We start from the raw sequence: 72,089 nt of genomic DNA, 5'->3' as shown, positions 1-72,089 counted from the left end.
TAGAGGAACAAGCAAACTTTACAAAACAACACCTTATAGCTTACAGTACTTTACATATACATTTTAAACCACGTTTTTACAGCTTACTCACATCACTAAAATCTTATGAACTCACCAGCTTAATTGCTGATCAACTCTTTCAAATAACTTGTATTCTTAGGAGACTATTAGACATGTGCTTGTGTTGGGACTTTAGAAGATGGAGCATTATAGCTTCAAGTCTTGTTTTGTTATTTGTTTATGACTTCTATGTTTTGTGAGCACATACATTGTAAACACTTTCTTTGTAAATGAAATGGTTGTTCATTACTTGCTTACTATTTACATATCTCGTGATACTTGACATGACGTCCTCCACCCCCGAACGTTTCCGCCGTTCCGGTTTTGGGGTGTGACATTAAGGGGTATGAACTCACCTGAAATGAGTAGCTCGGGTGGATGTGTCGGATGAGTGTTTGGTGTCAAGTAAAGACTTGTACACCCTTTATGACCCTAGTAACATATGAAGACTTATGTTTACAAGTAATTAGTGATTTAAACTCTAATTAAACACATATAGGCATCCTAATGTGATTAAAGGTCTTATGGTTGAGTGCTAGAAGGCTAACGGGTTGCAAGGAAAGAGTATATGACCTCACCATGGAGTTTACTTGTAACACCGTAAATTTCAAGACAAAATTTTCATTTTAAATAATCATTTTATTCTTAGAACACTTGTTAAAAATCTCATTCATAATCAAATTACAAAACATAGCTCCATTTTCACTTGCATAGAAAACCAGGATCCTCCAAAATATGACTCTTGCTCTGGTGTGTACAATCAAGCCGGTGCCGTACCGTGATACTGAAAGAAACCTGAAAACAACATAGCACAAAACACTGTAAGCACGAAGCTTAGTGAGTTCCCCAAAATACCACACACATAACACATATAAGCCACTCGAGGCTATAACTCTATGGGTCCGTGCACCCAAACTCTGTGAACCCCCAGGTTCTAACTCTGTGAACCTTCCGGTTCTAACTCTAGGAACCCTTTGGTTCCAACTCTGCAAACATGCACTGCATAAATCACATAGAAATAATGCAGTACAACACATAACATACATAGCATACAAATACTCTGTCACATAACTCTGGTTACCTACTCAAGGTAAAGTATAGTGAGAAGACTCACCTGGCAAGCAAAAAGCAGATATCTCCATACTCGGATCTCGAACTCACCACCGCCTAACACGTAAGGCAAAACTCTCATGACTATAACTCTCGAGACTAGAATCAATCCTCTCAATGCACCCTCTTAAGGGTAAAAGACTATTTTACCCCTCTCTTGGCCCAAAGGCCATATCGCTGACCAAACCCTAAAAGTCAACGGTCAACCCTTGGTCAAAATCAAAGTCCTCAGTCAAATTCAACCCCTGACTGACCCTACTCGCCGAGTCAACTCTATGAGTCGCCGAGTTTCTATAATCAGAACTTCACTCAATCCGTGACCTAACTCGCCGAGTCACTCCGAGACTCACCGAGTCCAACAACTCTGAGTCCACTCGCACACAACTCACCGAGTCATCCCTTGACTCACCGATTCTCGACTCAACTAGGGAATATCGGGACTCTTCGACAAGACTCGCCGAGTCCAAGAACAGACTCGCCGAGTCCAAGACTATCATCAACCAACTCGCCGAGTTGTTCATACAACTCGCCGAGTTCCAGGCCATCTTCATCCAACTCGTCGAGTACACCCATGTGACTCGCCGAGTACCACCGGTCTGAATCCATTCAGAAGCATTCCAGGCCATGCAATTGCTCCAAAACATAGATCTATCCTCCTACCACTCATCCATCACGTAAAGTGGCAAACTTTACGTGAATCCAAAGAGATCTAGGCCATTTGCACATTGGGCTAGGGTTTGGGACATGAAAGCTTCACTAAACACTCCAACACAGGGACTTTCATGCTCTTTGATTCTTCTCCCTTCCAGATCTGAGGTAGCAACCTCAGATCTAACCTCCAGACTTCCCATTACATCCATAGACAAGTTCCCACAAACCCCAAAATGAAGAAACACATAATAACAGCCCAAGAACGAGATATTACCTCCAAGAGATGCCCCAACTGCAATGTAATTCGAATCCAAGCAAAGCCCCTTGCTCCAAGCCTTCAATCTCCCAAAATTCCTTCAACAATTACTTCTCCAAGCTCCAATCCACTCAACAATGGTGCTTCTCCGCGATTTAGGGTTTTCTGGGGCCCAAGGGGTGATAAGGAGGCTGAGAGGAAAACATAATGTTCTTTATATAGGGCTCAACCCCGAGAATTAGGGTTTTCTCCAATCAGCGCCTACTTGCCGAGTCCTCCTCACTGACTCGCCGAGTCGGCTACTTAGCACGCGACCCAGTCGCGACTCTACTCGCCAAGTCCATCCATGGACTCACCGAGTCACTCTTTCACAACTTACTCTTTTAGCCCTTCAACTCTACTCTTGATATTTCGGGATGTTACATTACTCTCCTAAAACTCACCTTAAGCGAGTTTATGGTTGGGAGACCACATCCCCCATGAGTTTACGGCCATAAACTCTTGGGTGGAGTGTTTTTGAGTGTTTTCAAGCCTCATGTGGTTCTAGAAGTGGTTCTAAGGTAATATACAAGGCTATAGTGGTGTTTAAGGTTCCAAAAGTGTACTCCCTTGGATTTTACGGTCCAAGGACCACTCCTTGGGAGTTTACGGCCGTAAACCCCATGGTTTACGGGAGTAACTCTTGGAAACCTCCAATCTTTGATTACAAGGCTCTTGGCTCCATTCTAACATGTTCTAGTGAGGGTATAAGGCTCTTAAGGGGGCTTAAACTTTCATTTGGCATGTTTTTAGGGGAGTTTACGGTCTAATCATATGCTTTGGCCGTAAACTCTAGTTTGCCCCTCAAATGTTGATGTTTAGGTGTTCCAAGTCCGAAATAGCAAGTCCCTAAGCCATATCTTAAGCCTAAATGTTGTTTGGAAGTGTTTTGGGCTTGATTTGCAAGCTTAGAGGGTGTTTACGGTCTAAGCATGTGCTTGGACCATAAACCCTCTTTTAAGCCCTAAAAATTGTTGATTCAAGGTTCAAACACTTCTAGGTTAAGTCCAAAACTAGTTTCTAAGCTTAAAGGGGAGAAATTTGGGACTTTTGACAACTTTTTAGGGGTTTACGGCCTAAGGAGGTTCTTAGGCCGTAAACTCCTCCTTTTCAGCCTTTAAGATCGATTTTTGAGTTAAAACAACAATAATTGATGTCTAGAACAAGTTAGGGTAAGAGATCTTACATTCTAGAGGCGGAAACTTGCGGTTTTTGGATGAAATTGGACTTGAGGAGAGAGAGTTAGAGAGAGAAAGTGGTCTAGTGTGGTAAAAGGTTTCTATGGGATGTCCACCCTCCTTTATATAAGGCTTGGGTGTTGTACCCGGTATCCGACTACCCGATACTTACGTTTAACGAGGTTTAAACCTTTTTACCCGGTTAAATGGTCGTAATAAAAGTAAACTTTTTCCAGCTAAATGGAAATGAAATTTACGAGTTTCATTTACTTTGTTACGACAATATTAACATCAAATACAAATAAATAAAACATTTATTTATTTTTCGACCCTAATTTAACGGAACTTATAATAAATAAAATATTCTATTTAGCGGAAACGGGTTAAAATGACGGAAATAATTTTGGGTTGTCACATTAGAACTTATAGGAATAAGTCTTAAATGTTCAAACTAATTGCCAAATCTCACAATTCGAACTATGAAGAGGGATGCCGTAATCATAATCGAATTTAAGAATGCAATTTACACAATTGCTATCTCCTTAAAATCTCTCTTAGTGAAAGCGTTTCGTCACAATCATTTTCATGAAGGAGAGAAACCTTATGACACTTAGATTTTATGGTGTATGTGTTCATATCCATGTGAATTTGTCATGACCATAATCATAAGATAATGTTTGTGACAAATCCAAACTATTATGGACAGAACTTGTTCATTCTTAATTTCTTGCCATCAAGGATCCCACCATTGCTTCCAAGTTATTGAGTGCCTCACCTATACTAGTCAATGGACTTTCATTGAACAAGGTGCTTTCCGTTATGCAGTCAATTGAGAACTCATAGAACTCATATGCATAAGTAACTTTACTGGAATGGCATAGAAATATAATTTTTTCAACACGATAGGTTACAACCTCAATTCGTGCGCTAGTGTCCAATAAGTTTACTCTTGATTAGTTCTTGAACCTTTTTCAAGATCATTTAGACTCCCACTGACCTCTTGACATATAAGATTCTCTTGTCAGGAAACATTTCTTGACAAACAAATATTCAAGAGTTAGTGCGGATTCTTATCAAGAAAAATCACTACACACAATTGGTCTTAGTTGGTCTTTCTCTTATCCAAGACATCATAACTTACCAATTTCAAACGTGTAAGAGTAAGAAAAACATTTTCTACTCTACATTTGATGAGTGTGTTAAAACTTCTTAAGATATGTCACTCAAGTCACAATCTTGGAGTATGACTCTAAGACTTGATTTTGGAAAGAAGTGTGATTCAATTATTGATTTAATCATTTCAACAATTTCCGATTCCTCTTCTTAGCCATACTAGTGCACTAAGATTTATTTAGAGGATCAATTGTGATATGGTTTCAGAATCAATGAGACAATTATAAAACATGATACAAAAGTACTCTCCCTTCTTTCCAGATTGGAGAAACTTTTATCTTTCTGTCTAATTGATTCTTCTTATTCGTTTTGCCATTCATTGAAACTTTTCAATGATTCACAATCATACTTAATCCTGTAAGCATAACCACATTTACTAGACTTTTAGTAATTCATGACGAATAATCTTATTGTTCTTTGTGGTGGACTTAACTAGTGCACAACATTGTGTACCAGTTCTCCTAGTCTTTCACTTGACCTTTTGTCAAGGAATTAGTCTTGATTTTCCAAATATGAAGGTTCTTATTCATCATACAGTACAAGTTTTATGATTCCAAGTTTCTGTCCAATTGAAACTTGGGCGAGAAAAATCTTTCCTTATTTGGTAAATTCTCGACATTACCACAAATAACATAACTAAGGATCACATCCATTTCACCATTGCTAAAATAGAAATAAACATCAATTTTTCATACATGTCATTGCAAGGAAATATAAATAAGACAAAAAAACAAAATTTATTTTATTTATTCAAGGTGCAGAAAAACTTGTTCTTATATTGCAATTCAAATGAAAACTATGCTATTACATATTCCTAAACAATCTATCATAACTCTAAAAGTAGCAACTCCAAAAATCCGATCATCGAATCATGCGATCGAAATCCATTTCTTTGCGATCAGACTCAGCTCACATCTTCCTTTAAGCTTCCTCTCCTTTCTTCGATCTTACAAAACACCAAATGTAATCTTATCACATCATGTATTTAGAATCTCCAAATAGGAAATTAATAGAGTTTGATAGTGGATTTTACCTGAAGAAGAGTCATACATCTTGACTCTCCCATCTCTTAGATCTCTCAGGTAGTCAGGGTAGCTTCGTAACCAATGCCCCTTCTTTTGGCAGTAGAACAATATGGATTCTTTCGGAATGGTACACGGGACTATCTCAGACTCAGCCTTTCTCTTGCGTAGAGAAAACTTTTCTGGACTTCCAATGTTTCCATTTCCCATTGAAGGATGGGCCATTGATTTACCAGACAAATTTGCTTGACTAGTGCGCCAAATCATCATTGATTCAGCAACAATAAGCAAATAAGTCAAATCAATGAGGGTTACGTCGTGGTCCATCACATAGTAATCTCTAATGAACTCACTATATGATTCGGGAAGTGATTGAAGAACCAATTCAACAACCAACTTCCTTGAGACATCGACACCCAACATTCACAATCTATCAATATGCAATTTCATATCCAAGACATGAGCACATACAGACTTTCCATCTTTGTGTCTTTTTACAAATAGAGTTTGAGTGATCTTGAACTTTTCAAGTCTTTGAACACGTGGGTCAAGGAGAATTATTGGAGGATGTGGAGGAAGTGAAGAGTGATTTCCATTTCCACAATCCAATCGTGGAACATCATCTTCATGTGGAAAACATTTTCTAACGGATTTAGGAAGACCATAGATGTCAGAATTTGACATCTACAAAAACAGGAGAAATTCAAGTTCGTTGATTTGAGTCCTTAATAAAACACCCAAATAAGATATTAAGGCTTTGAACCATCACAATATTCTACAATTTGGAAGAGGGATGTCGTAATCCAAATTGCAGAACATTTGAAGGTAGGTAAATGACGATTTACCAATTTCCACCATGAAAAACTAAAATTGAAAAATTAAGTTTTAAATGAACTGAAACTCCTAGATCCTTTTGAGATTCATTGAACTTTTCAATGACATGTTTAAATCTCGAGCATGCCCTTTGTTTTTGGCTGGGATGCCAAGGATCACAAACAAGTTGTGGATAACCATGCAAATATACATGGTGCCCCCAATGTTACAGTCACCTAATCGACATGCTGGTTAACCACACACGCTCCATCGATCTATGAAAAACATCGAGTCACCCTTTTCCACCTTTTCTTAGAGCCCAATTAGTGTGTCGGTTAACCACACACGCTCCACTAACGTCTTAGCAAGGGTACAAAGTGTAATTTCATGGAATAGCACCAACTCCACATTTTTCCTAAAGTAACTAAGTTTTGAGAATTTATAAAAACATTTAGTTACTTCGTATTTCATTATACTTATAATGGAAGGTTGCGTCCTATCCTACCCGTTCGGCTAACGACCCTCCATTAGTCAAGAGTGCGGTGAGTAAGAGTAGATACCCAATGACGGTCATTTTATAGGCCGCTTCCCTAAACACCCCTTAGAGACTAGCTTCGTGAATGAGGCCTACTAACGGTAAGACTGACTCTTTACTCATACATATATAATATTAGACTTTTAATTTTTATATATAGTATAAGGGTGTATTTTACACTTTTAAAATACTAGGTGGTCTAATTTAATAAATTATACTTTTAATTTAATTAAATATAAACCATATCATTATGGATTTATTAACTCTCTTTTAATTAAACATTTAACTAACTTAATAAAACCATAAGGGTGTAATTTGAACTTTTCAAAGTACTAGGGTTTTAGAATTTAATATTACAAAATTAAACTTTTAATCAAAATTTAAATTCCAAAACTTGAGGACATGTTTTGAAACTTTTCAAAACTGTCTAGATCAAATTACAAATAATTTAATTAATCAAATTAATTGGTAATTATCTAAATTTGATCTAATTCAATTTTATGGAAAGATAATCCAATCAAATAATTCAAATAAATTAAGTTTGTCATATAAGGTAGTGATTATCTAATTAATTGACAATTATCTTCTATTTTGGCAAGGATAATCACTACAAATTAATAAAAATCGGATTTTATCAATAAAAAACGTATATGGTAATTATCCACAGCCAAAACAGGTGAACATCCCGCAAAATCTGGCATCTGACCCTCCGAATCATCAAGCAACATGGGACTCATTGGGTTGCCAATGAACTCGGCGAGTTCAACTATGAAGTCAACAAGTTCAGGCCCTAGAAATCAGATTTTCGCGATTTTCAGCTTGAACGATTATGTAAAGCATCAAATACATCAAACAAACAACCTAGTCTCTGATACCACTGATGGGTTATGAGCACTACATCAATCCTATGGTGTACATGCAAACTCTAAAGCTTTGGATCTAGTTTGTCTAATGAACATGCAATAATCATCCAAAGCTCATAAACCATATATCTAGCATATAATAATCGATATTATCATTAATAAAAGGGTTTAGAAATTACCTTGATTGTTATGTAGTAATAAAATTTTTAATTCCTCTTGATCTTGACTTTTGAAAGCTTAGTTCCTTAAATGTTGTACCTCTAATGGAGTCACAAACACTATGAGCAACAAGATGACCTAGGAGAATGAGGAGGAGCACCAAAAACATCCAAGAAGCCTTAGGGATTACTTCCACACGTTTTGGGGCCTTAGGGGTTCCTTATATAGTTAGGCTATTAGGGTTTTCAACCAGGAAACCCTAAGCTGACTGCTTAGGCCCTAAGCAGCCCATGGACTCCATCCTTAGAAGCCTTGGACAAATTCTTATGGGTTTCCCCATAGATTTCGTCCACTCCAATTTTTATGGAGTCCATTAGCCCATTTATGCAACTATCTTATAATTACAATATTAGTCCCCTTTATTTAATTAATCTCTTTTAGCCACAAAATTAATTCTTATTAATTCCTGAGTAATATTAATTAAACAATATGATTTCTCTTTTAATATATTATTCAAATAATATATTAATAAATCATAATTAAACCTCTTTCTCCTTAATTCGTTGCTATGTGTAACACTCGTGTTTCTAGCCTGGGTTTTATATTGAGTTGATAGTCTAGGTTAACCTTTGTAACTCATTTTGAAGAAATAAAAAGGAATTATGTGAATATTATGTGAATTATGTGTTTTATGCTTAATTATTAGGGCTTAATTAATTAAGAATAAAAATAAGCGTCAAAATTAAAGTGTAAGATAAGCCCGATATCTTTACATAAAGTTGTAGTGGTCGAAACAGGGATTTCGGGGATATAAGGAATACCAAAATCCGAGTTATAACGAAGAAGTTATGACTTGTCGAAGTTTCGCGACAAAACCGGGATGGTGCTGAATGTCGTCAAAAGTGAGCTTTTGATAAACTAATTTTTAGACATAGTAATCTAAAAGAAAGTCGTGGTATTCGTTAAACCGAGAAGTTCGATAAAAGAACGCCCAAATCTGACTTCGTATGAGGAAGTTATGATTTTTCGAAGTTTCAGCTTAGCAGTAGACAGCTAAAAAAACTCGAATTTTAGATCGAGCGATTTTTAGCCGACACAACCTAAACGAAAATTGAAGGTCTCATCATTAGGAGCACAACGGTAAAAAGTCTGACGAGAACGGACGTCGGATGAAGAACTTATGAATTTTTAACGGATTTCTTGTCCCGGACTGTTAAAAATAATAATATAAAATTTAAATTCAAAATTAGCCGACGAAGTCGAAACGGAAGTTGTAGAGCATAATTGTAGCTACGCGTGCATATAAAGAACGTTAAAAACGGAGCTCGTATGCGAAAGTTAAGGATTTTAGAAGTTTTGGTGCGAAAATTGAGAAAATTCGCATAGTCACGAGTTGCCACGTCACCCTCGCTGAAAAGGTGCCACGTGTCCTGCTGAGTCACCAACCTGCTGAGTCAACCGAAGCCATGGCACATCTGAGGAGCGACACGTGTGCAGCCTAGTCTGAGCCTCGCAATGCCTGCCGTGTGTCCGACCTTCGCACCAGCTGTCTCCCTTCCCTACTGCTTTGGATCCGAACCTCGGACCTAGACTCCGGTCCACTTAGAAGCTGCCAGCGAGCCCTCTCAGGTGCGACCCATGTGCGAGCCATGCGCAGCCATGTGCGAGCCACCCCTCTGCGAGCTTCGAATTTGCGACGCGTGTCTTCCTCCTGACCATCCAATAAGAAGCCTCGCCCCTATAAATAGAAGGGTGCGAGACCTCCCGGGTAACTTTGAAATTTTGCCATATTTAACCCCTAAACCCATATTTTCTTCATCTTAACATCCCGCAAAGCTCCAGTATCGATTGTAAAGCCTGGAATACTCCACGAAGTGCTTGAGAAGCCCGGAAAATTTATCTTTTCGGTTTCGAAGCCCGACTTTTGCAGAGCCCGATTTCTCATGAAAACTCCTGGTTTTATTAGAAACGATCGTTTTAGGAAACGAATTGCTTCCCGATTTTCATCAAAACATGTGAGTGTGTAGTTACTTTCAATTTACACATAGATATGAAGTATTTATATTGAAATACGTGTTATGTGTAAATATGTTAATTGTTTATTTGAGGTGACTGTTGAATTGATGTTTTATACAAGTTTTAAACTGTATATGCTTTTTATCTACAAAATATGTTGGGTAGAACATGGGTAGATGAAATAGTTGATGTGTGTTAAAAACGTGAAAGGCCTCGATGTGTTGTTGTTGTTGTTGTTGTAGTCATCTAGCGGAGTATAGATGACGACCACGGACTTTTCTAGACAGTCCAGTGGAACACTAGCAGGTTCGCAACTTGTAGGTGTTGATGAATTAAATGTTCATTGGCGTACTCCATCCCCCTCATGGTTGCCTTAAGGACATGTATGGCTAAGGAAACCCCTTAGCAATAGTGTCCATCCTGATGATAATCCTTAGGCTAGGTCCCTTGTGATAGTAGTTTAGGGACGTAAAGTGAGGACAACGGGACTGGGTAATCAGGGTTATTATTGATTGGTGAACTTAATAAGTATATTATTATTGTGGGTTGAAAACCCTATATGCTCACTAGGCTCCCAAGCCTGGCCCACTCAGTTTTTATGATTACAGGTAGTGGACCCCGAGTGACGAGAGATTTTTGGATTATAGGCCAGTAGTTGTAAATAACTGTTGAAAGGCTTATAATGTCTTGTTTATGCTTTTGATCTGTAACAGAACATGACATCCCGAGGTTTTGATATATATATATATGGAAAATATATACCTTATTAATGAAGGGTTTTGATAAACTTTTATCATATGTTCTTTGGGGACCAATTCTGCAACATCTTTTTAAAAGATTTCTCTGATTTTATTTTAAAAAGCATAAATTAAATCGGTCTTTTCTGACCGAGAAATTAGGGGATGTCACAGTTGGTATCAGAGCATTAGTTTAAGCGAACTAGGAAATTGTAGAATTTCTAGACTTGAACTTAGAATGCTAAGTGATGATTATGAGATGAGTGTCTACCATATTTTAGACACGAGAACTAGTTTATTTTAGGGAAGATGCCTAAAATGCCCTTATGTGCTAAATGCTATATGTTTGCCATGTGTGCCATTATTTGTTCGGATCTATGGTCTGTTGCCGACCGGATCTGGAAACCTTATGTGTGTAGGATTCTAAGCGTATGAATACGAGATTAGAACTAACATGTAAACGTTTCGGAGTGATAAGGGAATTGACATGTCTAACAAGAATAAAGACCTAAATTCACCTTATTCGGTATATAGATTGAAATGGCAAGAACTCGGAGTGGAGCTGGAAATGCAAACAGAAACCAACAACCTCAACCCCAAGTGGTGGAACAGGTGCCTATAGTAGGAGCTGCACCCGAACCCATCACCATGGCTGGAGTACGAATTATGATTCAGACCATGTTGGTTGAACAGAGGGAGGAATTGAGGCAAATGTTGCTGAATGATACGGATGAGCCTTCAGTTCCTGTTGAACAACGTGAAATAAATGACGATCGATCTGAAGAAGGGAACAACAGTAGTTCGGTTGGTCATAGTGAACCGATTGTGGTTGGGAGGAATAACCACGAGGGTAGAATGGAGAGAAATGGGTGCAAGTATAAGGACTTTATGACTTGCAAGCCATCAACCTTCAATGGAAAAGAAGATCATGTCAGAGTAATGGACTGGATCTCGGAAATAGAGTTGGCTTTCATGACTTGTGATTGCCAAGGCAAGTTACAAACTACCTTTGCAGTACGTTAGTTCAGGGGTAGTGCTGCTCGTTGGTGGAGCACTTTGGGGAAAACCCTAAGCCCTAATGAGCCATTGCAATTAACTTGGGCAGAGTTCTTAGTGCACTTCAAGCGCAAGTACTGCTCGGCCCAAAACGTACTTGAGTTAGAAAACCAATTTCTAACGTTGCAGAAGGGGAGTATGACCGTTGACGAATATACGAATAACTTCACAGACAAAATGGAGTTTGCTTTGCGTATTGTCCCAGATGAGTTGGAAAAAATAGACAGGTACGCAAAGGGACTTCCATGGGAGTACGCGGTGCCAGTACGTCAAGCACTTACTTTGGAGGCAGCTATCTGGGCTGCCAAGTCTGTTGAAGATAGGATAAAAGGGAGAGCCGCCAGCAAGGTTGAAGTTGGCGAAAAGAGAAAGTTTGAAGGAACTTCAGGTTCCAATAAAAAGAACAAATTCTCGAAGACTGGTTCGAGAAAATTTGGAGGAGGAGCCAAAGCCAAGTGGTGTGACAAGTGTAAGAAGAAACATGTTAGGAAGTGCAACGTGGAAGTCACTTGTTAAAAATGTGGAAAGCCTGGGCATTATGACAATGAATGCACCTTCAATAAGAACGTATGTTTTCGGTTCAATGAAGAAGGGCATATTTTGAGGGATTGCCCGAAGAAGAAGGACGCAGCAAAACCCAATCTACCACCAAAGCCGAAGGCGGTAGCCTTTCAGATGACACTCGAAGCTGCGAAAGAAGAAGCTAATGTTGCTTCAGGTATCTTTCTTGTAAACGAATTTCCTGCCCAAATTTTGTTTGATTCTAGAGCCAATTACTCCTTTATATCGCATGAATTTGGTAGAAAGCTAGCTTTGCCTGTAGATATGCTAGTTAATGCTATAATAATCGAGATTGCTAGTGGCAAGTTTGTACCTGTTAGCCATCGTATGAAAACATCCTCATTGACTTGGATGGGAATAAGTTCCATGATGAATTATTGCCTATCGAGTTAAATGGATTCGACATAGTTTTAGGAATGGATTGGCTTAGCGCCAACGATGCAGAAATACTATGTAGAAAGAAGATAGTAAAAGTAAACCAGCCAGGGAAAGAGTCATTTATGGTGTATGGAGATAAACGCAGAGTAAATTCTGGAATCATTTCCCTAATGAAAGCCAAAAAGTGTTTGGCCAAGGGATGTACATCATATCTAGCGTTCGTGATCGATGGTAAGATGGAAAAGAAGGAGGTGCAGGATATTCTGGTGGTGTGTGAGTATCCGGAAGTCTTTCCCGAAGATCTTCCCGGATTGCCCCCTGATCGACAAGTAGAATTTCGTATCAACTTGTTACCAGGAACGACGCCGATAACAAAAGCACCATATCGATTAGCACCAACGGAAATGAAAGAACTTATGACACAACTTCAGGAGTTAATGGACAAAGGTTTCATTCGACCTAGTTCATCGCCCTGGGGAGCCCCTGTGTTATTTGTAAAGAAGAAAGACGGGAGCATGAGAATGTGCATCGATTACAGAGACGCTGAACAAAGTGACGATAAAGAACAAGTACCCGTTGCCAAGGATCGACGACCTGTTCAACCAGTTACAGGGTTCGAGCTATTTCTCGAAGATCGATCTTAGGTCGGGATACCATCAACTAAAGGTGAGACAGTAGGATATCGAAAATACTGTGTTTAGAACGAGATATGGACACTATGAATTTTTGGTTATGTCGTTCGGACAAACCAATACCCCAGCAGCTTTCATGGATTTGATGAATAGGGTTTGTAAACCATTCTTAGATAAATCCGTGATAGTATTCATAGACGATATCTTGATTTATTCGAAAAGTAAGCAGGAACATTAAAAGCATCTACGTGAAGTGCTAGAAGTCCTGAAAAAGGAGAAGCTGTATGCAAAGTTCTCTAAATGTGAATTTTGGATTCAAGAAGTCCAATTTTTAGGTCATGTGGTTAACCAAGAAGGAATAATGGTTTACCCAGCAAAGATTAAAGCTGTAATGAAGTGGGAACAAACAAAAAGGCCTACGGAGATTCGAAACTTTTTAGGATTAGCTGGATATTACCGAAGGTTTATCCAAGGCTTTTCTTCGATTGTTACTCCATTAACAACTTTGACCCACAAAGGAGCTACTTATGCTTGGAATGAGAAGCATAACGAAGCCTTTGAGAAGTTGAAGAAGAGATTGTGTGAAGCACCAATTCTTTCATTTCCTGAAGGAGTTGATGACTTCGCAGTTTATAGCGATGCATCTGGAGTTGGGTTAGGTTGTGTTCTGACCCAAAGGGATAAAGTGATCGCGTATGCATCGAGGCAATTGAAAGAGCATGAAAAGAACTACCCCACTCATGATCTGGAGTTGGCAGCGGTAGTATTTGCCTTAAAGATATGAAGGCATTATCTTTATGGCATAAAGTGTGAACTTTTCACTGATCATAAGAGTCTTCAATATCTCTTTAATCAGAAGGAATTGAACATGAGGCAACGACACTGGCTAGAGTTACTCCAGGACTACGAATGTGAGATACTTTACCACCATGGTAAAGCAAATGTGGTTGCTGATTCTCTCAGTCGGAAGGTAAACCTTGAAAAGAAAAGGCCAAGAGCGTTGAGAATTGAAGTTGTCTTGAAAATTGTGGAAAGTATAAAGAAAGCTCAAGAGGAAGCTTTGGAGAAAAATGACCGAAAGGAAGAACGTTTGGGCAAAACGTTAGTGTTCGGTACAAACAACCAAGGGTTGAAGGTATTCCAAGATAGGATTTGGGTACCTAAGACGGGCAGAGTAAGATATCTTCTGACGGAAGAAGCTCACAAGACCATGTACTCGATTCATCCTGGCAGTACAAAAATGTATAGGGATCTAAAACCCTATTATTGGTGGCCGACGATGAAGGTCGATGTTGCTAAGTATGTGGACGAGTGTGTAACTTTTGCTAGGGTTAAGGCACAACATCAGAAACCGTATGGGAGTTTAGAACGTTTACCCGTACCCCTGGGTAAATGGGAAGACATCACCATGGATTTTGTGACTAAACTGCCCAGAACAAGGAACGATCACGACATGATTTGGGTGGTCGTTGATCACTTCACTAAGAGTGCGCATTTCATAGCAGCCAAAGAGAAATGGTCTATGGATAAACTTACTAATTCTTACGTGAAGGAAATTGTGAGGCTTCACGGTGTTCCACTAACGATTGTATCCGATCGTGATAGCCGTTTTACCTCGAGATTTTGGAGGAGTCTAAAAGAGGAATTGGGTACTAAGTTGTGTTTGAGTACAACTTACCATCTGCAAACCGATGGTCAGAGCGAACGAACGATTCAAACATTGGAGGATATGCTAAAAGCATGTACCCTAGAATTCCAAGGTAACTGGGATGAACACTTACCTCTTGTAGAATTCTCCTATAATAATAGTTTCCACTCAAGCATTAAGATGACACCTTATCACGCTTTGTATGGGGAAAAGTGTCGAACGCCATCATGCTGGCCGGAAGCTGGGGAAAAGCAGTTTATAGGACCTGAAATAGTCCATCAGACTGCTGAAAAGTTGAAAGTGATAAGGGAAAGGATGTTAGCTGCTCAAGATCGACAAAAGAGTTATGCTGACAAGAAAAGACAACCGATATCCTTCGATGTTGTAGATTCGGTTTTACTTAAAGTCTCGCCGTGGAAGGGACTTATAAGATTTGGTAAGAGAGGGAAGTCCAGTCCAAGGTTTATTGGACCATTTAAAGTTCTTCAGAGGATCAGGAATCAAGCTTACAAGCTAGAGTTACCGGAATAACTAGAGGGTATTCATAACATCTTTCATGTGTGTTATTTGAGAAAGTTCACAGGAGATGTGCCCGACATAATTCCGATTTTGGAGTTAAGGTTGGATGAAAACAAGAGGTTGATCGAAGAACCTGAGGCAATCGTTGACCGTAAGACTATGAAGTTACGACGCAAGATGGTCGATTTTGTACTTGTGCGTTGGAAACATACGAATGGACCAAATCTCACTTGGGAAATGGAGAGTGACATGATGAGTCACTACCCGCAGTTGTTTGGTGATATGTGATTCCGGGGATGGAATTATCCTAAGGGGGAGAGATTTGTAAAACTCGTGTTTCTAGCCTAGGCATTTATATTTAGTTGATAGTCTAGGTTAACCTTTGTAACTCATTTTGAAGAAATGAAAAGGAATTATGTGAATTATGTGTTTTATGTTTAATTATTAGGGCTGAATTAATTAAGAATAAAAATAAGCGTCAAAATTAAAGTGTGAGATAAGCCCGATATCTTTACATAAAGTTGTAGTGGTCAAAACAAGGATTTCGGGGATATAAAGAATACCAAAATCCGAGTTATAACGAATAAGTTATGACCTGTCGAAGTTTCGTGACAAAACCGGCACGGTGCTGAATGTCGTAAAAAGTGAGTTTTTGATAAAATACTTTTTAGCCTTAGTAATCTAAATGAAAGTCGTAGTATTCGTTAAACCGAGAAGTTCAATAAAAGGAACCCCCAAATCTAACTTCGTATGAGGAAGTTATGATTTTTCAAAGTTTCAGCTTAGTAGTAGACAGCTAAAAAAAATTGAATTTTAGATCGAACGATTTTTAGCCGACACAACCTAAACAAGAATTGAAGGTATCGTCATTAGGAGCACAACGGTAAAAAGTCTGTCGAAAACGGACGTTGGATGAAGAAGTTATGAATTTTTAACGGATTTCCTGTCCCGGTCTGTTAAAAATAATAATATAAAATTTAAATCAAAATTAGCCGACGAACGGAAGTTGTAGAGCGTAATTTTTTCTACGTGTGCATATAAAGAACGTCAAAAACGGAGCTTGTATGCGAATGTTATCGATTTTAGAAGTTTTTGCGCGAAAATCGAGAAAATTCGAATAGTCACGAGTTGCCACGTCACCCTCGCTGAAAAGGTGCCACATGTCCTGCTGAGTCACCAGGCTCCTGAGTCACCAACCTGCTGAGTCACCGAGCTGCTGAGTCATCCGAAGCCGTGGCACATCCGAGGAGCGACGCGTGTGCAGCCTAGTCTGAGCCTCGCAATGCCTGTCGCGTGTCCGACCTTCGCACCAGCTGTCTCCCTTCCCTCTTGCTCTGGGTCCGAACCTCGGACCTAGACTCCGGTCCACTTAGAAGCTGCCTGCGAGCCCTCGCAGGTGCGACCCATGTGCGAGCCATGCGCAGCCACGTGCGAGCCACCCCTCTGCGAGCTTCGGATTTACGATGCGTGTCTTCCTCCTGACCATCCGATAAGAAGCCTAGCCCCTATAAATAGAAGGGTGCGAGACCTCCCGGGTAACTTTGAAATTTTGTCATATTTAACCCCTAAACCCATATTTTCTTCATCTTAACATCCCGCAAAGCCCCGGTATCGATTGTAAAGCCCGAAATACTCCACAAAGTGCCCGAAAAGCCCGGAAAATTTATCTTTATGGTTTCGAAGCCTGACTTTTGCAGAGCCCGGTTTCTCAATAAAACTCCCGGTTTTATTATAAACGATCGTTATAGGAAACGAATTGCTGCCCGATTTTCATCAAAACATGTGAGTGTGTAGTTACTTTCAATTTACACATATATATGAAGTATTTACCTTGAAATATGTGTTATGTGTAAATATGTTAATTGTTTATTTGAGGTGACTGTTGAATTGATGTTTTATACAAGTTTTAAACTGTATATGCTTTTTATCTACAAAATATGTTGGGTAGAACATGGATAGATGAAATAGTTGATGTGTGTTAAAAAGGTGAGAGGCCTCGATGTTGTTGTTGTTGTTGTTGTAGTCATCTAGCGGAGTATAGATGACGACCACAGACTTTTCTAGATAGTCCAGTGGAACACTAGCAGGTTCCTAACTTGTAGGTGTTGATGAATTAAATGTTCATTGGCGTACTCCATCCCCCTCATGGTTGCCTTAAGGACATGTATGGCTGAGGAAACCCCTTAGCAGTAGTGTCCATCCCGATGATAATCCTTAGGCTAGGTCCCTTGTGATAGGTGTTTAGGGACGTAAAGTGAGGACAACAGGAATGGGTAATCAGGGTTATTGTTGATTGGTGAACTTAATAAGTATATTATTATTGTGGGTTGAAAACCCTATATGCTCACCAGGCTCCCAAGCCTGATCCACTCAGTTTTTATGATTACAGGTAGTGGACGCCGAGCATAGTCGGAGGACGACGAGAGATTTTTGGATTATAGGACAGTAGTTGTAAATAACTGTTGAAAGGCTTATAATGTCTTGTTTATGCTTTTGATCTGTATCAGAACATGACATCATGAGTTTTGATATATATGGAAAATATATACCTTCTTAATGAAGGGTTTTGAGAAACTTTTATCATATGTTGTTTGGGGACCAATTCCACAACATCTTTTTAAAAGATTTCTCTGATTTTATTTTAAAAAGCATAAATTAAATCGGTATTTTCTGGCCGAGAAATTAGGGATGTCACACTATGATGAAGGCAACCCAAAAGGACCATGTTCACAATCGGGTCAAGTACATACCAAAATAGTTATGGGCTTAGACACCTAATCCAACAGTATAATGAGAAGAGTCACCTCGCAGAGCAAGCAATGCGGCCCTCGCTCGATCTGCTGGTCTAATCTCCGCCCCTCTATGCCCTCCAAATATCCACTGTTGACCAAAAGCCTAAAGTCAATGGAAGTCAATGGTCAACACTGAGCCAACTCTAAAAGTCAACGGAGGTCAAAACTCAAGTCAACAGACCATGTTGACTCCACTCGCCGAGTACAACTCATGAACTCGTCGAGTACCTCAAAACCCAGTTAGTCGCGAAAGCCTGAGTCTACTCGTCGAGTTGCTAGCCAACTCATCGAGTTCATGCAACGCTTAAAAAATTAATAAATACATGAATCGTTCGACATCATCTTATTATATCACTGGGTTTCTAGGAAAAATTATTTTTGTACAGAATCAAATATTTACCTATTTTGTGGATTAAAATCTTTTATGAACATATTTAAAAGCCTTTTAGCAATAAACTTTGAACATCAAGCATTTAAGCTTGAGTTCATCACATGCATTATGGTTTGAAGATCATGCATTAACTTGATTTGTTCAAAAGATGTTTTAAAGAAGAAAAATCTGATGCATGTGATTGATGAACATCAAAACTTATAGAAATATTCATTTCCTTGGGTTAACATAGGTTTAGGTCATGGATCTTCACCATTTCGTAACATGCAAGATGTTTTTCATGAAAATCTACTACCATCATCATGAAATCTGAAGGGTAGATGAACATGCATAAGATTTTTATCATTAAGAAAGATGAAGATGAAGAAGGTACCAAAAATATGTCGAATATAAAGAGGAATGACAAGAAAACTTAGAAAAATTATTAGGGATCTTCAAAAGATGTATATGCTTTACCTTTTCTATGATTTGTGGCTTCAAAAACACCATCTAAACTTGTAAATTTCGTGGCTTTAGGGCTGATTAATGGAGAAAGAAAATGGGGGTTTTTAGGGAGAAGAAAAGTGAGAATATATCTCTCTGGATAGCTCATTTCTCTCCTCATCTCTTTGGGGTTATACTCCACCAATATCATACATTGCAATATAGAAATGTAGCTACTCTCCTAAATAACCGAGTGGCAAAATCTCTCCTATTGATTCTGCTTCAAAGTTCGTCACTTCAAGAGAGAAGAAAGGGAGAAGATTTTAGAGAGAGAAGTAGAGAGGTGGAATGTGGGAAAGTGAAAAATGAATAATGGTTTGGGGAAATGGTGTATTGGAGAGAGGGGGCCGTCTTTTGAGGGTATAATTCCCTCCCTCTCTTTTACTTTTATAAAAAATTCAATTCTTTTATATAAATAAAAAACTTTTTATAAAATATACACCCTAACCTAGTTTTTATTCATGAAACCTTGATTTTTGACTTATAAATTAAGGGTAATTGTTAATGACTTAAATTTTATTTTCCTTGATTATATTTCCCTGAATTTAGTTATTTTAAATTGATAAAACTGAATTTTAGAGGTCAAATTTTATAAATCTAGGTTTTTAGGGTATTTAGGGTTTTTGAGAGTTTGTAAATCATTGGATATCAAAATTACTTGAATTTTGAGACTTCAAACTATTTTAGAGTTTCATAACTCTTATTCAAATTAGAAATAAAGTTTTTTCTTTATTTTTATTGGTTTATTGGCATTCTATGTAGTGATTCCGAGATTCAAGTGAAATTGAGGAATCAAGTATACTAGTCCTAGTTTTCAACTTTGACTTAGGATACTATGAGACTATGACCTAATTTCTACTTCATGGTCAAGTGCATGATGTGTGTATATGATTCATGAAAAGGTGTTCAAGTCGAGGAATGACCTGAACTTGAATAGTTGTTACAGTTAAGTAGTGGTAGAATTCACATATTAATGTGAAATCTAAGTACACTATGCTTCAATTCTACTCGTTTCCAAGTTTCTAGTAGGTTATAACATAGCTTCTAGTTACAAAGTCTAGAATGTGTCGTGCATATACATGCAACAAAGTTTATTCAAATCTAGAACTGTCTCGAATTTTGACGGTTGTCACAGTCTCCCCTGGTTGAAAGAATTTCATCCCGAAATTCAATTCATGACACATTCTATTAGAACTCAGTCGAATACAATTGTATAATTGGAAAGATGGTGACTTGAAGAGCTCTTTGATTATTTTGGGTTGATTCCTCAAGGGAAGATCCCAAATTTTTAGCTATAATCAAATTAGTGTTTCCCTAATTTGATTTCTACAGTCTAGATTGTGGGAAATTTGGTTTATGGAATCATGATCCAACCATGGCGACCTAGACCAAAAGTATTATCTAATTAAATATTATATGAATTAAGAGAGCGCTATAAGTTTTGCTGAAGCACCAACTGCATTGAACGTTAAGTTCTCATTGATCCTTAAGTCGTCTTCTAAATCAGCACTAAGTGTAAATTTGTCGATTAATAACGAAGAGATTATGGAAAATTTTCTCACTTTCGTGTGGGCTACAAAATATGGAAAAGATATACTCTGAAATAAGAAGGGGTAGCACGAATGAAAGAGAAGCAATCAAAGGTAAGTTCCTAAAGATATGTACTAAGGGTAAGCAACAAATTTTTGGTACATCTCAAGAGTAAAGACTATTTAAGTGTCGTCTACAAAATAAATTATGAAATGATTGAGGATCTTCGAGGCTATAATTACTACTACGATTACTCTTACAATAATAGAACCATATTAGAAGAGTATATATAATTAGAGAGCCATTGTTTCAAATGGAGGCGATGAAAGTTTATGATAAATTAAATTGTGTAGATAGCATTTTGAGTGTTTAGAAATGATAATTAATCTCTATGTTATTTAAATGTGTGATAATTCCAAGAGAATGAAGATACATGTGTGGCGATCAAACGAAGTAGTAAGATAAAATAGATATTAATTAAGGTTAAAGGTTTAAGTCAACAATAAGGGAATTTATACATAAATATTTTGATTACTTTTTTGAAAACTTGTCTAATTGTCTAAGTCAAGACAAATACAAGTTTAAGAGAAGTCAGGGTATTTATGAAAACAAGTTTGAGAGTTTAGGAATTCACTAGAGATTGCAAAGTAGAATGCTATTTTAAGAAAGGTGTAAAAACATCGATCATTGAAAACAATGCATTCTTAATTTAATAATTCTACAAAAACAATCATTTGAAGGATAGATAATCGTAACATTTAAAACTTTTTATGTTTTTAAGGAAAAGATGAAACATAAGAAATTTATTCTTCACATATTTTTTCTGGATTTTGAAAAATGATAAGAACAAGGGTAGTCATATTGTGTATTAATTGTAATGAAAATACAATGAAAATTGCACTTTAAATCAAGTTTCCGAATTTAGAACGAAAGAGAAAATGTAAGTAAGGATTACTTGTTTTCAGTATATTTCAAAATAAAAACAAAATGTATATGATAAAAGGCGTAATTGATTATATCAAAGTTGACTAAATCAAAATTATACCTCGTGACTATATGCGCATTAATCGCTCAGAATGACAAGGGTAGACTTGTAGTTTGTATGTGTACGAACATGGTACCAAGAGAAGCAAAATAGACAAAAATAAAGTTAGACAATGTATTATGTTATTATTATGGGTGTGCGAGATCTAAAATCAAAAGGAGAGCAAGAAATCAAGTGCGGGGGAAAAAGGGAAGGTAGCAACAATGATTACTATTGATAAAATTTTAAGAGAAATAAATATAGGAAGATTTAAAACCAGGTCGAGATATATTTCAAACTTCACTCTTTGATGTATGTTGATGGTTACATAGACATGAAGAAGTTTTAAAGTGTTTGCTAAGCTTTGCTAAAACTTCATGAGTTATCTATTAAGTTAAACCCCATTTGTGAAAAAGAAGAAGCACTTCAACTGGTAAGTGAAAATCTGAAAATTTTAACTTTTTAGACTAAAGTCCAACAATGGTTAAAATGGATAAGGTAAAGACTCAGTATATTTAGAAGAACGATTATACATTGTTGAGAGTGTATCAATGGGAATTTAAAAGTGAACACTCTGTTTTACAATCTGGTAAAATATAGAAACTTTATAGATTATAAAACTAATTTGTAATGAAATATATAATTAAGGTGTGTTTTGAAGCGTAGGTATAGGTGATGTCTTGTAAACACTTATGGAGTAAAAAGTTGTTAAAATATCATGTTGGGTTTCAAGAAAACACATTTAAGTAATGTACAATGCCTAAATAAGAAAGTTGTCAAAGAGTCAAACCAAAAGTGGTTTTGAAATATCTGATGAAGCTTTTACACATAATATGAAATTCAATGTCATATGTTTAAGTTTAATAGTATAGAATTTATAAACTTTCATAAAAGAAAATGTTTCCAAGTTTTTCAAAAACGTGCCAAAATCGTAAGCAAGGTTTAAATAAATTTATATGCCCTTAAAAGCACATCTTTCCATTTAAATGGGTTTGAAATGAAATTGAAATAGCATGGTTAAAACCAACATTGGTTAAATTGAGTTTTGAAGAAAAGTGTTAAGTTAAAGACAATTGTCAAAAGTAAACACACCCCCAAACCATAACGGCGGAAATGTCTGGGGGCGGATGACTTCGTGTACAATATCATAACAATTGAATAATAGTGATCAAAGAATTACAACCATTGTATTGAATATTTAATAAGTTACATTGTGCTCACAACATTGTTTACATGATATCAAATGCATATGAAAAAAAATAAATAACGTGACACGACGACGTCCCATCCTCCAAAAACTCTTGTGGTTACCTGTTTACTGGTTTTCTGAGAATACAAGTGATTTTAAAAAGTGTCAACAATTAAGTTGGTGAGTTTATAAGTGTTTTTTTTATGAGAAGGATTTGTAACTGTTTCGAGTAAAATGATAGTGTATACTTCCAGAAAATCCGATATTTTCTTTATAAGTGAGCTATAAGTCTTAAATCCCAAGACTAAAAATGTAACTAATACTGTACTGAAAAATGGTGTTATGAAGTTTTATCTTTATATAAAACTACTTGAATGTATTTTAACCCGTAAATCAAATCTGTTGTCGATACCCTATATGAGTTATTATAACCATACTAATGCGATTAGTGGCCTGAAAGTAGTCCTTCGGGCGTAAGAACTGTTACGATATTTGTCACCCAGACCTGCCGGTCTAACTATAGCTAACAATTTAGGTGTGGGGTTGTCAATCCCGTATAGATCTATACACAAGTGTCACGCTCTCTCTATAAGAGACTCTGGTTATAAGTCAAGACTTTGTGCGTATGCTGGTAGGTACGGTGAAGCTAAATGTCTCACAACCAATATCAACCGATTTATGTGAACTGAAAATCCTTTCTCTTGTAAACAAAATATTTATACCTTTAAATAATTATTTATTTCTTTTGAAATGATAGTGTAGTTTTCTGACTCCAAGCTATACCAATTATAGTTGATCTTATTTGTTTGTTGAGAGGATTTACATAATCTTTCATATAAATACAAAGTTGTTATCTTGTCTAGTGTCAAAGTGTATGGTCAAAACATTACATTTTTGGGTTGTAACCCACAAAATAGTGTAATAACTAGAATGTTCTCATTCTTGTTAGAAAAAAGCTATAATTTTGGTAAAAAGCTTCCAAAATCCTTTTAGTTTTGCAAATCATAATTTTTCTTATGATTTTATGACATGGATTATATTTGGTTTCAGTTAGTTTTGCATTTGAAAACCAATATATCACAAATATTTGTATAAAAACTAGTAACAACCATAACTCATGCAAATAATATCTTATTTTTAACACAAAGATGAAACATTGCAAGTATTTTTCTGGTAAACCAAGATTTACTTGTATCCCCCCCTAAAACATGAAAAACTCAAAAATGTGGGGGTATGAACTCACCTTGAGTGGGTTTGTGGGTTGTTTGAAGAGATGATGTGAATATTCCCAAGCCTAAAGACTTGAATGTGGTTGATGAACTTCCTTGGGAATGATCTTATCCTAAGATTTTTAACACATAATAATGTGTGTAAATAGGATGAAACTAACATGAAAGTGTATACACACTAGATTAAGAAGAAAAGCCTACCAAAATACTACGAATAAATTTGGAGATTTAATCCTTGGAGGATTGGACTTGGTTCTTTTGAGAGAAAAGGAAGTAATCAGGAAGTAGTAATGGAAAAGGTGGGAATTATGGGTGCTTTTTTCGTGTATAAGGAGGAAAAAGAGTGATATGACAAGGGTAAAATATCTAATCACAAAGTCAACCACTTATCTCTTTATTCCTACCAAAATCACCTTAGGAAAAGGATCAGATTGGTTATTTCGGCCAAGGCACGACTGAAATCACCTTGTACACCATATGATTTCGGTCCTAATCCCTCCACAAATAGTGTTTTCGGTCCTAGTGGTTTTGATATTGGTGTGTTTTCGGCCTAGGGGTGATTTTATCCTAGACATGTGATTTTAGACCATCACAACCAAAACCTCATGTTCTTGGGTCCCCAAAATTGAAATCTCAAAGGCATGGAATAAGTCGTGCATCAAATCCTAACTATTTGACTTGGCTTGACTTGGATTAACTTGATAGAACTTGTTGACTCTTACGTGTTTATTACAGATATGATCTTCAAGGTATATATATACCTATGCATACACTTACACAAATAATGCCCTTTTGATTTTCAAGGATCTATTGCAACAAGGTTACATTGTGAATTCATTTATAAACAATTACAATTTAGACCTTACTTTTTCCAAAATTTCCAGTTGTCACATCATCCCCCCGTTAGAGGGAATTCGTCCTGAAATTTGCATCTTGGACGGGTACTTGCAACCAGAGGAAAAGTTGTGGGTATTTCTATGTCATTTGATCTTCTTGCTCCCACGTGAATTCGGGTCTTCGCTTGGCGTTCCATCGGACCCTCACAATGGGTATGCGACTTTGTTTCGTTCTTTTGATCTCTCTGTCCATGATTTCCACAGGTTCCTCTATTAAGTGTACACTCTCTTTTACCTCGATTTCAACGAGTGGGACGACAAGAGTCTCGTCGAGCAGACACTTCTTTAGGTTGGACAGGTGGAAGGTAGGGTGTATCTTACTGAGTTCTTGTGGCAGTCAAAGTTTGTAAGCCACTGGGCCGATTCTAGCAAGGATTTTGAACGGCCTGATATACCTTGGATTTAGCTTCCCATGTTTTCCAAAATGTATCATTCCCTTCCAGGGTGAGACCTTCAATAGAATGTGATCACCAACCTAGAATTCCAAGGGTTTTCGTCACTTATCAGCATAGCTCTTTTGCCGATCCCGGGATGCTTTTAATCGTTCACGGATTTGAACGATCTTCTCCTTAGTTTCCTGTATGATCTCCGGGCTGGTGAGAATGCTATTAGGCACTTGTACTCTTGCTAGCTGTGTGTCACCCACTTCAGCCCAACACAGAGGTGACCTGCACTTTCGCCCATAGAGAGCTTCGAATGGCGCGACTTTGATGTTAGTGTGATAGCTGTTATTGTATGAGAATTCAGTGAGTGGTAAGCGGGTATCCCAGTCCATACCAAAGTCTATCAAACATGCTCTTAACATGTCTTCCAGCGTTTGAATGGACCTTTCGCTTTACCCGTTAGTCTGAGGGTGATAAGCTTTACTCACGTTGATTTTGGTCCCCAAGGACTTTTGTAGTGACTGCCAGAACTGTGAGGTGAACCTACTATCTCTGTTGGAGATGATATATCTTGGCACCCCATGTAGTCGCGTGTTTACCTTAATGTACGTTCTTGTTAGCTTTTACATCTTGTCGGTCTCCTTTATTGGTAGGAAATGTGCGGATTTGGTTAACAGGTCAACGATCACCCAGATGGTGTCAAGTCCACCTGTTATCTTGGTTTACTTGGTTATGAAGTCCATGGTTATCCGCTCTCACTTCCACTCGGGTATGTCCGGTTGCTGAAGCAAACTTGAGGGCTTTTGATATTCTACCTTGACCTTGGCACAAGTCAAGCACTTACCTACATAGTTAGCGTGTTGGGGTTTAAGCAGTATAACACTCTTATGGTGCACATGCAACCCTAGATGCTTTGGATCTATGTTTTCTCAAATTATATATGCATTTTCAATTTTCCAAAGCATACATCCTAACTAGCATAAAATGGAGGATATACAATACAAAACTCATAGTTAGATTAATACCTCTTGATGTAGTTGTAGTTCTTGGCCTTTGAAAGCCTTATCACCTCAAGTGTGATGCCTCAAATGGTTTACAAACACCATGAACAAAGGAGGACTTTGAGAGAGAGGTTAGATACACTCAAATCGGTTATGATTCTCTTAGAATGCATAGGGTAACGATTTTGGCTAAGGGGTAAAATTTATATAGTGTAGGTTTCCAAGAGTCATAGGTAAACCCTAATTCATACACTTGGGTTATGATCTATATCTCATGTGGGCTAAATCTTATGGATACTTACATAAACTTAGCCCACCATAGATCAATAGCTCGAACACTATATATATATATATATATATATATATATATATATATATATATATATATATATATATATATAACTGATTTACATAATTAGTCCCCGTTAATTTAATTAGTCTCTTTTGATCACTAAATTAATTCCAAATTGAATTTTTGATCAATACTAGTTAAATAATATGATTTCACAATTAATATACTATACTTGTAATATATTAATAAATCATAAATAACCTCTTTCTCAAATATCCATTTTATCAGATTGTTCTGCTGAAGGCAACCCAAATGGATCATGCTACTCTCGGGTCATGTACATACCTATTATAGTTATGGGCTTAGACACCTAATCCAAGAGTCTCCCACTTGGATAAGTCTAATAACTATTATTAAAAGTACGGATCTAAAATCCCGACAAGCAATTGTAGCTTTCAAAAGCCGTTGTCGAACTCTCACCTAGTCAAATGACGCGTCCATTAGATAAGGGATCATATATTCCTCCATTCTAGATATCGTATGAATTGAGATATGGCTTATAATCATTCTCTCCGTTCATGTGTTGTTTCCCGATTTCCGAATTATGATGACCGACTAATTGAACAAATCAAATCAGTCCAGGCTTGGCCAAGCACTTAGGGTTATCATCATTAAATCATCGAGGGGCCCACATACGTCGCTTTTATCCCACATTGGGTAAAAGGAATGGACAAACTTCGACTCAAATCCTGCTTTTACTTACTCATCAAATCAGACACAACAATACGTTTTATAACACCAAGTTACTGGTGCGTTTACATATGTCAATGTGCAGTCGACTTGTAAACTACAACTCACTTGTCCTGGTTTCAAGAATATAAGATATTACCATCTCACAATCACTCGTAATAAAGTCCATGAAGTGATTCAGATGAGCATGGGTTTAATCCAATACTCTAATCTTATTCCAGAAGTACTCATGAACAGTGCAACAAACTTGTGCTATGTCTAAAACACTTTAGACAATCTACAAACGAATTCATGACAGTCTTGCTTCAATACCTACTTCCAAAGTATGATCGACTGTGGATGTTTGAATAACCTGGTTATTCGGGAAGTCAAAACATGCAAAGTGAAACACATGAATAATCGAATCCAATATGGTCTCAACACTTTTGAATATAATTAAAACACCTTTTATTTAATCACCATAATGATTACACATTATTCATTGTATAATGTTTCGATTTATCAACTTAATACTTGAATTAAAACAATAGTCATCCCATGCTCCAAGCATGCAGACTATGTATACCTATGATCCTTACTTTGTGAAATAGATCAATTGTAAACATTTACAATGACACTCATTTCACAATTCCAAATCCTTGTCGTAAGTGTAAGAATACCAAGTCCTTGCCACTTACTGTAATCTGTTAGATTCTAAGCTTATATGCAGTGATCCTTTTGTAATGACTATGTACACAAGTCACAAAGATTTTGCCAATTACAAAACTTTCCATTGGAGATTGTCACAAGACAATTCCATAGATACGAAGTCTCATATTTAAAGCACATTTTTTTGAACATCCTTTTTGCATAAAAGTTTCTAACTTACTCATAGATTCTTGATATCCACCTCCCATTATGGAAACTTTTCCATAATTTCCATACGACTATCCATTCTTAATAGAATCCTAGCTATTCAAAATCATATCAATATGGTCCATTCATTACTATACTTCTAACTGTCCTTATGATGCTTCAGGTAGATACGACAACTTCGCAACCAATGACCCTTCTCTTGGCAGTACAATCAAACGGACTCTTTCGGAACGGTACATGGGACAATCTCAGACTTAGCCTTTCCCTTTCCCTTGGAAAAGAAATCCTTTTTGGACTTCCAATGTTTCCATTGTCATTGTCCATGGAAGTTTGGGAAGTAGATCTTCCAATCAAATTTGCTTTATCAGTGCGCCAAATCATTGTTGATTCAGCAACAATTAGCAAATAGGTAAGATCAATAAGGGTCACGTCGCGATCTGTCATAAAGTAGTCTTTAACAAACTGACTATACGACTTGGGAAGTGACTGAAGCACCAAGTCAACAACCAACTTCCTTGACACAACGACTCCTAACATTCCCAACCTGTCAATGTGTGACTTCATCTCCATGACATGTGCACACACAGACCTTCCATCTTGGGGTTGTCATGTCAATAAGGCTTGAGTCACCTTGAAATTTTCAAGCATTTGAACTTGGGGGTTAGGGAGAACTATTGGAGGAGGTTTAGGAAGTGAAGTTCCACTACAACACGAAGAAGGGATTAATCTTTCACCTTGATTGTCTTGTGGAATATCATCTTCATGAGGAGAGCTTTTTCCAAAAGATTTGGGAAGACCATAGTTGTCTGACCTAGACATCTATAATGGGATAAATTCAATTTAGTTGATTTAAGTCCTTAATATAACACCCAACATGAAATATTAAGGCTAGGACCCAACACAATATTCTACAATTTGGAAGAGGGATGCCGTAATCCAATTGTAAAATATTTAAAGGTATGTAAATGATGATTTACCAATTTCCACCATGAAAAATGAAATTGATTATTAAGTTTTAAATGAATTGAAATTCCTAGATTCATTTGAGATTCATTGAAATTTTCAATTACATGTTTAAATCTCGATTGTGCCCTTCAAGTTTGTGACTGGGATACCGAGGATCACAAACAAGGTGTGAATAGCCATGCAAATTAGCTTGGTACTCTTGAAGTAATTTATCACCTAATCAATGTGCCGGTTAACCACACACGCTCCATTGATCTATGACAAACATTGAGCTACCCTTTGCCACCCTTACTAGTCCAAGTTAGTGTGCCGGTTAACCATACACGGTCCACTAACAACTTAGCAAGGTGCAAAGTGCGATTCCATGGGTTAGCATCAAATTCACATTTTTCCCAAGTAACTAAGATTGAGAATTTATAACTGTTTAGTTACATTGTATTTTCATTATACTTTTAGTGGGAGTTTGAGTCCTATCCTACCCGTTCGACTAACGACCCTCCACCAATCAAGGAAGCGGTGGGTGAGAGTGGACACCCATTCAACTGCCATTTTATAGGCAGTTTCCTTATACCCACCTTATAGATTGACTTCGTGAATGAGGCTTACTAACGGTAAGACTGACTTTTTAATTTTACATATATAATATATTAAACTTTTAGTTTTATATAGTATAAGGGTGTATTTTAAACTTTTTAAATACTAGATGGTTTAATCTATTAATAAATTATACTCTTAATTTAATTAATATTAAACCATGTTATTATGGATTTATTAAACTTCTCTTTTAATTAAACACTTTAATTAATTTAATAAAGTCCATAAGGTGTAATTGAGCTATTCAAAGCATCTAGGTTATTAAAAATTCAAAAATAAAACTATTTAATTAATTTCTAAGTTATGAACCCAAGAGATGCATCTTTTGAAACCTTTCAATTACTAGAGTTAATGTTTTCATAATTTGAGACTTTTCAAATACCAAAACTCGAGGGCAAGTTTTGTAACTTTTCAAAACTTTTGGTTTCCATAACTTATGAAAACTTAGGAGTTTTTAATGTTCATGAATGAGAATCTTCATATAACTTGAGGACAAGTTACAAAACTCACTTCAAGAACAATTTAGATCAATTTTAACTAAGAACATTATCATATAATTTCACTATTGATCAAATCTAACTCACAACAAGGCAATTCATATCAAATAATAATTACTTTATTATCTTAAAATCTGACAATTGTCCTTTAATTGGATGAGGATCATCATCACCAAATCAGCAAATACATTTTTTATGATACAAAACATTTTGTGGTAATGATCCTAAACCAATTCTGGAAAAAAAAAACCCAAAATTCTGCAACCAGAGGCATCGACTAGACGAGTGCATGAAGTGGACTCGTCGAGTTTCCCTTTTACTGAGTGGACTCGTCGAGTCAGCTAGTGGACTCGGCGAGTTCATCAGTCAGAGGCCAGAAAATCATTTTTTTTCAGCTTTGAAAGTTAGCAAACATCAAATATAACAGAAAACAATCCTAGTCTCTTATACCACTGTTGGGTTTTAAGAACTATAACAATCCTATAGTGCACATGCAACCCTAGATGCTTTGGATCTATGTTTTCTCTAATTATACATGCATTTTCAATTTTCCAAAGCATACATCCTAACTAGCATACAATGGAGGATATACAATACAAAACTCATAGTTAGATGAATACCTCTTGATGTAGTTGTAGTTCTCGGCCTTTGAAAGCTTTAGCACCTCAAGTGTGATGCCTCAAATGGTTTACAAACACTATGAAAAAAGGAGGACTTTAAGAGAGAGGTTAGACACACTCAAATTGGTTATGATTCTATTAGAATGCATAGGGTGACAATTTTGCCTAATGGGTAACATTTATATAGTGTAGGATTCCAAGAGTCATGGGTAAACCCTAATCCATACACTTGGGTTATGATATATATCTCATGTGGGCTAACTCTTATGGATACTTACATAAACTTAGTCCATCATGGATCAATAGCCCAAACACTATATAGATATCACTGATTTACATAATCAGTCCACGTTAATTTAATTAGTCTTTTTTGATCACTAAATTAATTCCAAATTAATTCTTGATCAATACTAATTAAATAATATGATTTCACAATTAATATATTATAATTGTAATATATTAATAAATCATAAATAACCTCTTTCTGAAATATCCAACCTATCAGATTGTTCTGGTGAAGGCAACCCAAATGGACCATGCTACTCTAAGGTCAAGTACATACCAATTATAGTTTTGGGCTTAGACACCTAATCCAACATAGCAATCTCTGATTTCATGTTCGGCCACCAATAAAGTTTCTTGAGGTCTAGATAAATCTTTTCTAAACCGGGATGTACGAAGTATTTTGTCTGATGAGCCTCGTTCATGACAATGTCTCTGTATCCGCCGAATTTTGGTGTCCAGATTCGGTTCATGAGATAATAAGCTCCGTCATCCTTAATCTCAAGGTATTTATCCATTCCCCATAGGGCCTATCATGCGACGTTCTCAGGTTTCAAAGCTTCGAACTACGCCTCCTTGATTTGTGTGGACAAGTGTGAATGGATGATCATGGTCAATGATTTTACTCGGCGGCCTGAGTATTCCATTCGACTTAGGGCGTCTGCTACTATGTTGGCTTTGCACGGATGATAACGAATTTCGCATTCGTAGTCATTTAGCAGTTCAACCCATTGTTGTTGCCTCATGTTGAGCCCGTTTTGGTTGAGAATGTGTTGTAGACTCTTATGATCTGTGAAGATGGTGCATTTGGTACCGTACAGGAAGTGTCTCTAGATCTTCAAGGCAAACACCACTGCTTTTAATTCAAGTTTGTGTATGTTGTCATTTACATCATGAGTCTTGAGTTCTCTTGAGGTATAGGCGATGCCCTTTCCTCGTTGCATAAGTACACATCCTAGGCACTGCTTGGATGCATCACAGTAGACCACAAAGTCTTCGGTCCCTTCTGGGAGAGACAAGATGGGAGCACTACACAAGGCTTGTTTAAGTGTTTGGAAGGCGGCTTCTAGTTTATTCTCCTAACTGACTGTTACTCCCTTCTAAGTCAAGGTAGTGAGTGGCTTTGCAATCTTGGAGAAGTTTTTTTTATGAATCCTCGATAGTAGCCAGCAAGGCCCAAAAACTGGCGTATCTCCGTCGGTGTTCTTGGTGTTTCCCAGTTTTCAATCGTCTTGACTTTGGAGGGGTCCACGTGTATCCTTTCCTTACTGACTACGTGCCCCAAAAAATCAACTCTCCGAATCCAGAACTCACATTTTGAGAATTTTGCGCATAGCTTTTCTGCTATTAACTTCTCCAAAACCTATCGTAGGTGTTGTGTATTTTCCTCCTTGCTTCGTGTGTAGATTAGTATGTCGTCAATTAATACTATCACGAATTTATCAAGATAAGGCCGGCACACACGGTTCATTAAGTCCATGAACACCACTGGTATGTTAGTCAAGCCGAAGGGCATCACTATAAATTCGTAGTGACCGTAGCGAGTTCTGAATGCCGTCTTAGGAATATCTTCCTCCTGAATTTGCAGCTGATGGTACCCCAACCTTCGATCAATCTTTGAGAATTAGCTCGATCCTTGCAATTGATCAAACAAGTCGTCGATTCGAGGTAGGGATAACGGTTCTTGATAGTGAGCTTGTTTAGTTCTCAATAGTCTATGCACATGCGAAAGGATCAGTCCTTCTTTTTCATGAACAAGACCGGTGCTCCCAAAGGTGAGAAGCTCGGTCTGATAAATCCTTTGCTCAGCAGCTCGTTCAATTGAATAGATAATTTCTGCATTTTAGCCGGTGCTAAGCGGTATGGGGATTTGGCTATGAGGGTGACTCTAGGGATCAAGTCGATTCTGAACTCGACTTAGCATACGGGAGGTATTCTTGGAAGGTCTTCTGGGAATACATTGAGAAAGTTACAACATTCGAGAATATCGTTGATGTCTTTCACCTCTCGTTTCTCATCCACCACATGGACTAAGAAGGTGTTGGGCATAGCTTTTCTGCTATTAACTTCTCCAAAACCTATTGTAGGTGTTTTCTATGTTCCTCCTTGGCTCGTGTGTAGATTAGTATCTCGTTAATTAATACTATCACGAATTTATCAAGATAAGGCTGGCACGCACGGTTCATTAAGTCCATGAACACCGCTGGTGTGTTAGTCAAGCCGAAGGGCATCACTATAAACTCGTAGTGACCGTAGCGAGTTCTGAATGCCGTCTTAGGAATATCTTCCTCCTGAATTCGCAGTTGATGGTACCCCAACCTTAGATCAATCTTTGAGAATTAGCTCGATCCTTGCAATTGATCAAACAAGTCATCGATTCGAGGTAGGGATAACGGTTCTTGATAGTGAGCTTGTTTAGTGATGGGTTTGAGCCATAAAAACATTCCTATGTGCACATACAAACCATAATGCTTGGATCTAGGTTTCTCTAATAGAACATGCAATGTATCGAAGACTTTGATCAATAGATCTAGTATAATAACATAAGAAAAACAGATCTAAAGGATTACCTTAAGTATCTTGCTTGAATCTTCTTGTCCTTGGAGCTCAGAGTCACAATTGTCACTCCTCTAACGGCTTACAAACACCAACTTAGCAAGAGGATGATTAGAGGGAGAGAGAGGAGAGGGGAGGAAGTCGGCCAGGGTTTCTTCAAAAGCAAGAGTACCGATCTCCTTGACCTTAAGGGTCTATTTATACTAGTGAGGCTCCTAGGGTTTCACTCTTAAACCCTAATTGGATAACTTAGGCCCTAAGCAATCCAATCTCCCTAATGATAAGCCTTGGACGGATTCTAGGTCTATCCAAAGCCCCAAAACCGTCCACCCCTTATCCATAAGGGATTATAGCCCAAAGTACAACTATCATACAATTGACAGTTTATGCCCCTTTATTCAATTAATCTCTTTAAGTCACCAAATTAATTCCTAATTAATTTATGACTTATATTAATCAAATAACAATATTATTATTCCTTATATTATTCCCATAATATATTAATAATATTTCTTCTCTCATTATAAATCATCCTGTCAAGTTGCTATGGTGAAGGCAACCCAAAAGGACCATACACAATCAGGTCAAATAGTTGCCAAATATAGTTGCAGCCTTAGACACTATTCCAACAGTCTCCCACATGGATAAGTCTAGTAACTATCTACACAAGTATAATCCGATTAGCAATCGTAGCTCTCAAAGACGCTGTCAAACTTTGATCTTATCAATCCTGTCCTTTAGATAAGGGATCGTACAGTCCTCTGTTTATATATCATGCGGACAATACTTATGGAATTAATTGTCCAATAGTTGGTTTCTCGATCTCAGATTTATTCGACATAGAACTTAATTGAACACATCAATTTAGTTCTGACCGGACGCGGCACATAAGTCAAATCAAATCATCGAGCGGCCGAGATATCACTTTTACCCTCTTAGGATAAAAGTAACAGATAAACTTCAACTTATATGCATTTACTTATTCATTAATCAACTAAACAACAATGCGTTTTATAACTTCAAGTTACTGATGCGGTTTCGCATTATCAATGTACAACCAACTAACAAATAACAAACCATATATCTAGGTTTTAAGACCATATGATATTATCGTCTTGTGATCACCCTTTTTATCACATTCCATAAGGTGATTCCAGCAAGCGCAGGTTTGTTCCAATGCTCAAAACTAGTTCATAAGCACTCATGAACGTTGTAGCAACCTTTTTCTATGTCTAATACCATTTAGACAATCTACACACCAACTCATGACAATCTTCATTCATACCTACTTCCAACATATGAACGATTGTGGATTATTTGAATAATTCGGTTATTCTTAATAAACTCAATTATTCTGGAAGTCAAAACATGCAAAGTGAAACAATAGCTAAACAATTAACATAAGATAGTAACATTACTTATAAATAACACTCCTTTATTTAATCATCAAATGTTAATTACATTTATCTATTACACGTTTCTAATACTATCTAATCTAAACTAATATCATTCTTCAGCCCAATACTCCTAGCATGCTGCAAGTGCTTAACCTTGCTCAGTACCTTCGTAAGCGGATCAGTTGGGTTATCTTCTGATGATATCCTCTTAACCACGAGTTGTCCTTCTTCTACTCGATGTCTAATGAAATGATATTTTCTGTCAATATGACGAGATCTACCATGACCCCTCGGTTCCTTGGTCAAGGCAACCGCTCCTTCATTATCACAGAAAATTTCCATAGGCTCCTTTATGGCAGGTACAACTCCAAGATCACCGATGAAGTTCTTCAACCATATTGCCTCCTTCGACGCTTCGCTCGCTGCAATGTACTCTGATTTGCACGTTAAATCAGCTACGGTTTCTTGCTTGGAGCTCTTCCAAGTTACTGCTCCTCCATTTAGGGTAAAGACCCAGCCTGACTGCGAACGGTAGTTGTCCCTGTCGGTCTGAAAACTGGCGTCACTATACCCTCGCACCTTCAAGTCACCACTCCCTCTGAGTACTAAAAACCATTCCTTCGTCCTCCGAAGGTACTTAAGGATATTCTTGACTGCAATCCGATGGGCTCTGCCAGGGTTCCCTTGATATCTACTAACCATGCTCAAAGCAAAGGCTACATCAGGGCGAGTACAAGTCATAGCATACATGATTGAGCCAAATGCGGAAGCGTATGGTACTCGACTCATTTCCGCTATTTCAGCTTTGGTACTCGGACTTTGAGTCTTACTCAACTTGGCATTAATTTGTATCGGTAATTCTCCCTTCTTCGAATTTTCCATACTGAAACGTTTTAGTACTTTATCTAAGTAAGTGTTCTAACTAAGTCCTATTAGTCTCTTACTTCGTTCTCTCACTATCCTTATTCCCAGAATATAGGAAGCCTCTCCGAGGTCCTTCATAGCGAAGCACTTCCCGAGCCAGGACTTAACCTCCTGCAGTGTCGGGACATCGTTTCCTATGAGTAGTATGTCATCGACATACAGAACGAGGAAGCTTACTATACTCCCACTGTCTTTGACATATACACATGATTCATCTTCGCTTCGTACAAATCCAAACTCTTTGACTTTCTCATCGAAGCAAAGATTCCATCTGCGAGACGCTTGCTTAAGTCCATAAATGGACTTCTCAAGCTTACACACTCTATTTGGATGCTTCGGATCAACAAAACCCTCTGGCTGAGCCATGTAAACATCCTCAGCCAACTTCCCATTAAGGAAAGCAGTCTTGACATCCATTTGCCAAATCTCATAATCATGAATTGCGGCAATTGCTAGCATCACTCTAATAGACTTTATCTTCGCAACTGGTGAGAAGGTCTCATCATAGTCAACTCCATGAGTTTGAGTAAAGCCTTTCGCAACCAATCGCGCCTTATATGTGTGTACGTTTCCATCCACATCGGTCTTCTTCTTGAAGATCCATTTGCACCCAACGGTCTTACGTCTGGGCACATTATCAACCAAATTCCAAACTTGGTTGTCATACATGGATTGGATCTCGCTGTCCATTGCCTCTTTCCATTTTGCAGACTCCGGGCCTGCCATGGCTTCCTTATAGCTATTAGGTTCATCTAGATTTATTAGTGTACCATCACTAATATATTTTTCCCCTTCGGTAGTAATATGAAAACCATAAAACTAGGGTTGAACTCTAACTCTTTCGGAACGTCTAAGAGGTAAGGACTCGTCAATCGGTTCAACCGGAGTTTCCTCCTCGGGTTGAGCGCCAGCGGTAGAGGTTCCTTCATCTATCGATTCTTGAATCTCTTCAAGTTCGATTTGCCTCCCACTGTCTCCTTGGCTTATGAGTTCTTGCTCTCGGAAAACTCCTCTCCTCGCAACGAAGACAACATTGTCCTTCGGTCTATAGAAGAGATATCCAAAGGATTTCTGCGGGTAGCCGATAAAAATACATTGTTCACTACGAGGTTCGAGCTTGTCGTGAGTATCTCGTCTTACGAAAGCCTCACAACCCAAAACCTTGATATGTGCTAACGAGGGAGTTTTCCCTGTCCACATTTCATGAGGTGTTTTGGCAACCTTCTTAGTAGGGACTCGGTTAAGGATATGGGCGGCAGTCTCTAAGGCATACCCCAGAACGAGATAGGTAGTGAAGCACGACTCATCATAGAGCGGACCATGTCTAACAAGGTTCGATTACGCCTTTCTACCACACCATTCAACTGCGGTGTCCTAGGTGGCGTCAATTGTGAAACTATTCCACACTCTTTGAGATAGTCGTGTAATTCAAGAGTTAGGTACTCTCCTCCTTGATCGGATCGAAGCATCTTGATTTTCCTGCCCAATTGATTCTCCACTTCATTCTTGAACTCTTTGAACTTTTCAAACGTTTCTGACTTTTGCTTGATTAAGTAGATATACCCATATCTACTATAGTCATCGGTAAAAGTCACATAGAAGCGGTTCCCATCCTTCGTGGTTGATCTAAAGGGTCCACATACATCGGTATGTATGAGGTCCAATAAACCCTCACCCCTTTCACACGTGCTAGTGAAGGGTGACTTGGTCATCTTTCCAAGTAAACAAGATTCGCAAGTGTCATCTGTTGGGTTTTGAGCAATCTAACACTTCCTAAGTGTGCATGCAACCCTAATAAACCTTGGATCTATGTTTGTCTAAATACATGCAAAATAATAATTTTCCAAGGTTTATAACATATCTAACATGGCATGGGGAACATTTCAATATAAAAGAGTTAGAAGAGATTACATACCTTTTGTTGTGTTGGGTTCTTAGGAGTTTGAGGGCCAAGCACCAATAGTGTGAATGCCTCAAATGGAATCACAAACACCACAAACTCTTGGAAAACTTTGAGAGAGTATACACACTCTTGTATTTTCGGCCACACACATGCACACACACACTAGAACACTAGCTTTCTCTTAGGCTATCTTAGGCTCTCTTTCATGCTCCATAAGCATGCTTATATAGTATGCATGGTTAGGGTGAAACCCTAATAACCCATGTCTTTTCCTATTCCAAGGATCCATGGGTTAAAAGCTCCATGGATCATCCATGGACTTCCACATAAGCCTAGCCCATTAACAAATGAGTATTAGCCCACACTATATAAAACAAATAGCCCATAATTTAATTAGTATTCCTTTTAATCTCTAAATTAATCCATAATTAATTTAAGACTAAAACTAATTAAATAACGTAACTTCATATTAATATATTATAACTCATAATATATTAATAAACATATGTGTATAACTCTCATAAAATTATCCATAATAGTTTGGATGAGATGCAACCCAAATGGACCATGCCGGTCGGGTCAAGTATATACCAAATAAGTTATGGACTTAGACACCTTATCCAACAGACTCCCACTTGGATAAGTCTAATAACTATATTTGCCTATAACTTCAGGAACCAACCAACAATCGTAGCTCTCGAAAACTCCCTCGAACAATGAAGACTCTGTCGAACTATGAAGCGCCATTTTAGATAAGTGATCACATAATCCTCTGTTCTCATGATATCAGCCGGACAAACACATGGAACTACGTCGTACTTATTGTCCAGCAGTTTGTTTCCCGATTTTCGATTTGTTTGACAAAGAACTTAATCGAACACATCAATTCAGTTCTGACCGGCCGGTACATAGGTCACAACAAAATCATCGAGGGGCCCAGATATCACTTCTATTTCTAGAAGGAACAGATAAACTTCGACTCATATGCTTGTTCTACTACTTGTTGAATTGTACACAAAGGCACGTTTTATAACATCAAGTTACTGATGCGTTTACGTGCAATCAATGCACAACCAACTCATAGGTAACAACTCATATCTCTAGGTTTGAAGATTTATATGATATTATCGTCTCACGATCACTCGAGATAAATTCCATGAAGTGATACAAGTGAGCGTGGGTTTATTCCAATACTCATAACTTATGAGTACTCATGAATGTTGTAGCAACCATTGCCATGACTAAACTCATTTAGCCATCTACAAACCCGATTCATGACAGTCTTGATTCATACCTACTTCCAACATATGAACGACTGTGGAGTGTTTAAATAACTTAGTCATCCGGAAAGAATAACCTAGCTATTTTGGAAGTCAAAACATGCAAAGTGAAATACAATAATAATCGAATCTAATATGGTCTCAGAACCCTTTTGAATATAAATAAAACCACTTTTTATTTATCACCATATTGATTACACATTATTCAATGTTTCAAATAATCAACTTAAGACTTGAATAAAAACAACAGTCGTCCCATGCTCCTAGCATGTACACTTTGTTTTTCTAAACAATAGTTATGCCATACCCCAAGTATGCACACTATGTTTGTCTATGATCCTTACATTGTGATGTAGATCAATTGAACATGATTCCAATGATACTCATTTCACAATCCCAAATCCTTATTGTAAATGCAAGAATTCCAAATTTATGTCATTTACTGAAATCTGTTAGATTCTAAACTTATATGCATTGATCCTCTTGTAATGATTATGCACAAAGTCAGAAAGACTTGACAACAACCATTACAGAGCATTCCAAAGGAGATCAGCTCCTTGGGAACATCCTTTTTGCATTAAGTTTCCTAATCTTACATAGATTGAATCACTCCACCTATGGAGACATTTCCATAGTCCTATTTGACTATCACTTCCGAACAAGAGTTACCTCTTTTCAGAAAATGTCGATATGGTCCTACCAAAATTAACACTAGACTTCCAAATGTCCCTGAGCAACCAATCTTTGGCGAACCTCAGATTGTCCTCGACAATTGCTTAATCACTTTAGTCATATCCAGTTCTAGACTTTTCCCTTCTAAATGCCTTAAGCATTTGGAAAATTTAGAAAGGATGAATATTATAGCACATGAAATCGATCCTATATCCGAAGCATATGGGATACTATTCATGATGTTTGACATAAAGACATGACACTAGACCAGTCTTTTGCTACAATATTTTTTATTTGCCATGTTTTCAAAATTTAACTATGAAGAGGGATGCCGTAATCATAATCGAATTTTGAAAATGCAATATATATAGAATTTCTTCAAGTTGAACCATTCCAACACAAAATTCACATGTATTCTTGACTAAAGATGATTAAAATCTCAATCTAAGCTTTAGAATTGACATGAAGTATAATTTCCTCTCCCTTAATTATAGCAAAACAACTTTTCAACCCCTGCAACTTCACGGATTGAAACTTTGTTTTCTATAATTAACATTGCTAGCTTGCAATACTAATCATAATAGTCATGCTCCCACTAACATGATGATTATCAGCATAGCACTTATGCTCCCACTAGCTCTGACACATTTCCAGAAATCTGTTGGACTTCTGAAATTTAGATTCATACACCCTTTCTTAGATAGCTCACATGTGTGTCTAAACAATTTTCAGAACTATGAAAAGGGATGCCGTAATCATAGTCTCAATTGCTTAGGCATTTGCCATTTCTCACAAGTCCATGTTAGTGTGCCGGTTAACCACACGCGCTCCACTAATGACTTTTGAAAATGCAAATGACACAATTGATATCTACTTAAAATCTATTTAGTGAAAGCATTTCCTCACCATCATTTTCATGAATCGGAGAGAAACCTTATGACACTTAGATTTAATAGTGTATGAGTTCCTATCCATGCGAATTTGTCAAAACCATAATCACAAGATAAGGTTAGTGACAAATTCAGCCCTACATGAATTAAACTTATTCAATCTTAGTTTCTTGTCACCTTGGTAACACAAGGCCCATCAATGCTTCCAAGTTGAACTCTGATAACTCACATGTAAATTCAACTTATTTGAAGTATGTACAGAAATAAGAATTATGTCAACACGATAGGTTGAAAACCTTAAGTCGTGTGCTAGTGATAAATTACAGGTTTTACTCTTGATTAAATCTTGAAACTCTTTCAGGATCTTTAAGGCTCCCACTGTCCCCTTGACATATAAGTTTTCCTAGTCAAGAACCATTCCTTGATAAAACAAATATTCAAGGGATAGTGCGGATTCTTATCAAGACTAACACTTCACACAATTGGTCTTAGTTGGTCTTTGTCTCATCCAAGACATCACAACTTACCAATTTCAAATGTACAAGAGTAGAAAACATTTTACTCTTACATTTGATAAGTGTTTTAAACCTTCTTTAAGACATGTCACTCAAATTACAATCTTGGAGTATGACTCCAAGACTTGTATTGGAACGAAGTATGATTCATCTTCTTGATTTAACCATTTCAACAATTTCAAGATCCCTTTTTCTTAGTCATAAGAATGCACTAAGACTTTCTTAGAGAACAAATTTTGATATGGTTTCTTAATCATTAAGATGATCACAAAGCTGATACTAAAGTACTCTCCCGTCCTTTCAGATTTGAGAAACTTTTATCTTTCTGCCTAATTTGATTCTTCTTATTCGTTTTCCAATGTTACAAAATTATACTTAACCTTATAAGTATAATCATATTTACTAATCTTTAGTAAATCATGACAAATCAATCTTTGTGGTGGACCTTGACCAGCGCACACCCAGTGTACCTAATTCCTTAGTCCTTCAATTGACTCACATATACATGTGATCAAAGAATTAGTCTTAATTTTTCAAAGATGAAAATTCTCATTCATCATACAATACAACTTGTATGATTCCAAGTTTCTGTCCAATTGAAACTTGGGTGATGAAAAACTTTCTTCATTTGGTAAATTCAGACACTACCACAAATGAAAGAATCAAATCCACTTTCCAATACTGCTATTACTGGAAACATATAAGCAACAATTTTCCACCGATGCCATTGTAAGGATATTTTTAAAATAAATAAAATTAAAACCTTTTTTTTTCTTTTATTTTAAAACTTTGCGGAAAAACTTATCCTTACAATCCACATGAAAACCTTGTTGTTATCTATTCACAAGCAATATATTATAACTCTTAAGCAACAGCTCAAAATTCTGATTACCGAACCATGCGATCGAAACCCATCTTCGCAATCAGAATCAGCATATACTTACTTTAAGCTTCCTATCTTTTCTTTGATTCTTAAAAGACATCAGCATGTGACCCATTCACATTATGTAATAAGAATCTCCAAATAGGAACTTAACAGAGTTATACAGTGTATTTTACCCGAAGTAGAGTCAAACCTCTTGACTTGATCAACCTTATGACCTTTCAGGTAAATAGGGCAGCTTCGCAACCAATGCCCCTTTCTTTGGCAATATAAACATATGGAGACCCTTTGATAATGGCACATGAGACTATTTCAGACTTAGCCTTTCTCTTTACCATTTGGTCAACCGAGTTGACTATGGCCGATCCCTTTCCATTGGGAAGAGAAATGCTTTTCTAGATATCCAATGCTACCATTGCCAATGTCCATTTAAGGTTTGGGAAGTTGATCTTCTAACAAAATTTGCTTTACTAGTGTTCCAAATCATTGCTGATTCCACAGCACAAAACAAATAGATAAGATCATTAAGGCTCGTGTCATAGTCTGTCTCATAGTAGTCCTAAAGTGACCCGCTATGTTACTAAGAAAGTGATTTGAACATCCAACTTTCACGAGACTTTGACACCCAACTCTCCCGTCTTGTCAATATGTGACTACATCTCCAAGATGTGACCACACCAAGACCTTAACTTGCCAATAGGGCTTGAGTGACTTTAAACTTTTCAAGAACTTGTGGGTGAGGGAGAATAATTGGAGGAGATAAAGGAAGTGAAGCATGATGTTGAGGAACATCATCTTCAAGAGATTTGGGAAGATCATAAATGTCTAAACCAGACATGTTTTGGGAGATATTCAAGATAGTTGATTTAAAGTCCTTAATATGACACCCAATATGAAATATTAAGGCTAGGACCCAACAAACTATTTTATAACTTAGAAGAGGGATGCCGTAATCCAAGCTATAAAATATTTGAAGGTAGGCGAATGACGATTCACCAATTTCCACCATGAAAAACGAAATAATTTATTAGGTTTTAATTGGATTTGAAATTCCTAGATCTTTTGAGATTCATTGAACTTTTCAATGGCATGTTTCAATCTCGAGTGTGCCCTCTCAAATTTTGTGACTGGGATGCCGAGGATCACAAAACAAGGTGTGAATAACCATACCAATTCACTTGGTATCCTTAATATTATCACCTAATCAATGTGCCGGTTAACCACACACGCTCCATTGATCTATGACAAACATTAAGTCACCCTTCGTGGTCCTTACTAGTCCAAGTTAGTGTGCCGGTTAACCACACACGCTCCACCAACGACTTGGTAAGGTACAAAGTGTGAATTCCATGGGTTAGCACCAAATTCACATTTTTCCTAAAGTAACTAAGATTGGGAATTATTAAGATTTTAGTTACTTTAGTATTTATCATTAATACTTTTAATGAAGGGAGAATTTAAAGTCATTGTCCTACCCGTTCGGCTAACGACCCTCCACCAGTCAAGCAAGCGGTGGGTGAGAGTAGACACCCATTAAGTCGCCATTTTATAGGCAACAACCTTATACCCACCTTATAGACCGGCTTCGTGAATGAGGCCTACTAACGGTAAAACGACTTGTTCTTATACATATATATAATAATTAACCATTAATGTTATAAATAGTATAAGTGTTGAATTTTAACTATTAAAACTCTAAGGTTTGGAATTAAAGTTTATTAAAGTGTGTGAAACTTTACAAATTCCAAAACTTGAGGACAAGTTTTGTAACTTTGCAAAACTCTTCATTTCATAACTTATGAATTAAAGGTTCATAAAAATGAAGACTCTTCATTTTCATGTAACTTATGTGTTTTAAGTGTGTGTTAAATGAAAGTGACCTTTGGTAATCCATAACTTGAGGACAAATTATGGACTCCATTAAAACACATAAATGATTAAGAATTAATTCTAAACAATTCAGCAAATAATTCCTATCATTTTCTAAATTCATAAGAACATGAACATGATCATCAAAAATTCAAGAATTATATGAACACATAAAATCATGGATTTTTGATATATGCTATTGTAAATGGATTAGAACAACCATTACACCAACTAAAATAAGTTTTACAACACCAAAACAATTTAGGGTAATGTTTCCAGTCCATTTCCAGCAGCAAAAGTCGAGATTCTGCATTCTTTCGATCCTACTCGCCGAGTGCACGAACGGACTCGTCGAGTAGGTTGAAGTTTGCCTTGGACTCGGCGAGTCCCCCCAATGGACTCGGCGAGTCTAGCATGCAGACAGCAACGATTTCGACTTTTTTCACTATTTTGCATCAAGTATCAAACAAGCAAGCCTAGGCTCTGATACCACTGTTGGGTTTTGAGCAATCTAACACTTCCTAAGTGTGCATGCAACCCTAATAAACCTTGGATCTATGTTTGTCTAAATACATGCAAAATAATAATTTTCCAAGGTTTATAACATATCTAACATGGCATGGGGAACATTTCAATATAAAAGAGTTAGAAGAGATTACATACCTTTTGTTGTGTTGGGTTCTTAGGAGTTTGAGGGCCAAGCACCAATAGTGTGAATGCCTCAAATGGAATCACAAACACCACAAACTCTTGGAAAACTTTGAGAGAGTATACACACTCTTGTATTTTCGGCCACACACATGCACACACACACTAGAACACTAGCTTTCTCTTAGGCTATCTTAGGCTCTCTTTCATGCTCCATAAGCATGCTTATATAGTATGCATGGTTAGGGTGAAACCCTAATAACCCATGTCTTTTCCTATTCCAAGGATCCATGGGTTAAAAGCTCCATGGATCATCCATGGACTTCCACATAAGCCTAGCCCATTAACAAATGAGTATTAGCCCACACTATATAAAACAAATAGCCCATAATTTAATTAGTATTCCTTTTAATCTCTAAATTAATCCATAATTAATTTAAGACTAAAACTAATTAAATAACGTAACTTCATATTAATATATTATAACTCATAATATATTAATAAACATATGTGTATAACTCTCATAAAATTATCCATAATAGTTTGGATGAGATGCAACCCAAATGGACCATGCCGGTCGGGTCAAGTATATACCAAATAAGTTATGGACTTAAACACCTTATCCAACATCATCTTCCCTAAGGTCGAATGACTCCAACACTCCATCCTTTTGGATTTGGGCTATGCGCTTCTTGTTGACATTTCCAAGACGACAATGCCACCAGGATGCTCTATCCATACTATTGGAAGAATCCATGCACAAAACATCATTTCCTAGGTTATCTACAATCATAACGGTTTCATAAATTCCATTACATGGCATTGCTTCAAAATATAAGACACCATTTAGATAAGCATAAATTGAACCATTCTCATTATTAAAAGAAAATCTAAATCCTTGCATAAACAAACCATGAAACGAAATGATGTTTCTTGCCATTTCTGGCGAGTAGCAACAAATATTTAAATCTAAACATAAACCATTACTAAGCACTAAAGAATACACTCCAATCCTGGTCTCAGACGACGATCTTCTGTTCCCCATGATTAGATTTATTCTTCCATGCTCCACATCCCTATTTCTTCTTAGTCCCTAAAATTCAGAACAAATGTGGTAACCACACCCGGGATCTAGGACCCAAGAAATAGCATGAGATGAATCATTAGATTTAATTATGTATATACCTGCGAAAGACGGCTTGATCTTTCCTTCCCTGATGGCTTGCAGGTATTCTGGGCAACTTCTCTTCTAATGCCCTATTTTGTGGCAATGGTGGCACTCTGCCTCCTTTGGGTTAGGGTTAGGCTTGGCAGGATCAACTTTGGTCCCACTAGAAGAGGAACCATCTCTGGACTTTCCCTTGCGGTAGCTCTTAGACGGAGCCTTCCTCTTATTACCCTTTCCTTGCCCAATTTCCAAAACAGGAGCAGCTGGTGGATTGGGAGTTGGTGCAACAGACTTGTCCTTGAGGTTGCTCTCACCAACCCTAAGGAGACATTGGAGCTTACTTAGGGTGACCTCTTCTTTGTTCATGTGGTAGGTCATCCTAAATTGATTATAACACGGAGGCAAGGAGTGAAGCACCATGTCGATAGCTAAATCTTCCCCAAAGTCGACATTCAACTTGCGAAGACGATCGACATACCTTTGAATCTTTTGTAGGTGCACGGTTAGAGATTCTCCATGTCCCATTTTATCGGAGATCATGTTAGTGAATATCTCGTAACGTTCCTGCCTCGCATTTTGATGGTATCTCTCCAATAAGTCTTGGTGCATTTCATACGGATACATGTCCTCGTAGGACTTTTGGAATTCGGCGTTCATTGTGGCTATCATGATGCAATGAACCTTCGTTGCATCACGTTCATGAGTCTCAAAAGCAGTCATTTCAACCGGAGTAGCGATTTCTGAATTGATCTTCTCGAGCTTCTCATCAAGGACATACTCCTTGTCCTCGTAGCGAGCAATCATGCGAATGTATCTTATCCATTCGCTAAAGTTCGTTCCATCGAAAGTCACCTTTTGGCAAAGGCTCATCCATGTGAATGAACTAGCAGCAGCGTTGTTTGCGTCCGACATCTACAAATAGAAAGGACAAAGATAGATTAGAATTTGAATCCCTAATTATCACCCAATAAGAAAAATTAGGGCTAGGATCCAACAACAGTGTTTACATATTAGAAAAGGGATGCCGTAATCCAACATGCAAACAATTTGAATGTAAGTGAATGATGATTCACTAATTATCCACCATGAAAACATAACTTTAAGTTCTAAATGTATTGAGAATTCCTAGGTTTCGATGAGATTCATTGAACTTTTCAATGGCATGTTTAAATCTCGATATGCCCTGTTCGTTTGTGACTAGCATACCGAGGATCACAAAGTGGGTGTGAATAACCATGCAAATCTACACGGTGCCTTAATTGTAACAATCACCTATTCGATGTGCCGGTAAACCACACACGCTCAACCGAACTATGATAAACAATGAATCACCCTTTGCCACCTATGCTAAGAACCAATTAGTGTGCTGTTAAACCACACACGCTCCACTAACTTCTTAGCAAGGGTGCAAAGTGTAATTTCCTGGGATTGCATCAATTCACTTTTCCTAAAGTAACTAGGATTGGGAATTTTGAAAAAACATGTAGTTACTTTGTATTTCATATTATACTTTTAATGAGGAGATGAGGTTGCCCTATCCTACCCGTTCGGCTAACGATCCTCCACCGATCAAGCAAGCAGTGGGTGTGAGTCTACACCCATTAAGCGCCATTTTACAGGCCACAACCTTATACCCACCTTATAGACCGGCTTCGTGAATGAGGCCTACTAACGGTAAGACTAGCATTTTAATTATATATATATATATATATATATATATATATATATATATTTATATATATATATATATATATATATTAATCTTGTAATATTATATTAGTATAGGGTTGAATTTTAAAATGTTAAAATTCTAGGGTTTGAAATTTAAATTGTCTAAATTAAACTTTGAATCACAAAACATAAATTTCAAAACATGAGGACAAGTTTTAAACTATTCAAAACATAAGGGATCAAATAATCAATCAATTATCACATAAGGAAATTATTATTCAATTAATTGATAAATATCTTTAATTAGGTCAAGAATATACTCAAATATATGTTAAAATCGGATTTATATTGAACCATAAAGATAAATGCAAGTTTCCATAAGATAAACAACAAGAAATCCCGAACTTAGCTCCTTCTGACGCTCGAACTCGCCGAGTACCACAATGGACTCGCCGAGTTGAGGCCTACTCGCCGATTCCACTATGGAACTCGCCGAGTTCATCAGGCAGAAGGACAAAATTTGAATTTTGCAATCAACAATCATGCAACCAATGCATCAATTCAATAGAAACCAATCAAGGCTCTGATACCTCTGATAGGTTTGAGCCATAACAACATTCCTATGTGCACATACAAACCATAATGCTTGGATCTAGGTTTCTCTAATTGAACATGCAATGTATCCAAGACTTTGATCAATAGATCTAGTATAATAACATAAGAAAAACAGATCTAAAGGATTACCTTAAGTATCTTGCTTGAATCTTCTTGTCCTTGGAGCTCAGAGTCACAATTTTCACTCCTCTAATGGCTTACAAACACCAACTTAGCAAGAGGATGATTAGAGAGAGAGAGGAGAGGGCAGGAAGTCGGTCAGGGTTTCTTCAAAAGCAAGAGTGCCAATTTCCTTGACCTTAAGGGTCTATTTATACTAGTGAGGCTCCTAGGGTTTCACCCTTAAACCCTAATTGGATAACTTAGGCCCTAAGCAATCCGATCTCCCTAATGATAAGCCTTGGACGAATTCTAGGTCTATCCAAAGCCCCAAAACCGTCCACCCCTTATCCATAAGGGATTATAGCCCAAAGTACAACTATCATACAATTGACAGTTTATGCCCCTTTATTCAATTAATCTCTTTAAGTCACCAAATTAATTCCTAATTAATTTATGACTTATATTAATCAAATAACAATATTATTATTCCTTATATTATTCCCATAATATATTAATAATATTTCTTCTCTCATTATAAATCATCCTGTCAAGTTGCTATGGTGAAGACAACCCAAAAGGACCATGCACAATCGGGTCAAATACTTGCCAAATATAGTTGCAGCCTTAGAAACTATTCCAACATTTAGTTCTCAATAGTCTATGCACATGCGAAAAGATCAGTCCTTCTTTTTCACGAACAAGACCGGTGCTCCCCAAGGTGAGAAGCTCGGTCTGATAAATCCTTTGCTCAGCAGCTCATTCAATTGACTAGATAATTCCTGCATTTCAGCCGGTGCTAAGCGGTATGGGGATTTGGCTACGAGGGTGGCTCTAGGGATCAAGTCGATTCTGAACTCGACTTGGCATACTGGATGTATTCCTGGAAGGTCTTCTGGGAATACATCGAGAAAGTTACAGACTTCAGGAATATCGTTGATGTCTTTCACCTCTCATTTCTCATCCACCACATGGACTAAGAAGGTGTTGAGCATAAAAATTGTTTTATACTTTGCTTTTCTAAGCATTTATTGTTTTTTAGTCTTGGGGGAAAGTATTATTGGGTTTATTTGTAGCTTGGACCGAAAACTCATGGGATTTCGGTCTGGGTATTGGGTTTGGTTCTTGGCCTTAGTTCCATAGGTATATAAAGGAGTAAAAGGCGTGTTTTAGGAGCTGAGAACCAAGGGTGGGACGTTTTCGGTCAAGCATTAAAGAGGAGGGAAGCCATTGTTGGGAGAAGCATGTTCTAGAGAGAGAAAGCGAGAGAGAACTAGTATGTGTTTTGGATCTTGTGTATTGAAACATCATTCATATAATCAATACAGTGAAGATTCATCAAGTTCTTCTTCTTCTTATTCTCTATTGTTATCTTGCATCATCCACTTGATTGGGATTCCGCACCATCAAGTGGATCGGATTGATACATCAACCCAATTTTGGGGATTTACAGTTGGTATCAGAGCTTAGATCATATCAATTAAATTGGCAGGATCTTGAATGTTTTTGGACTTTTTTCTTGAAGGATTTGGCATTTTTGGATAGTTTTGGACAAAATATTGGGGGTTTGTTCTACGTGTTCTTCATAAAAATGACTTTTAGATAGACTTTTGGAGCTAAAAAGGTGAAAAATCGTGTTTTTTGACGTAAATTTGCGAGTTCTAGCGGCCATTTTCGCACTCAGCTAAGCCTTTCCTCAGAGTTTTCGGTCAGAAGCTCGTTTACGGCCGAAAGCGATTCTCAGTGGAGCGTGTCTGAAGATTTTGCGGTGTAGCGTTCGGAGGCCGAAATCTGTTTTCGTGTGCGAGGTCTCACACGTGTTCGATCAGCTGTCCTCGTTTGCGGTCCTCGCTTGTGGTCGAGTTCTCGGTCAGCAGCGAGTATATAAAAAAACTAGGTGGAACAAGGATCAAACTCGCGTCTCACACAGACACAACCCACAATCTTACCAAACGGTCGAGTATACCACATCTTGGACATTTCCCGATCCAGATCAAGTATCGAGATTTCGGTCCTATTTTTGGATTTTTGACATTTTTGGCCCAAAAATCAATTTTTCGAATTTTTAAGTGTTGTTTTCGACATAAACCTTTGACTTTTAATTTTTGACTATCAATTTTGAATTTTGACCTTAAAATTTGACTTTGACTTCCAAGTTTGACCTTTTACTTTAAACTTTAACTTTCTCGTTTAACTTTCAAATTTTAACGTTTGGCTTTTCGGTTTGACTTTTAAGTTTCACTTTTAAGGTTGACTTTTAGGTTTTCAAGTCATAGGGATTTTTTGTGGTAAATAATGAGTTCCTCAAACACCAAAGTCAATGAAGTGTCATGTTCTCAATCTTGTGAACCTACAATTAAGTTTCCCCGTGATCAAATCAATATATTAATAAGAGAAAATGAGGACCTTAAGTACGAAGGCTATACCCTTAGGAAAGGTCAAAAACCACTAAAAGAACAACTAGACGCAAAAATCAAGGACTTCCGAAAAATTAAAGAAGAATATAGCAATAAATGTGAAAACTATAGCCATGTTAAGAGACAGCTTGCCAGTTTGGCTGTCAAACTTGATGCATTAAAAGCTAAATATAAAGATGCAAATTTTACCTTTAAGAAATTTTATGTGTCAAGTGAGGTAGTTGCATCCATGATAGAAAAGCAACTAAAATTTAAAGATAGTCAAAACAAGGGTGTAGGGTATCTTAGTGTTCCACCTCCTTTCAATGACAACTATAACCCACCCCTTGAAATCAATAAGGAAGAGACACCTACTCAGTGTGGCCAAATCCCTGAATCAGCTTCAGTTAAAACTAAGCAATCTGGGCCAACTGAGAGTATTGAGGAAAAGGATTCTAATGTTCCTACTTCTTGTGCAGGTAAAGTAGTAGAAGAGGAGGACAAGGAGAATAGAATTAATTCCAATTTTGTTGATTTTATTGACTGTCAAACAAATGTCTCCTTGAACTCTGAATCTTGTGCTTCTAACTCAATTACTTCTAATGAACCTGTTGTTGGTAAATACAGGCCTCCAAAACAAACGAAGCAGACTACTTGTTACAAGTGTGCTTGTGGGAACAATCAGAGACAAGGCAATGGCACGCCACCAGGGGCGGGAAGAAACAATTCCTACATGAAGAAAAAGACATGTTTTCACTGGGGAACACCTGGACACATTACTAGAAATTGTCCAAATCGAGCATTGTGTCCCTACTATGCACAAGGATGGAAGAACGCGCCAAGAGGGAGATCTTTCAAAGGAAACCCGTTGAGGCCACGTTCAAACAATGGTGACTGGAACGCCAAAAAGGCCTAGAATCAATCTCCCAAGGCCAAGAAGGGAATGCCTGCCAAGAAGTCCAATTTAAGAGATGCTCCAGTGAAACCAAGAACGGTTAGGTCAAAGTCATCTCGGTGATCGACTTCGAGTTCAAAAGCAAGCGATAAGGCATCCATTCGATCGAATAAGAAATTGGTTAAACATGACTACAAATGGGTACTGAAGGTTCACACTCCCAAATCTTCAAATGATTCTAATATTTCTTCATCTTCTGTTTGTGATAAACAGGATATGTCATGGGAGAGAGTACCATGCAAAGATGACAAAGGTCAACCCAGTTTCAAAATGGACTGGGTTCCAAAGACCAATTAATCCCACACTATATGATGGAGCAGCTATGGAGGCATATCATCAGACTTCGGTTTGTTAATAGTTGTTGTTCCAAGCACATGATAGGGGGCATCTCTCAACTGTTCAACATTCAGAACTGTGTTTGAGAGTATGCGTCCTTTGTGGGAAAGGAAGAAAGGAAAGGATCGCAAATGGGGTTTGTGCTTAACGATGTGAAGAATTTTCGGATTTATTCTGAGATTAAATTATGCGTGCTATTCTCAGATCATCTGGATGCAAATTCAATTGGTGACTTATGGTTTGAGTTTTCTTCTCGATACTCCTGAGGTTTTCTTAAAATGATTTGTTTTGAAGACAATCTTTTATTTTCTTAAAGTTTTTATTTTTCAGGTATTGTTTGGGAAGTGATATGAAGTCTAGTGCTAAAGTGCAATATAAAATTCGTGTAATGCACTGAAGCCAAATTGTCTAGACTCTGTGTTCAATGTGTTGGTAGGCACAAAGGATTCAAAAGGACTAGACATTGATTGACAATGAAAGGACTAGACGATATAAACTTAGATAAGTCTCATTTGGACTGACCATACGACGCTTGGGTAGATTGAGTAGTGAGATAAACATGAGAACCTGCAGGATACACTAAAGTCTATGCAATTCTTTCTATCTACTATCCATATGTTATTCCCTCTGCGTCATCGAAATATCTGACGTGGAACATAGCATATGGACCCTACTATCTCTCTAACCCTCTATTTATGTTAGTGGTATGTTGTTCCCTCTGCGTGATTGGAAGACATCCGACCTGGGATACAACATATGCATTTTTATATCTAACTTCTTTCTTAATGATTCTCTAATCACCTAAAGTAAAAAGTTCTTTAGAAGTTCTTGATTACTGGGGTATGCCGGGAAGCAGGAAACATGTTCTAGTGCATCTAAAATTGAACCATTTAAAAGGTTGTCTGTAGATCTTGCTGCTGAATTTAAGTGGACAACAATATCCTTGGTCGTCGTCAGCCAAATGGTCAATTTAGGAATATAGATCACAATGTCTTGTCACTTATAATATGTTCAATTTGTCAAGTATCCTTTGTGTTTAAGTGGATCACAATACTAGTGATTGACCAGATCTAAACATGCGGGTGTGTTTTGATAAACGATATTGAATTTCCTGACAACCTTGATCCAGTCTTAAAGTTAGCTATTATTTTTGTTTTTGTTAAATTTGTTCATAGTTTTCCTCTGTGCACAAATTTAAGGGGGAGTATTAAAGTTTTTTAAAAATCAAACAAAACTCAGAAAATTAATATATATATATATATATATATATATATATATATACACACTTGTTTTTTTCTGATTTTTTTATTCAGAAAATATGAAAAATTCAAAAATATTATGTGCTAAGTCTATTTTTTAGTTTTGTTTTTATTTCAAACTTTTGTTTGTCTTGAAAAGTGAATCAGGGAACTCAAAGGAAGAAGAGACTCAAGGAGATTGTATCAGAACTTTCTAAACCAAGGTTACATCCTTGCAACAACTGTGGTGAGATGGGTTTTTTGATAACTCTATGATCCACAAGGACTTTTTAGTCATTTGTTAATTTTCAAGGCACGACAGTGATCATTGAAGATTTCTCATTTGAAGGAACAAGAAATGAAGATTATTTTTCAACATTAAATGTTTAGGACCCCAGAAGCAAGGTGAAGCTGCACCTGAAGATTATGTGACAGATTGCATTGAAGCCTCCTCAATCAATTTGCTGGTATCTATGAACCTACCGAAGTGATCCAGAAGATTCGATCTCTCCATTTTTCTCTCTAAAGATTCTCAAGCTGAAAGTGTATATTTTCGAGAATCCTTACATGAAGCCTCCACACCCAACGTGCGTTCAACGCCAAATTTTAAAGAAATGCCCAACTGTTCAAGGTGAAGTCCTTCACTTAGAAGATTAATATTCTCATCTTGAAGTTGTGAAGAAATCGAAGATTAATGCTGAAGCCGAGCTCATATTGGAGATTGACAAGAAAAGCAAGCTACAATTTTAAGAGGGAGTTTTTTGGGTCATAAGAAAAGAAAGTATAAACCAAGGGGGAGATTGTTGGCTCTTAAAATTTGTTTATACTTTGCTTTTCTAAGCATGTAATGTTTTTTAGTCTTGGGCGAAAATATTATTGGGTTTATTTGTAGCTTGGACCAAAAATTCATGGGATTTCGGTCTAGGTATTGGGTTTGGGCCTTGGCCTTAGGTCCATAGGTATATACAGGAGTAAAAGGCATGTTTTAGGAGCCGAGAAGCAAGGGAGGGACGTTTTTGGTCAAGCATTAGTGAGGAGGGAAGCCATTGTTGGGAGGAGCATGTTCTAGAGAGAGAAAGTGAGAGAGAACTAGTGTGTGTTTTGGATCTTGTGTATTCAAAAATCATTCATATCATCAATACATTAAAGATTCATCAAGTTCTTCTTCTTCTTCTTCTTCTTTCTTCTTCATTTCTATCTTGCATCATCCACTTGATGGGGATTCCGCACCATCAAGTGGATCAGACTGATACGTCAAGCCAATTTTAGGGACTTATAGAAGGCGTGGTGCTCCTTGCGCAGATGCTTCTGAGATTTGATGCAAGAGATCATTCGTAGATTCATGTTGGGTTTGTCGCCATAAATGACGAGGGTTTCGCTATTTGGTAGGTTAAGGCGAACGATCTTTTCATAAAATAGGATTTCGGCATGGTGAGGAATTAACTAATCCATGCCAATGATAATGTCAATGCTACTTATTATGACCAACATCAGGTCGATTCAGAAGGAATGATTGTTTAGAGTTAGAGTGCATCCTATGGATACATCTTTAGTGCTTTCTATTTTTCCATTGGCCATTTCTATGGTGAATGTTTCATTTAGTGACTGGGGTTTCTGTTTGAGTAAGTGTTTAAACTGGTGGCTCACGAAACTTTTATCCGCACCAATAGCGAAAAGTATGCATGCGTATGAGTTATTTATGAGAAACGTACTAGTGACCACAATATGATCCCTCATTTCCTCCTCATGCCCCATCTGTAGAACCCTTCCCATCCATCCATTATTTCTGTTTTGTGCCTTTGGGCAATCTTTCTTAAAATGCCCCATCTAACCGCATCTGTAGCATGCGCGACTCACCCTAGCATTAGCGACTTGGGTTGTTTGTTGTGATGGTGCTTTGCAGAAACGGGCTGTATGTCCCTTCCTATTTCAATTATTACATTGCATTTTCCGACAGGGTCCATGGTGGTGGTAGCTGCGCTTGTCACACTTCGGAAGTGTAATGCCCGTAGATCCGGGCTAGTCAATTTAGAGGCAATAGGGGTCGAAAACAACTTTTCGACAAAAGATTATTAAGAATAAATAATCTCAACCAAGTTTTAGTATATGTTACAAGGTTTTCGTACATATAAAGAGCGTCGAAATCCGAGTTATAACGAAGAAGTTATGACCCGTCGAAGTTTCGCGACGGAACCGACACGATACCGGGAGGCGTAAATAGTGAATTTACGATAGAGCGAGATTTAGCCTTAGCGATCTAAATGAAAGTCGTAGTATATGTTAAACCGATAGTGTGCATAAAAAGAAGATCCAAATCTGACTTCGTATGAGGAAGTTATGATTTTTCTAAGATTTAGCATAGCAGTGCGCAGCCCGAAATCTGAATTTTAGATCGGTCGATTTTTAGCCAAAATAATCTAAACGATAAATGAAGATATCGTTAATAGGAGTTAAATGATAAAAACACAGTCGAAAACGGAGCTCGTATGAGAAAGATATGGACGAAGCTTAGTCCCTACTCTTCGAGCGTTGCGAATTCGATACAGTTTTGTAAATCTGAGATAGATTGAGAATTAGCCGATGGGATCTAAATGAAAGTTGTAGTATGCATAAATACCAACGCGTGGATATAAAGAACATCGATAATAGAGCTCGTATGCGAAAGTTATGGATGAAGCTTAGTCCCTACTTTTCGAGCGCGGCGAATTCGATACAGTTTTGTAAATCCAAGATAGAATGAGAATTAGCCAACGTGGTCTAAATGAGAGTTGAAGATCTCATTAATAGGAACTCAATGGTAGAAAGACAGACAAAAACAGAGCTTGTATGCGAAAGTTATGTACGAAGCTTAGTCTCTACTTTTTGAGCGCGACAAATGCGATACAGTTTTGTAAATCCGAGATAGAATGAGAATTAGCCAACGAGGTCTAAATGAAAGTTGAAGATCTCATTAATAGGAACTCAAAGGTAAAAAGACAAACAAAAACGGAGCTCGTATGCAAAAGTTACGGACGAAGCTTGGAGACTACTTTACTATACAATTCCTATAAATAAGAAATGAACTCTTCATAATTTCCTCACACCTTCAAACCTTTCTTTCTCTCTCTAACTTCTCTCTAACCTACCTAAACCCCTCCCAAGTCTAGGGAACCTCCCTATCACGAGAAGAAAGCCCCGGAGCGCCCGATGGCTCCGACAAGAAAATCTTTCGGCTCGGAAACGCTGCTCCAGCGAAGCCCGGTTTTTAATAAAAACCCGTTGTAAGTGAGTTACGCCTATACTATATTTAATATAGCTTTTATTTAATTATAGTAACATTATTAGGACCTTAAAATAATTATTTGGGCTATTATTATGAGTTATATTGAATGTTATTTAACTCTTATATAATAGTAATAATAGCTAGACTATTAACTAGTCGCGATTAACATTAAAACTAAACTCTAGTGGTATTAATACTAGGTTTTGGTCAAGGAAAAATTGTTTTGAGATAACGAAGTGCTGTTCAAGTACCGAGTCACCAGCTAATCAAGTGAGTGCATAGTTACTTTCATCTTACACATAGATATGAAGTATTTTATATAAATTACATGCTAAGTGTGCATATTATTTGAAGTACTTGCTGTCTATGCTGGATGAATGTTTTATGCATGTTTTAAAGGATTTAAACTGTATACGTATTTTATATATATGAATATATTGGGTATGACATGGGTAGATGAACGATGAGAGATAAAAGATGATGTGAGTAAACATTGGCAGCTATGGACTTAGTGCCTAATAAACATCGGCAACTATGGACTTAGTGCCTATTGGACAAACACCGGTAGCTATGGATTAATACCTATTGGGAATTGGTAGCTATGGACTTAGTACCTATTAGATAAACACTGGTAGCTATGGATTTAGTACCTGATGAATAGACTATAGCAGCTATGGAATTAGTGCTTTACAAACGAACATTGGCAGCTATGGACTTAGTGCCAGTCCTATAACCCTGGAAGTAAGGGACTTCGGAATAAACGAATGCAGGATAGATGACTCTTAGGTTAAATCCTTAAGAGTAAAGAAGATAATGGGGATGGGTAATTGGGTTGATTGTTTGATTGTTTAAACATAATAATTATAATATTGTGGGTTGAAAACCCTATGTACTCACCAGGTTTCCCAACCTGACCCACTCAGTTTATTTATATCACAGGTGTTGATACGAAGTAACATTACACCGAGAGATTAAAGAGATGTAGATCACTAGTGTAAATAAATGTAAGTTCCGTTTATGCTTATGTTTCTGTATTGACGATGACATCCCAAACATTTTAAAATGAATAAAATACGTTTCTTTGAAAATGTTTTGATAACGTATTTATCGTGTTTTTCTAAGAACAAATTCTGCAACATTTTTATGAAATGAAGTACTCTGATTTTTATAAAGCACAAACAAAATCGGCATTTTCTGGCCGTGAAAATTGGGGGTGTCATAGGAAGAGTCCCATCATATTGCTTGGTTGGTGCAGGGGCGGTGATGGCATGGACAACCACAGTTTGTTGCTACTTGGCTAGGTCTTGAGCGGGTTGGCCTTTCTTTTTGTTCCAAAAAATCCTCTTGTTGTCACTTCCTTTTGGCTGTTCGGGCATGGGGGTTATGATGCCTTGACAAACTCCCTGGTCGACAAGAGTTTGTGCCAGACGCTTGGCACTGTCGAGGGTGCTCGGGTTAATGGATATGACCATCCCCTGGATCTAAGGAGATATCCCCCAAATGTAACGTTCCACTTTCTTGGCCTCCGGAGTGACCATTCCTAAGCACATGGTCGCCAGTTCGTTAAAGTGGGCAGTGTAGGTGCCAATGTTAGAGCCCTTCATGGAGTGTTCCCACAAGTTTTGTTCTAGTTTCTGCATCTCGCTCCTTGAATATATTCCTCAAGCATCATTGCTTTAAAGTCATCCCAACTCATGGTGTTGGGATTAAAACCCTAATTGAGATTTGATTAACAAGATGCGGAAAATAAGAACAAAGACAAACATGAAGATTAGGTCGAATGATCACTCATTTTACTGAAAACAAGAGGAATAAATTACACTTTCAGCATAGACTAAAGAATCTAACACTACATAAGAAACCTCACGTGGCAGCTACATTTTGCCTCACTCTTAACCCTAATTGTGAATAATACATGACTATTTATAGGGAAAAGACAAGTCCTGGGCTTTTAACCTATAATTCGTCAAAGGGGCCTATTTCCATCATCCATAGAGTGCTTTGAAACCCTACAATCTCCCCGTCAAAGTATGGAATGGATGACAATGCTTTAACTTCCAAAACAAGCATCTAGCAAATAAAAAGATCTGCAACTAGGAATATATGAAGCAATCCACGAATCTTGATTCTCTAATAGTCTTCAAACATGGGCTCTAGGATATATAAACCAAGCACTAAAGTAATGTCTTTAAACTTCATTTTTGAATGTAATCCTAAAAAAATATTCATGAAAACCAAGCCCGCCATAAAACCCATTTCAGAACAAAGAAACCGAATCACTTCTTGTCTTTGACGACCTCCCCCTCCAAGTCACAATGATCTTCAAATAAGCTAATGAGATAAGCCATCCAAAAATATCATGTAACAACCCAAACTTTAAGATTCGTAATGCCACTTGATCGAGAAAATACTAGAAGTCGGAGATATAACAAGTTCTTAGCTGAGCTCGATGAAGAACTTCTACTGTAAAGGATACTTCTTTGTAAAAGCTTTAGCAGAGCTCGATGAAGAACTTCCACTGTAAAAGCTACCTTCATAATTCCACCACAAGCTTTATCAAAAATCTTCAAATTTAGAAAGTCAGAAATCCAAGTTCGAATGGCTATACCAAATTCTCCCCCGATTTATAATCGAAAACGTGATTATAAAGCCTTTAAATGGTCATGAGAATCATCTTGAATGGATAAAAAATTATTATGCTCCCTCGCGACAAAATGATATATAAAGTGAAGTATAAAATACGAAAAAGTCATGAAAATTTGATGTTATCACGAAAAATGACTTTTCGAACCGCCAAGACTTGATGGAATCTTTATTTTTCTGTTCACAAAAAAAAATATGTGCGTTAAAAACATCCAAAACTGTTCACCAGCCCTCAAATTTTGCAAGCACTGAGGTACCACTTTATCAAGGATCACGTCGAAGATGGTAACGTAGAAATTCACTTTGTCAGAACGACCGATCAAGTAGCAGATATATTCACTAAGGCTTTACCTGAAGCAAGCTTCAATAAGATTCTACAAGGCCTAGGAATGATGGAAGCCCAATCAATACCAAAATCGCCTTCGCTTCAATAAATGTAACAAGCGAAACAGAGCGAACAAAAATGAACCGAACATTCGGTCTATTTCGGGTGAAGTTCGACCATGAACCGAAATGAACCGAACGTTCAGTCTATTTCGGGTTCGGTTCTTCTGAACTCGTTCGCTTCTTTTTCTTATCAAGGCATTTTGACTGTATTCCTTTCTACACTTTTTTAAATACTTCTTTTATATTCATAAAATCCAAAAATATTTTTCTCTTTCGTTCAATTGGTCAATTCTCACAAAATACAAAAATATTTTTTCATTTTTTATTTTTATTTTTTTATCTAATGTTTTTATTTGTATAAGTGTGATTCTCGATGGTGAAGCTAAGGCAGGTAATTTTTTTTATTAGTTAGGAATCCCTAGAAGCATGCTGCTATATGTTGACTAAAGCCTCGAAAGATTTTGAGTGAATCCTTAATAACATGATATATACAAATCATGTTTTCCCAAGCTAGGCTGTAATATTCACTCTAATCCCGAGCTACCTTACTCTACTCACATTGAGTTTAGAGTTTTCTGCTTGGTCATTCTTTTTCTTTATAGCACAGGTACATTCGCTTCTTTTACCGTCTCCATCATTTTTCTCCATTATACTTCGTTTCACCAATATAACCGTTGAGACTCTCAGAACATACCACTGAGGTTTATGGTTATCCTAAATCTGTGTTAATGATCTTAGGTTCATGCCACTATGAACTAAGTGAAACCCACAATCCAACACCAATAATGAATTGACGGTGAATTCTCATATTCAAGATTTTACTTGTTACCTAATGAAATCTCCTTTTATTTTTAAGTGATCTTTTATGAATTTATCTAAAACCAAGACTTTTCTTTCCCTAAAGATCCAGTTTAATTTTGTTTTTGAGATTTCTATAATTTCTTTTGTCACTATAAACTATATCCTACCTACTTGTTCAACAGATCACATTGATCTCACAAGTACTTCATTCAGTTTCGGTCTTATGTCAAGTATCGAAATTATGAATTGAAGCGAAAGCCACCCTTTATAACCTTCAAAAAGATGCCTTCCAATACTTCTTAACAAGTTATTGATCGTTATTTAATGGGAAACCAAGCAAGCAGTTTAATGTCTCTCTTGACTTTGAAGGAAGTGATTCGTGCCCAGAATCAATTGTTTTATGTCAATTTAAGGCATCACAAATTATCACAAAAAGTTTGCTTTATTTCTTTATCTTTTACACTTTATGCACAAAAATTTTTAATTTTCCAAACTCTGGTTTTTTTAAGGGTGTTCAATAATGCACAACAAGGGATGGCGATTCAAATGAATTTTGGGGTGACGATTGGGATAAAGTGCAAGCTGACGCAACAGTTATCTAATCGTTTTGGCGATTTGAAAAAGAGAATTTTATGGAATGGCGTGAAAAAAGGAAACGTCCTTTCTCTTTCCTGCGTCATCATCGGTATGCCAACCGTTCATCCGTCCAGTCAGGTGCTATTTTTAAAATAATCCAAGATCTCAGCCAGATTTTCTCTATCCTCCTTGTACGTATAAAAGGAATTGTAACGGTATTCTTTACCCTTTTATCACTCACAAAACTCTCTCAAAGAAGAACAACGATTTCTTTTACTGTTCATCATCTTCTCCAAGCTTCTACAATGGCAGACTCTTCGTCCGCTCATGATAGTTCTGTTCGTCAACCACTTCTCACAATCAAACATGAACAAAACCTGATCATCGATATCACTCCTTTTATCTATGAACCCTACATGCTATATGTGGTTGAGTGTCTCAAATACTCTCCTCTTTTCGAAGCTCCGACCAAGGTTGAAGTCGTACCAATGTCCTGCCTTTCACTTGTCTACTACACTGCTTACTACGACAAGGTTCATGAAAGGATTCACTTTGAAATCCACAATGAGAAGACCTCCATCTCCAAGCATCGCTTTTGTGCCCTAATTGGTCTTTCTCAAGAACCAACTCTGGTAAACCCTGAATCCATCACTACTGGTCAACTAATTTCTATGTTTTATCAGATGGGGTATATTGAAATCCTCACCACAATAACCAAGTTCAAGAAGTCATGTCTTCCTCCTCAATGGAATGGACTTTTCACTTTGCTATTCAACGAACTCTCTAAACGCAACGCCGGATCAGATGGGGCTAGCAAGTCTTTTATGACTGTGCGATATGCACTGTACCATGGGATAGATTTGGATTTTGGAACTATTATCTGGCAGCAACTGGTACAAAGCTTGGTCTCTTCATCCAGGAACTCAGAGATTTCTTGTGGGCGATTTTGGTCAATAATAACTAACTGGGCAATGGATCGCCTTCATGTTCCATTCATGGCGGGTTCTCTTCTCTCCTCCATCGCTACTTTTCACACAACCAAAATCATAGTCACAGATCCCACCAAGTACTCCTTTATTGGATCTGTTCCTGAAACCATGCTCGCTCGTGTCTCTGCAGTGAGTAATATTCTACAACAATACAGGAAGATTCCGTCTTCGGGTCCAAGGGAGCTTACGCCAGCCATGGTTCGCTCCATTGAAGAGGCTGACACACCAGCGAAAAGGGGCAAGAAAACTGAAACCCAGAAGGAGGCACAGGTTTCCAAATCAACCAAGGGGCAAACCCCAAAGAAGTGAAAATCTGACAAGGCTGCTCCATCACAGCCTCAACCGAAGAAGCAAAAGAAGCCTGCTAGGAAGCTTATACTCCAATCTTCCAGTGATTTAGATTTAGAGTATGTTCCTCCCAAACATAAGTATGCTCCTCCTTCAGAATCCAAGAGCGAAAGCTCTGATGATGAGGCTTCAGGCCGAGGAGATACTCCACCTTGCTCCCCTACCCCAGAAGTTTCGGTTTGCTCTCCACCTCCTTCTCCTCCCCCTGTTACGATTCCAGTATCCATCCCTCCTATATTTCCTATCCCAACCACTCAACCATCCACTATAATTCCCATCCCTACTCCTATATTCACAGACACTACTACCACCACTACTACCAAAGGGGCTCATTCTCAAGCTCCTAATCCACCCGTTACAACCGAACCACCAGTAACAACCGAACCGCCAGTAACCACCGAATCTCCAACCATTACCAAACCCTTATCTCTTTCTACATCTACAGAAACCACCCCAGTTCTAGGTGGTGAGTATTTGGAATTTGATTCCACGTATTTTAGTCCTTACCGTGTACAGAGTGACGATGATGATGATGAGCCTGTTACAAAGCTTCATATCAAGGCAGTAAACGAAAAACTCGATCAACTAATCTCATCCTCTTCCTCGGGAGCTTACTCTGAAGCTGCTTTAAGGGCGTTGTTCTCTTCTGTCATTCCAGAACACATCGCCTCGCTCTCTGCGGCAGCTAAAGCTATTGAAGCCTCCACTTCTCAATGTCAGCAAGCCTCCCTTGTTGTTGAGGCTTCCACCAAGGAGTGCAAGGATGCGACCGAAGAAGTCGATAAACTAGTGTATGAGGCTCACTTATTTCTAGATTCCTTGCAGGCGGCTGCTAAAAAGAATGCTCAAACTGACAACGCTTCGGTGGACACCCTTCAACGTTCGCTTCAATCTGAAAGGTCCAACCTTGAAGCTGCACGCCAAGCGATTGAAGCTGCCAACGAATGTCTACATGCTAATGTTAATGATCGACTGACTCAACTTGAGGCAGAATTAGCTGTAGAGAATCGCATCATGGATGAGCTTGACAGGAAAACCTCTCAGCTGACGATGTAAAATTACAAGCTTCCTACTGCAATTGCTGAGCTTAATGACCTGAAGTCTGAAAGGGAGGTTATTCGAAGCTCTGCTGCTGATGTTCACTCCATCCTCCTTCATCTCCTTGAAGCGCATGATCCCATCATCACCATTACTATCAGAAGGCACTTGGTTGACAAGCTCAGGCCAGCATTTGACATCCTTAGTCGTATTGAAGGTGTTCCGGTGAATGGTGTCCAGCCGAAACAAGGGGGAGAAAAGGCAACAACTCAACCTCCTCCTGCACCAAAACCATCCACTGAACCGAAGGGTAATGAAGCTTCGGTCAGTAATAAGGAGAAAAAGAAGAAGAAGATTGGGGAGGATGACTCGGATAATGAAAATGATGTCTATGATGAGAATCCTGAAAAGCCTTTTCAGAAGGCAAAGTCCTCCGATAAAGAGCTAGCAGAAAAATTCAAGAAACAACAGGCTGAGCTTGAGCAAAAGCGAAAGGAGATGAAGCTCCTAGAAAAGAAGAAGTCCATGTTTCCTATTTGGACTATAGATTCGCTTCAAAGGTGTGTCATTGATGAGCCTAGCATACTTTGGCTTGAGCCTGTGATGTCATTTGGGCTCGATAACTCCAAGGATGCACAGTTTGACATGCCGATGACACGAAAGGCATTCATTTTTCACTACTTTAATTCAACTGCTGCCATTCCTTCTCCAGACCCGAAGGTAGATAGGGATCTGTTGGAGTTCTACTTAGAGTTTGCTCAACCCCAGTACTTGACCTGGAGTTCGAAGAAAATTACTACTGTCAAGGTTTTGAAGCCCTACTCAGCGGCGAAGTTTATTAACGTTAAATTCAAAGTGACTCGAGGCACCGAAGGCTCAGTTCACAACTTCACCCTTGCTGATCTACCGAACCTTAATCCCCACGACTGGATACTCCTCAACAATATTCTATTGTCAAATCCACGGGAGTACCATCCAATAATTGACCATGTCAAGCGAATGCTTGTATGCTACATTCACAAGGTAGCGAAGATGGACCAAGAGATTTCTTCTGCCATTCACAAGCGAACCACGATCAAGACTATGGGCAAAGCAGGCAATGTCAATACAATGGTCAAGGGGAAGATTGATTCGAAATACCACACTGTAATGTTCGTCAGGGGCGAAGGTCAGAAATGCCTGTTCGCTCTCGTTGACAAACACCTCTTCTCAACTTCTTGCCTGGAGCATATTGTGGAGATCATTCAGAGGTATGATCAAAATAGTGCAGCTGACAAGAAGTTGTTCACTAATATGCTGAGCCGGTATATCCAGTTTCAGCAGACACGTCTTGCAATAATTCCTTGGCTATTCAAAGTGATAAAGACAGTGAAGCCAACACAGAAGAAATAATCTCTCGCCTCTTTTGATGCAAAGGGGGAGATTGTTGGGATTATTATGTTGCGTCATGGGCTCGGTCCTTAGCCCAGTTTTGATTGCCGGTATTGGGCCTGTCCAACCGTGCATGTTTTGTTCTAGGGTTTAGTATATAAGTTGCATGCATGCAATCTTTGTAGTTAACGCTTTAATTATTTTTCTCATTTATTTTTTGTAAAACCCTAGCTCGCCTCTATAGTCGAAGTCCTTTTTCGAGCTCTACTGAGGCGTGGCTTTATTGGAATCATAAGCATATATTTGATTCTATTCTATGTTCATATTCTTATTGTGTTTGTCTTGTTTGATTTTCATATTCTTACCTGTGAAAGATCTAATCGATCTAGAGTTTTATTCTCATCACATGGAGTTGGCAACAGCTAGAGTCAAAGTTTTAACGTGGTTGTTCCACCATGACAAGGCTGACTTCGTAAATGTGCATGCGAAATGTTTGACCTTGGATTCGTCTGGGCAAGCGCAGATTTTGAAGATTGACTCAGTTTTCTCAAACCATTTTGTCATAGTAACGATCCCACCATCGCCATGATACGTCCTGGGCTTTCAGTTCATGAACTCTTTGTATGAGCACATCCGCTGGTTCCCTTGGTTTTCTCCCTGATTGGAACTGTTAGTCCCGTTTTCGCCACCATTACTGTTACTTCTGATTTGGGCCAAATCGGCAGCCACAACAGCTGTTAACGGAATCTTGGAACACAACTGAATCCATTTGTGGAGGTGGTGGCGGTGGTGGGGTTGTTGGTGTGTTGTTCTAATGCCTGTTTGACTTCCTTGGTGGCATACTTTTTCCATAAAGTTTAAAGGTGGGATGATGGTAAGTGTTTGATAAGAGTTTATGAATCAAACAGTAGTGTAACGAATTGTCTTGTTATGTATATGTATCAAATCTAGTTGTACTCTCTCACTTCCACTCGTGCGGTGGTAAGGTCCTCGTGGAGGCTGTCATGAGGTGACATGTCCGAGAGTAGTCCCTCTCCAGAAATCGAGTCCATACGTCGGTGGCCTTAGCAGCGGCCCCTAGCTCCATGATCAGTTTCGTCGATGCCCTAGTCAGATCGCCGAGGTGCGAGATTTTCTGAACCATCACAAGGAGGGCCCTGTCTGCTGCTCCTCCATGATGAGGTTATAGAAACATTGATGCATGGTATGCTGAGCGTTGGTGTTGCTGCCTGCATTCTCTTCGATCTACCCACCATTTCCCTGGTTAGGGAAAATAGGGGTCTTCGAACATGTGAAATCCTACCATAATGCCTGTCCAAGAATAGAGATAAAAGAAATACCTGAAGTGTTTAAGTGTATGATCTTATAGCATTCTAAAATACTCCTATAGTATTTTAATTCTAGAGTTTCTTCGTATATAGGGTTGGTAAGTTTTAGATTCGTTGCCCACTGCGACCATTCCTAAAAACATGTTGGTCATATCTCGTATAAATATAGTTGATCAGGCTATATTTATCCGATATATGATTACATAACTGCCCAGGCTTAATCGCAATGCTTAATTTATCTAAATACTTTTTATATGGTTCTTATTACGATAGTGTTTCTAGTAAGTGTGCATGTATGTATACTCTTATAAAATGCTACTATATTTAAAAAAGTATGCATCTTAGTCAGAATGTTTTAGCCCCATTGTATTTATAGTTGTATATCTTACGTGGGTTGATATACTTAGTTCACTATAAACAATGCTCTGATACCAATCTGTCACACTCTCAAACTAGAACGACATAAACGTCTGGGGGCGGATGACTTCATGTACAGTATCATAACAAGTGAATAATAGAAATCAAAGCATTACAACCATTATATTGAATATTTAATAAGTTACATTGTGCTCAAAACATTGTTTACATGATATCAAATGCATATGAAAAAAATAAATAACGTGATGCGATGACGTCCCATCCACCAAAAACTCTTGTTGTTACATGTTTACTGGTTTCCTGAGAATACAAATGATTTTGAAAAGTGTCAACAATTAAGTCGGTGAGTTCATAAGCATTTTGTATGAGAAGGATTTGTAACTGTGTTCTAGTAAAATGATAGTGTATACTTCCTGAAAATCCGATATTTTCTTTATAAGTGAGCTATAAGTCTTAAATCCAAAGACTAAAAATGTAAGTAATATTGTACTGAAAAATGGTGTTATGAAGTTTTATCTTTATATAAAACTACTTGAATGTATGTTAACCCATAAATCAAATATATTGTCGATACCCTATGTAAGCTATTATAACCATACTAATGCGACTAGTGGCCTAAACGTAGTCCTTCGGGAGTCGGAATTGTTACGATATTTGTCACCCCAGACCTGCTGGTCTAACTGTAGCTAACAGTTTAGGTGTGGGGTTGTCAATCCTGTATAGATCTATACACAAGTCTCACGCTGTCACACCCCAAAACCACGAACGGCGGAAACGTTCAGGGGTGGAGGACGTCATGTACAGTATCACAACAGTGTAAAATAGTAAACAAGCAACAACATCATCCATTGCATTATAAGTAAAGTTTTAATACATGTGTTCTTTCATTGTAATAAGACAACACAAATATATAATCAAAATAAAAGACAAGACTTGTCTGCTCCGTCTTCTCAAGACCTGGCCACCATACCTGTCTACCGATGACCTGAGAATACAAGTTATTTTGAAAGAGAGTATCAGCTTTAAAGCTGGTGAATTCATAAGTATTTAAGTGTCATTGTCTTGCTTTGAAAAGCTGTTTTAAAAGTCATGTAAACCTCCAATTGAAAATGTTGATGTAAGTATGAAAAGCCCTAGAAAATCCCTTATTTTCTATTATTATGAAATGTAGTCTTCAAACGAGACCCGAATGTTTTGTAAGTAAAATGATAGTTTTTCCTTCTATTGACTAGTACTAAAGTACTTAGTCTAACTCATCGTTTATGTGAAAGTATCACAAAATAAAGTAAACAGGAAAGAGTATATGATAGTTTTCTACCAAGACTTAAAGGTTCTGTAAGTAAAATGATAGTTTTTCCTTCTATTGACTAGTACTAATGTACTTAGTGTAACTCATCGTTTATGTGAAAGTATCACAAAATAAAGTAAACAGGAAAAAGTACTAATGTAAGTGTTGTCACTTGGTACTAGGACCAACACAACATCGCAATAAGCAAAATATATAACCTAATGAACATCCGAAGATTGTCCAGAAAAAGTGTAAATGTAAGTGTTATCAATGGGTACTAGGAGTAAAACAACATCGCAATAAGCGAAAAGTATAACCTAATGAACATCCGAAGATTGTCCAGAAAAAGTGGAAATGTAAGTGTTATCACTGGGTACTAGGAGTAACACAACATCGCAATAAGCGAAAAGTATAACCTAATGAACATCTGAAGATTGTCCAGAAAAGGTGTAAAAGTAAGTGTTATCACTGGGTACTAGGAGTAACACAACATCACAATAAGCGAAAAGTATAACCTTATGAACATCCGAAGATTGTCCACTTGTCCTCTGTAGCAGCAGCAGGTGGGTGGAAGGGTTAGTCTCGATATCGATATACCTAATATAAATAGTAACCTTAGACCTTCGTAGATGGTCACCGACCACTGGTGCTAATTAGTGGGATTCGGAATGGTTAGTCCCGCCTAGATATCCCGTTGAACTGGGATAGGAAAGGTAATTTATACAGAAAATACTAATAAATCATCCTCACAAGTTGAGATACAAGTATCAAGGTAAGTGAATACAGGATAATATATCTATGTAATAGTACTCATGTATGGTATTCATGTAGGCGTGTTCAGATAAACGTAACTATGTAAACGTACTCATGTATCATGTAATCCTACGTAAGTGTACTCATGTATCATGTAATCCTAAGTAAGTGTACTCATGTATCATGTAAGGTATTGGTATAGACTTATGAATGAACTGACTCTTGTGTGATTCCTTGTAATAGGAATAATGTTTGATATCTTCTAACTATCCCTATGATAGTTAACTTAAAGGTAATTGGTTGTTCAAGTAGGTTTATACACCCTTTCTACCCAAGAGTGTTGGAAACTAAATGAAGGGTGAAAACTATAATCTCTAACATATATATGAACATATGTGTATAAGTATAGTTTGGTTCAAGAAGGTAAAAATGGTTTTGTACGACATCTAACAGTTTTCAACAATAATTAACAATGATTGATGTCACTTTAATAAACGTTTCAAAAGTAATACATTTGATAACAAAGTATTTTTAAGATTTAAAACCATTTCATGCATCACATTTTGTAGTATGTGAAATCTGTGGATTTAAAACACAGTTATAAAATACATATAAATGATTTAATAACATGTTGTCTTCTACTTGTATCCCCCCATTTAAAGCATTTAAAATCATTTAAAACATTGATTAGGGGTATGAACTCACGTGTAGATGGTGGTTTGGATGAACTGGACGGTGTAGGATTGTTAGGTGTCAAGTGAGGACTTGTACACACACTACGATCCTAATGAACATATAGTAATACATATATGCACTCAATTAGTCTTAAATTACTAATTGATAATGTTAAAACATCCTAGAACATAATAAACACTTTATATAAGTGTTATAAGCCCTAAGGATTGCATCTAAGCTATTGTGGGACAAGGCACTTGGGTTTAGGGTTCCAAAGGACCCTATATATGAGTTTACTCTCCATATATCCTCACACATGGAGTTTATGGTTGTAAACTCTTGAGTTTACGGCCGTAAACTCCTAAACTAGGTGGTATTTTGTGTTTTGAAGTTCTAAATGATTCCTAGAATTATTCCAACTTGGTGGTTAAATTCTTGGAAGGGTTTAAGGCATAGAAACACCCCTTTGAGGAGTTTACGGCCTTAAGGACATTTCCTTTAGAGTTTGCGGCCGTAAACTCTTAAGGATGGGTGTTTTTGATGCTGTCAAGTCTCATACACATGTAGTATAGGTCTTAAACTTTTATCCCAAGCATATGAAGGCCTTAGGCACACTTTGGTGCCCTTCTTTGATGTTCACGGCCCAAGAACCTTATTAGGGCCGTGAACTCACTTTGAGGGGTGATTTTGATGTGTTTTGGTCCTTGATTTAAGTGGAAACAATTCCTAGTAATTGTCTAAGGCTTTAGGTGCCTTAAAAGCACCCTTTGATCCAAGTTTTTGGAGTTCACGGTCCAAGATCATCTTTGGCCGTGAACACCCATGCTTTTGTGTTTCTTGGTTGTTTTCTTGTCCCAAACACACACACACACACACACACATATATATATATATATATATATATATATATATATATATATATATATATATATATATATATATATGAGTCTAAGGTAGTAGCATAACACAAGGGAAGGTCTAGGCATTGTTTCAGGAGTTTACCGCCCAAGAACACCTTGGGGAGTAAACTCCTAAATCTAGTTATTTAGCTATCTAAATCATGTTATAAACAAATAATAAGCTATCTAACACTACTAGCAAGAGATACTCACATTTTGGGATAAAAACCCGAAGATCCGTGAGAGAGAAAATGGCTTTTCTCTAGTTGGAAATGCGAATAATGAATGAAATTGGTTTAGAATTCTATTTATAGTCCTGAGATAATTTTTGGCAGAAAATATTTTTATTCCCGAAATGATTTCTAATATAACTGAGTGTTGGAATAACAGTGTTGCACGAAACCCTAGTGCATCCACTCTCCTAATATCTCCTGAAGTGTAAACCCTGAATTACTCAAACTTATCCGAAAAGTCTGAAAATTTACTGTGACTGTTATAACTTCTATTGAAGTGATATTGTTTGTTCAGAATGGAAATTTCGGGTTTTCACACACTGAAACGACCCAAAAATACGACCCAAAAATTTCGTTTTTAATACCATCAAAACTATAATCAGAGTATCATATAGATAAACCATGCGTGATATGTCCCAAAAGATAATAAAGTACTGTGCGGAAAATGTAACATGCTATATCCAAAACAACAACTAAATCAAATCCAAACTAAAGCTGAAACGGTGGTGTGTGCGATGCCGTCATCCAGAGCTCTTCCCTTTGCTTGCGGAAGTACCTGAAACCAAAACTGAAACTGTAAGCACGAAGCTTAGTGAGCTCCCCCAACTTACCACATACCATACAGCAACATATAAACACATATTGGGCCTTGCCCACTGCATCGGGTCGGGACCCGGAAAACTGCATCGGACCGAAGTCCGGAACTGACTGGGACCTTGTCCCCTGCATCGGACCGAGGTCCGGAACTAACTGCATCGGACCGAAGTCCGGAACTGACTGCATCGGACCGAAGTCCGGAACTAACTGCATCGGACCGAAGTCCGGAACTGACTGCATCGGACCGAAGTCCGGAACTAACTGGGACCGTGTCCCCTGCATCGGACCGAGGTCCGGGACTGACTGCACATAGCATAGCATATCATAACAATTTATACTGCATACTGCATCGGGCCGTGGCCCGGAACATAAACACATACACATAGCACATAAAACATGTCTGAACCACGAAGGCATCAAACATACTAACTACTACATCGGACCGAAGTCCGGAAACTACTATTAACTGGACGGGCCGGCATTGTGGCCTTAGACCCGCCCCTACGGGAAGGAAACTCACCTCGTAAGCTAGCGGATGAGAGTGCGGCTCGGAAAGCTAACGGCTGCTGCTCCTGAATCTCCTCGGCTACAAATCCATAAACACACTCAATCAATCACTAGCACTACACTCAGGGTAAAATGACTCTTTTACCCTTGGTCAAAGTTGACTTACTCAGGGATGACTCGCCGAGTCGGGATACCCGACTCGCCGAGTCCTAGACTCTCCGTTCAACTCTTACCTGCTGTTACTCGTCGAGTGTGGCATCGACTCGACGAGTACCCTCTGGATCCAAAAACTCAGATGATCTTCATCCGACTCGCCGAGTCAGATGAACAGACTCGACGAGTTGTTCTTAATCCTCAAGGAGATTGCCTTGGACTCGCCGAGTTGTATGAACAAACTCGCCGAGTCCCTCCATTACTGAGTCTACTCTTAACTCGCTGAGTCCACTCCCTAACTCACCTCGTACACTCGACACTGAAGGAACTGAAGAACTCGGGACTCGCGACCTGACTCGTCGAGTCGTTCCTCCGACTCGCCGAGTCGCCGCCATGCAACATATTTTTACTCGATTTCTCTTGAATCCAATACATGCAAATGATAGATCTAGGTCCATTAAGCTGTTTTACCACGTAAAGTTTCCAACTTTACGTGCACAACCACATGAATGAGGGAAATAAGACTAAAATATGCACAATAAGGGTAGATCCATGGCTAATAAGCAATGTAACTCCAAAAAGACAGTGGATCTGGACTCTTCAACACCCCAACACTCAGATCCAAAGGTATTTCGGCTCAATAACACAATCAAGCAAGCATAAAGCTT

Source organism: Lactuca serriola, chromosome 4, assembly GCF_051521515.1.
Source record: "Lactuca serriola cultivar US96UC23 chromosome 4, Lser_US96UC23_V15, whole genome shotgun sequence".
NCBI classification, from domain to species: domain Eukaryota; kingdom Viridiplantae; phylum Streptophyta; class Magnoliopsida; order Asterales; family Asteraceae; genus Lactuca; species Lactuca serriola.
This window is presented reverse-complemented; position numbering follows the sequence as displayed.